At 43.5% G+C, this 60,948-nt stretch overlaps 4 protein-coding genes across 4 annotated transcripts; 3 read left to right on the top strand and 1 right to left on the bottom strand.

The window, feature by feature from the left end:
• Positions 1-21,254: 21,254 nt before the first annotated feature.
• Positions 21,255-35,762, top strand: sncb (synuclein, beta; the record flags this gene model as incomplete). The annotated part of the gene is made up of 5 exons (XM_083651994.1): positions 21,255-21,375; positions 25,372-25,401; positions 25,799-25,875; positions 32,848-32,934; positions 35,682-35,762. The coding sequence occupies 5 exons, from the start codon at positions 21,255-21,257 to the stop codon at positions 35,709-35,711; spliced, it is 345 nt and encodes a 114-aa protein (XP_083508120.1). The 3' UTR covers positions 35,712-35,762.
• A 1,147-nt stretch (positions 35,763-36,909) lies between these two features.
• Positions 36,910-37,918, top strand: adirf (adipogenesis regulatory factor; the record flags this gene model as incomplete). Its single annotated transcript, XM_083651725.1, has 3 exons — positions 36,910-36,988; positions 37,229-37,291; positions 37,815-37,918. The coding sequence occupies 3 exons, from the start codon at positions 36,910-36,912 to the stop codon at positions 37,916-37,918; spliced, it is 246 nt and encodes an 81-aa protein (XP_083507851.1).
• A 2,840-nt stretch (positions 37,919-40,758) lies between these two features.
• gprin1 (G protein regulated inducer of neurite outgrowth 1) lies at positions 40,759-42,993 on the top strand (the record flags this gene model as incomplete). The annotated part of the gene is made up of 1 exon (XM_083651726.1): positions 40,759-42,993. One exon carries the CDS (start codon positions 40,759-40,761, stop codon positions 42,991-42,993), a length of 2,235 nt encoding a protein of 744 aa, XP_083507852.1.
• A 2,523-nt stretch (positions 42,994-45,516) lies between these two features.
• Positions 45,517-60,167, bottom strand: cdhr2 (cadherin related family member 2; the record flags this gene model as incomplete). The annotated part of the gene is made up of 23 exons (XM_083651727.1): positions 45,517-45,636; positions 45,798-45,861; positions 46,498-46,581; positions 46,833-46,946; positions 47,729-47,850; positions 49,516-49,575; positions 49,873-49,969; positions 50,112-50,266; positions 51,242-51,291; positions 51,689-51,760; positions 51,997-52,608; positions 52,720-52,789; positions 52,884-53,114; positions 53,540-53,783; positions 53,981-54,042; positions 54,189-54,350; positions 54,802-54,957; positions 55,099-55,311; positions 55,427-55,533; positions 55,679-55,754; positions 56,210-56,353; positions 59,275-59,364; positions 60,096-60,167. 23 exons carry the CDS (start codon positions 60,165-60,167, stop codon positions 45,517-45,519), a joined length of 3,177 nt encoding a protein of 1,058 aa, XP_083507853.1.
• Positions 60,168-60,948: the final 781 nt, after the last annotated feature.

Below are 60,948 nucleotides of genomic sequence, written 5' to 3' on the forward strand. Positions count from 1 at the left end.
AATCATCCCTTGTACAAAATGTGCCAAATTTAAAGACCCCCCTAAAGTCATGTTGATATTAAAATGTTCAATTATCTTGTTAAAGTCTTTAAAATTCCTTCCCCCCCTCTGCATTAAATAAAAAATTCCAGAGCAACCACTCAGGGTTATCTCAAGAACATAACTAGCCAATCACAGTATACAAACAAGGGCTTTAGCTAGTGAATACTGGTCAGGGACTGGCTCCAGTATTTGCGATGTCACAAATCTCGCTAATTGAAAATCTCTCTTCAGTGAGCACAGAGAAACGTTCCACGTTCAGCATTGTGGAAACAGCCTTCAAGTGTTAAACTCTGAGGGGGGTACGGTGGTGCAGTGGTAAGCGCTATCGCCTCACAGCTCGAAGGTCCTGGATTCGAATCCCACCTGGGACGCTGTGAACGCTGAAGGAATGCGTGCCCGTCCGCATGTCCTCGAGTGCCCACCGCCCGGGTGGGGTCGTCAAAAGGGCCTTTCTGTGTGGAGTTTGCATGTTCTCCCCGTGCCTCCCGGGGGTTTCCTTCATATAGGAACCCCCTTCACCAAAAACATGCAATATCCTGGTTGCTGATGTGGTGCCTCCTCTGGTCGTTCGGGGCGCCTGTTCAGAGGGAGGGGAACTGGTTGGAATAGCGTGAACCTCCCACGTGCTATGTCCTACCAGTGAAGCTTCCTCTGTCAGGTGAAAAGAAGCGGCTGGCTAACTGCCCATGTCTCGGAGGAAGCATGGAGCCAGTTTCGGCTCTCCCCAGATCGGCAGAGGGTGGAGCAGCAACCAGGATAAATAAATTAAACTAGCACTAATGGGGGATAAAAATGGGATAAAAAAATAAATATAAAGTGTTAAACTCTGCACAGACAGACATCATTCTGCACACAGTGACGTTCAAACATCCAGCTTATGACTTTAGGCGCTCTTTAACATTTATTTGACTGAATAGAAGATGAAGAAGAGGCTATATTTGGGACGAGTGTGGGTGTGACAAGTGTCACGGTGACGGCTTTTTCCTCAGTGAAAGACTATCATGTCGGGATCGTCAACGTTTGTCACTTTACTGTCATTTACCAACAGCCTGTGTGGGGGTGAACAAAGACCCCTTTATCATCGGTGCCATGAGTAATAATTAGTCACGTACAAGTAGTTAGTGCTATTCAGTCAGAAGTAAAAAGGACCGACATGATAGCAGAAGTGTACGTCTGCTTTGCTGGTCGTGACATTTTCGGTTCACGCCACAAATATAAATCTGTATTTTTTCCGTCTTGTGAAGGAATTCCAGCTGATGGCCGTGTGTGGATCAGTGAGTCACGCTATATGGGCTTCTGGCACCTCCAGTGGGAAGACAGACATCTTATCTGCAGACAGTGCCCCGGTCTTATCGCTCAGCGAGCCCCAGTGGAAACTATTGCCAGGTAGCAGGTTGTCATATGACACACACAGCACAGCAACAGTGACACCGCCACAGTCAGCTCAGCATCGTCTGCCTGCCACACACCACTGGCGACTCCCATGTCATAATGCATGACACAACAGCGCTGCAGAGTCTCAGATAGCACCGAGGGGAAATATAAAACGCAGGTGGTGATTTATATCTGCCGTATTAAAGAGATGACCTTGGCCCACGGTGGAAGATGGGATTAGTCTGCGATTTTAACAAAGAGGGGGGGATGATGTTACTCTGTTGAAATGAAGAGCCTCTTGCTGCTTTTCTCACTCTTTTCTCACTCTCTGTTGTCTCACTCTTTTTGCTCTCTGTCTGTGTTTCTCTGTCTTGTGGTTAAACCAGTGTGTCCATCCAGCACATTGTCCAGCTAAACAAAGGGAAGGACTCTGATGCAATGATCTGGGGGCCAGGCAGGCATCTCTCTGGCACAACACAAACACAAGACTAAATTAGCTTGGCTGTGTGTGTGCGCTGCTCAAGCTAACAACGCACGCACGCACGCACACGCACACACACACACACACACACACCTGCCATGCAACCCTGGGTCAGAGACAAAGCCCGATCAAAGGATCCTGGGAAAGATTGAAAGCATAAGTATATCCTTCAAACTGCAGCTCCTGGCAGGTGAACTCTATTTCCCTCAGACACAAAGACCTGAGCATGTCGGCGTCGCTTTGGACTTTTGGAAGACTTGCGCCTGAGGGCTTTTTTTTGCCCCCCCCAATATTTAATCATTTCAGATACATTTTTGCCTTTTACTGTGACAGCAGGCAACTTCATGAAAATGAACAACCTGGTGTATAAGAGAACCCCCCGGCTTCTTTATGTGAACATTTTGCGACACCTTCTTCGATACGCAAAGACAAAAGAGTCCCTATGGGGACACACACAGAGGGACAAAGGCGAAACACTACGTAGCATTTTAACCTTGATGCTGGCGACCTGGTTAGGTTCAAATCCATTCAGCACACAATAAAGTGTGGAATGAGAAACCGATAGGCTCAGAGGATGAAGGCGGGTTTTTTAACTAAATGAATGGAAAGGTATTTACAGCGTTGTATTGACTGGAGGGCATTGAAGTGACCCTACATACATAGGGTCACATCTCTCCCTTTCTATTTCCTCACAAGAAACATTTGCTCTCCTCTCTTCTCTCCTTGCCTATACTGTAGGCTATACTATTTCCTCCTCTCCTCTGCTCTCCTCTCCCCTCTTCTATTCAGGTCTCTTAGATGTTATCTCACAGAGATCACCATGGCAACAATTAGTCGCATCGTCGCCGCCCACACTTGTATTTGATGACTGTTTTTTTTTTTATTCCGGAGGGTTGGTCGATGCATGCACCCATACCTTGATTGGCAGACCGCCAAGCAACCTGTTTCTGGTGAACAAGGAACAACGTTGCCATCTGTTGGACCCGCGGGCTCGCAACACACAATGGGTGTGACATTGAAAAACATATCCAGCGTTCTCCTGCGATGACTCATGACAGGCAATCACATGCCAATTAAGACGTCCGGCCTCCAGACCAGGACGGCTCAATCATATTTCACGTGTTCGCGACACATCTGAGCACTCGAATGCGTCAGAGCTTTACCCCCCGCTCTAACATGTGCCGTATCATTTCCTCCCTTTGAAAGTAATGGCACAAGGAAAATAACAATTGCTTCCAAACTGGTTTCTGCTGGCCTATAGGTCTGACGTCAAAATGCAGCAGTAGGACAGGCCTGCAATGCAAGCTAAGGTTAAAGTAGAGTATGAGTGGCTTGATTTGCAATGCTGCTAATTAAACGCGGGGAGTATTTTGGTTTACGAGAAGGGCATTTATTCAACACCTGTCACATTGTCTGGAAACGAAAAGGCGTTTTCTTCCGGTAATGCAAGAGATAATATATTGGCTGAGATTTTGGCTGAGTGTTACACTGGAAAACTTGGATCTGACATCGCTCTCTGGAGGCGCTAATTAAGTTTCCCCCCCCCCCCCCCTCCCTCAGTCTTACCGTTAAGCGATGTCATACTTCATAGTCACAAATAATTTTCCATGTGGGACACATCATTGCGCTCGTTATTTATTCTGCTAACTGAGATCGTTGCCAAGAAGAGAGGATGTTCAAACGTTTACCGACATTCCCAGGATTTCCTTTTTCCGGATCCTGTGCTAAGAGAGATATTCCTCAACTCGGAGCGAGGTAGTGCAGATGAATGCAGTGTGTAGTAGAGGGGTAGATGAAGCGGATATGAGCTAAGGCCCGCTGGGGGCATTTCTCCTGGCGGCACCATAGGTCGGGTCTCCTGCCGAGACAACGACAGACAGTACATATTAATTATCATTATGCGTGGTCATTTAGCGTGGGATCTAGTTCAACGTCTCCATAGGCCCTATTTACAATAGCTTGTCCTATAGAGATAAATGAGCATGTCTCAGCAGCCACTGGCACATAATTATGTTTGTTTTCACGTCTCCTACAAGAAAATACTGCAGCTCTCCAGTTGGTTGGGCCGTAAAGCTCTGTTGTGGCTCGCCAGACACAGGGAATAAAAGAGACAATTGGTGCACAGACGCACAGCGGGGCTACTGTCTGTGAAGTCAGTACTCTCTTCATCAGCTCTGCACCAGTCTGTGTAGTGCAGTGTTGGAGTTTTAGCATGATTGTAGCATAAATATGACACATAGCAGTGGAGTAATGTAACAACTTGGTAATACTTTGTTACAGTGTGATTTTTTTTGTATCTGTAGGCCTACTTTTTACTTGAGTAGTTATATTTCTGTCAACTTCCACTTTTACTCCACTACATTTCCAAAATAAAATAAGAGATTTGATAGCCTGCAAGCAAACAGGTTGCCTACCTGTAGCTTGCGTTAATCACGATCCACACTCCATTCCAATTGGTCTTGCCTTTTGCTTGCTTTTTTATACCTCCGCCCGGCGATAGCCGTGGCCGGAGGGTTTTCGGGTGGTCCGTCCACAGAATTGCTTCAAATTTGGCTCAAACGTCCACTTGGACTCAAGGATGACGTGATTCGATTTTGTTGGTCAAAGGTCAAAGATCAAGGTCACTGTGACTGTGACCTGTGACACGACTGTCATTTTCATGCTCGTTAACGCGATGTCTCAGGAGTGTCTTGGCGGAATTTCTTCAAATTTGGCTCAAACATCCACTTGGACTCAAGGATGGACTATTATTAAAAATGTTTTTATTGATTTTTTTTTCAGACAGAGACTCGCATAACTTAACCCCCCCCCGCCCCCCTTCTCCCACAAGAAGACACACAACGAAATATACTAATCAAATGAAAAAACGACAACAACAACAAAAAACCAGACCCAACAATAACCATAACAAAACTGATGACAACTATTTCACAAAGTTCCCATCATGACCTCATTGTAGAAACAGAAAAAAGCAGATAGATAGATTTTACTCTATTGCAGCATACTGGGAATCCAAAGAATCTAAGAATGGTTGGCAGTCTTTGAAAAACTTTTGCACAGACCCCCGAATTGAATGTTTCAACTTTTCAAGTTTCAGATGAGCCATCATCACCTCTCCAACCCATTGTTTATGTGTAGGAGGCGTAACAGACTTCCACTTGAGCACGATGAGGCGTCTAGCCAAGAGTGATGTAAAGGCCACCACGTCCGACTGGGACACAGAGAGCTTCAGGGCACTCGGACCCACTCCAAAAATCGCAATCATGGGGTCGGGTTGTATTACTTCGCCCCCGCACAGATAAGAAAAAGTTTCAAAAATGCTCGAGCAAAGATGACTCAGGGTAGGCAGAACCAAAACATTAGTATGGATAAGTGTGGCTGACTCAAGGATGAACTGATTCGATATTGATGGTCAAAGTTCAAGGTCACTGTGACCTCATGACTGGTGACTTTAACTTTCTAACAAAGTCATTTTCTGGTAAGATATCTGTACTTTTACTCAAGTGTGGGCTTTCAGGTACTTCATCCACCACTGATACGGATACATACAGTATGTGTTGTGTTCATAATGTAAATTATATATTTTTACAATTACAAATACGTATATTATTTTAACAAGATAAAGAAAAAAATGATATGGGCATATACGCTTACACGAGGCGTAAGATATGGAGAATGAAGTTTATACTTTTTTGTCAGGATGTCTTCCTTTCTCTTTTTTTTTAAAGCTTCAGCTTCAGTTATTATCAGCTTATGTTCAGCTGTTCCTTTTAATTTACACAGTGTTTCAGGACTAACCAAGGGTCAAAAGATAGTTGGTTTTCCGAGGCCTTTAGTGACAAGTACTGTTAGCTAGACTGCATTTCAAGTTCCCTCAGCAAAGCGCTGCTATATTTGGCTGCATATTGTAACAGCCTGCCGCGAGGTAAATGATCCCCCAAAAAGCTTGGCTCCAAAGTGTGAAATGTCCTGCATTTTATGCACGGCAAATTAATACAAACACCTCTTCTCCTTTTCATCATTTATTCATTGGGAGCAACTGCTTTTTCTCGGTTTCCACACAGATGTTTGTTCCCCTCCCAAGATAGTTCAGAGGTACAAAGATACAACAACCGACGTCACGTGTTACTATTAAAAAAGAAATGGGCATAAAGAATCGCTTACTCATGTTGCTACTCCGTATACCCTCCTTACACGTACCAGATTGAAAGCATTATCTTGACATATAGAGGGGTAAAAAATAGTTTGGACTTGTTTTCAATTATTGCTGAGTTTTGTAAGTGAGGCAGAAAGCGTATCCGTTTTTTTTCCCACAGATTTGCATCAAGTTTTATGGAGATTACCGGTACAAAAAAAAAATGCTTCTGCGGTTGATCCCTTGCCAGTCAGTGTTATTGCAGGGAGTGGGCTCAGATGTCTTCAAACATCCAGAATCTCACTAGAGTCTTATATAACTATCGCATCAAGACTGTTTTGAATTCCTTCAGATTTCACACCATGTAGGTTGGCAAACTTTCATAATATCGAATGTTGTTGTTTTTTCTTCAGAAAATAAATTGAATTGGGAGTCTGATCTTTAACACTCGCTGTTCAAAAACCAATATAGAATATTGTGTATACTGTATGCGCTTAATGAGTGCTTGTTTCAAATTTGCATTCTCCAGAACAGTTGCTTTCGCCAATTATCTACAGGAACTCATCACACCAGTCGCCAGACCTCGCATAACCCCATTTAATTAAGGCAGATTGACGTCTTAGCGTAGGCAGGCTGCATTCGATGTGAAAGCCTTCGCCGGACCTCTAAATGCCTGTTGTACTAGACGTCCTCAAGTCTGCATTGATCCTCTGGGGTACATTAACCTATCAATGCAGCAGGCGCTGTGTGCATTGTGATGAAGCGCATGGAAAACATCCCACTCAGAGGTCACACCGAGGCAGCTACAGTCAACCACAAAGAACAGTGCCCAGCCCATTCCTGCCATTCATATTGATGAGTTCATGCTATGACTATATCTATCATGAACAGTGTTGGGCAAGTTACTTTCAAAATGTAATACACTACATATTACTAGTTACTTTCATTTGAAAGTAATACGACGTTACTTTACAATATTACTGTAATACTACTGTCTGTGTAGAGTAACTCGTTACTTATTACACTACTTTTGCATTACTTTTACCAAAACAACAACAGCAGCAGCAGAATGACATCGGTGCCCCCGGAACCATCCCGAAAACCGCCTTGAAGTCAGTGTAAACAATCCAAAATTCTAAATGTTATTATTTTCCTTTGTTATCGTCATCTATAGTGGTTATTTGCATAAAAACACACAGTTTGATTAGGAAATGAGTGTATCTTTTTTAAATATGTGCTTTGATAAAATGTAACTCAATTTGTAACTTGAGTTACTTGACAAAGTAACTGGTACAATATTACTGAAATCCTATTGTAATAAGTTATATTACTGCTGAAAGTAATATATTACATGTAATATGTTACTTTTGTAATGAGTTACCCCCCCCAACACTGATCTATCATGAACCAGAGATACCCTGATTAAGTGTGGCCAGAAGTACCGTGGGGGCTATCAAGCGCACAGCACATCTGGACTGTGTAAATAGGTTGGCGGTATTGATAGCGGGATACATGGTTATATAAGGGAGACGAGGGGGGCAGAGGGAAATAGCCAGCCGTTTGAGGTACCGCTGTAATTAAAGTGCAGGGGGCGCTGGTGCCGCTAGCGGGCTCCTTGCCACATTTCCCATTGACTTTCAACTGGGCGAGGAAGGTCACCAGCAAGGTGTTTAGAGCAATCTCCACAAATTGTTGGACTGAGGCTTGATAATCTCCCGGGCTTTAATGGATCTCAGATCTGTTTACCAAGTGAGTGCACCTTACAAAGTCATTTGGCAATTGTTTTCCCCCCTAACACAATAATAGAACTGGAATTGGCTTTTTGATCAATGACATCAGTGGTTAAGTTGATATATTCAATAAGCACGACAACCTTGAGCCCCGTGGAATTACTCTCTCTGTGTGTGTGTGTGTGTGTGTGTGTGTGTGTGTGTGTGTGTGTGTGTGAGAGAGAGAGAATTAGAATTGTACTGGGAGTCATGCTTTTCTACTGTAAGCATTTATTTTACTTTTCTCTTAAAGTGATAATCACTAAGATTTCATTTTTGTTCTCTTGGGTGACCCCTATGGGGATGAGTGGTAATTGCATGTGAGATCCAAACAGTTTAGTATAGTAATCTCCCGTAATGCTAGCAGAGACTGGAAAAAGTAGCTTGTTATCCTATTTAACACAAGAGTTGTCAGGAACCTACAGTAACCTACAGAGTGAGTCTGTTGTGTTAGCTCCGCCCACCCTGTGAACCTACAGTAACCTAACAGTGTGAGTCTGTTGTGTTAGCTCCGCCCACCCTGTGAACCTACAGTAACCTATCAGAGTGAGTCTGTTGTGTTAGCTCCGCCCACCCTGTGAACCTACAGTAACCTACAGTGAGTCTATTGTGTTAGCTCCGCCCACCCTGTGAACCTACAGTAACCTACAGTGTGAGTCTGTTGTGTTAGCTCCGCCCACTCTGTGTCACCACAGACACCAAGTTAATAAATGCTGCTATACTGAAAATGCAAAGGCTTCCATCAATGGGCCATAGGCTCAATCACCATTGTGACATTTATTTTTATATATATATTATATATTATTATATATATTATTATATATTATTACCGTATATATATTATTATTATATATAAATATATATATATACAGACAGACAGACATTTATTTACATGAAAATCTTTGAGATTATAACTTTTAAGTATCTAATTTGGATTGTATGTTGTAGGTTGTATGTCATAAACAGCTATTTACATACATGACTTAGTTGAGTCTCAGTACACAATGTGCAGTTGCATCACTGAAAGTTCAGTGTTGCAAGTCTACCCCCAAACTGCCTGGAGAAGATGCTTTGTTTATTGGGTCACAAGGAGCTCTGAAGGTAAAGCTGAACTGCTGAATGTACAGTAGTCTAAAATAGTGAGGGAGTTACAGTATGCAGAGTGCTCCGTAATGTCTTGTCATGTGTAAAGAAAAATGTTGGATTTGTACCAAGGCTGGGCAAAGCGAGCGCTGCAGTGCATTCTACAGTATGAGGAGAGGGACACTGCTCTCTCCCTGCCTCCCGGTTGATCTGAGGGTTGTAATGTTGCCAGCGGTCTACTCCCAGGCATTAATGGTTGAATGAATGGGTTTGGACAAGCCTGAAGACTCAAAGCAGCCTCCAGATCCGCTGCTAGCAAAATCTCTCAACAGTCTGCATCTTAAGCTCAAATAAGCACTGTGCTCACTGCCCTCCCAAATAATCTAAATAACTCCCCCGAGTGTGCGAGACCCTCTCTCGTTTGTAACACATTCATCAGAATGTTGTGCAGCCTGCCAAGAAAGAAACAAACAGGAGAGAGAGAGAGAGAGAGAGAGAGAGAGAGAGAGAGAGAGAGAGAGGGAGAGAGATGACTACACCACCTCCAGCCTTACATAATCACACTTTCAGATGGTGCAGCAACAACAACTGTGAGAAGAAAAAGGAGATTGTAATATACACATTATTATTATTATGGGAGTCAATAGCGAACAGATGGTTCTGGCCCCAAAAGACTGGCGGGACCCAGTTTTTCAGCTGCTTTATACCAATAAGACAGTCAAGGAGTGGGGGGGGGGGGAATGAGCAGTATGGTTTCCTATAAGTCCTTTTCAAGAACTACTTATGACTTGTCACACCGCATTGCAGCTCGGTTTTTGCAGGAAATGACCACCCTTTAGGAGCGCCTTAAGAAAGGATCCCCCCCTCCTTCCTCCCTGCTATTTCTTTGTCGTCTTAATTCCACTGCAGCGATATCTCTAATTCACCGTGATTTTCCTGATGGCCTCGTTTGTCTCTTTCCCACGTGCACATTTTTTGGAGACGGATTCCCCCCCAAAGTTCCTTGAGAAAAAGTGTGAGATTCACGGGCGAACAATGAGAACACCATTACAAGACTTGGCACAGAAAAGCCTCGGAGGCCTTGGCACAAAAGCCGCTACAAATGACAGAAGATAGAAAGTGCAAACTCATTAGCTTAACGGCTTTCCAATCAGAGCGTTTTCATATGCCGGACGTGTCGCTCTGCACAGCTCTCGCCCTGACGACAGCCATTTTGCACCACTTCAAAAAGATGTTAGCTTTGCCTTAGAACTCACAGCTGATGTTGCCAGGACGGATGTATTTGGTCAAAACATATATGGCAAGATTTGATTTGATTTTTTTACCATAAAAACATCTTCTGTTCTAGTTCATGAATTTAGCCGCAAACTTCCATCACCAGGGCACATAGCGTTCTGCCTGCCGTTTCTATTTTGGTAAGCACACAAAATGATGCGTTATTAGCCACTTCTGCTGCTTGCAGGCTATTTGGTGCTATTGCTATTATGTGTGACAACCCTTTCCTCCAAGCCGTGAGTGTATGTGTGGTCATCCAATATAGAGCTCAAAGAGAGACACCATATTTCCCACATGGCAGTGATACTGTCTGACTGCCGCACAGACAATACTTGACTTTGTGTTTAGGGGCAGAGGCGATTGGAAACTTGGATGAATGAGGCAGTTTAATCTCACTTCAATATGCACTTATGATGTGCCACATGTAAAAAGGCCAGATGTGGACAGGCAAGGCTTTTCAGCCAGGTGAGAGAGAGGTGAGGAGACAGAATGAACTACCACACCACATGCACAACAAAGCAATGTGTGATTACCTGAATGCCATGAATCCTTCAACCAAAATGTGTTCTTTGTTATGCAAATGAAAGCCTTGTAGCAAAATTCAGACTTGACTTATCACATTGAAACACATTTTGTTCTTTACTCTCCTCCCTGTCTTGATTTTGTAAATCCAACTTGATATATTTATTCCTGCCGCACCAGATGTTCAATCTGTATAGGTAGACAATTAGTGTTACAATCAATCCTGGATTCATTCGCCCTAAGTGATTAGATTCACCACTGCATACATACATACACACGCATGCATGCACGCACGCACGCACGCACGCACGCACGCACGCACACACACACACACACACACACACACACACACACACACACACACACACACACACACACACATACATACATACATACATACATACAGTACATACATACACATACATACTACATCATCATCTGATGATGATGTCACAGTGTCTATGACGTCATCAGTGATGGTCACTCGAGCAATTGTGATGTCATCAGTGAGTGATGTCATCAGTGATGCGAAGTTGGGCAATTGTGCGCTGCGCATGCCAATAGGGCAGGTGAGGCTACGCAGCAGCCGAGCTGCGGGCGAGTTGCGTATGGGGCGAGCTGCAAGGCGGTCGAGCCTAGGCATTGAGCACGCGTACGTACGTACGTACGTACATACATACATACATACATACATACATACATACATACATACATACATACTGTTCATACATACATACATACATACATACTACATTCATAGATACATACATACTACATACATACATACATACATACATACTACATACTGTACATACATACATACATACTACATACATACATACATACATACATACATACATACATACTACATACATACATACTACATACATACATACATACATACATACATACATACGGTACATACATACATACTACATACATACATACTACATACATACATACATACATACATACATACATACTACATACATACATACTACATACATACATACATACATACATACATACATACTACATACATACATACTACATACATACATACATACATACATAGCACCCCAGCTATCAATGTGTCGCACTTTTAATCGTCCCCATGGGTACACCATATGGGAGATGTTGAAAGATGAAGTGCCACCATTTGTAAGTCTGTCACTTTTTGAAATGTGCTGCCTTCTGCCATGATGGCGCACGTAAGATATTAGCCCATCATCGCATTAAGGTTTGTTTACCTCTGAGTCTGAGTCTGCAGTGTTCCTTTCCAGACAGCCTGTGTCTCATGCACCATTATCACGGTGTTCCCAGAGACACTCCTCTGCGATGCTGCACTACCATCTGCTGGAGGAACCAACACACTTTAGAGTCATATCAAAATGTTCAACTCTCATTTTCTCTCTGCCTCTCTCTTTAACAAAGATTGATTTCTCCGTCGTCAATGACATTGTATGACTTCTGGTTAATCAGCAGCACTCTGATAAAAGAAAAGAAATGAACCGAATCCCTCTGGACTCAAAATCTTAGAATTCATTGAAATAATATGTTGAAGTGCTGTAGGCGTTACCACACATAAAAAAAAAAGCACCATTGATATGGTTGAAAATTCTCTTTGAACTGTGACAGCTTCCTTTTATGATTAGGCTGCTGTCTGCCAGCACTGGAGCACTTGACTCTGCATATAGCAGAGACAGCCAATAGCCACAGCTGGTTGACTTCTCTAAAAGACAGCAAGCACACATTATGTAATGCAATTATGCATCAACATTAATAGCAGGCAATTGTGCAGGCAACCAGCCAGCTGGAATGACTTTATATAACTGCCAAAATCCGACAGAAATAAAAAAGATAGGCAACCTTTCCTGTAAGGAGGAAACGCACGCGCACGCACACACACACACACGCACACACACACACACACACACACACACACACACACACACACACACACACACGCGCACACACACACACACACAGAGATTGTAAGTTATCATTCCGTTCATGTGGTAAGTCTCGAGACAGAGTTTAACAAATTGCTATGACATAATTGTAATATTGCCTCCAGTATATCACGTGGTTCATTGGTCGGGCTTGGCTTGCGTTCAGGTGCTGTATATTGAGTTAAATCACTGGTGAGAGTGCTCTCACATAGATTCAATGAATTAAGCCCGCGTGCATAAAGAAGATGGAATATAGCTTTAAGCACTTTGTATGTACAATCTGCATAATGCCTTTAATTTTAGTACATCCTTTATTATGCCTAAAGGATACAGCAGACTATACACATACTGTACCCACAATGTGTCGAATGCATATAGTGGATATAAGGTCTCTTGAACAAATATGTTAACAATACATTTTTACATATTTTTTATGTAATTTTTTTTATTTTTAATTGTATCAAATGCATGGGTGAATTCATACAGTAGGACTGGGTATTGGTAAATGGTAAATGGACTGCGTTTACAGTATATAGTGCATTTATCCAAAGGGCTTTACAATGTGCCTGCATTCACCCATCCACACGCCGAGGGAGGCCAGCTGCCACGCAGGGTGCTGGCACAGCCATCGGGAGCAATTTGGGGTTCAGTGTCTTGCCCGAGGACACTTGGACATGCGGGACTGGAGGAGCCGGGGATGGAACCAACGACCTTCTGGTTGGCGTGCTCTACCTCCTGAGCCACAGCCGCCCCACTGTACTGTACTGTATGGAAAGGTTCCTGCACCGGAGCACAATACAACTTAACGGTCACAAGTTTGTTTTATGAATAATGACAGTGCTGACACATGGGAAAACAGCCGGCACAAATCATGTGCCAGAGCTGTTAAAAAGGCCCATCCAGGCAAGTGACAGCCACAGGGAGACGACTTTATGTGTGTGATGAAAACGAGGTCTTCCTGTAAAAAATAATCCATAGCCCTTTAAAGTGTACATTAGCGCCAGCATCCGCACTTTACGTGACAATTCATTTGAGTCATTTTGGACATGGGTTTACACAGTCAAGGTGCAGGAGGTAATACATTATGCAAATAGTGCACAGAGAACTAATAAAATGGTGAAACTGTCCTTTTTGTCTTCAACGCTGCATGACATCATTGCAGGACATGGAGCGTCCTCAACAGCATTCTGCTCAGTCTAAAACGACCACACACACACACACACACACTCTCTCTCTCTTTCACACACACACACACACACGTGCGCGCACACTCCAGATAAATGTCATATATGGGTATATATTTTGTGCCGTGCACGGGTGAATATGCATTAAACTGAATCAATACATGTATATCTTGTTTTGATATGTTCCCTGGTCATTGCTGAGACTACTAATCGCACCCTTTGAGAGGATGGATGAACAGTCTCTGCTTCCACCTAGTGGTGTTGAGAGGTACAGTATACTTCACTAGGTCACTCCTCACTATTTTAGGGGTACTATGTTTATAATCCTACTGAAAGACTTGCAATGATCTACCCCTCTCTCCCTTTCTTGAAGTTATGGATGACTGAAGAATATTCAGTACTTTACACGTTTTGATGCAATTCAACACAGTAAATATAGCCTCATCATTCATGCTTCAAAAAGGGCCTAAAACTCAGATTTGAAAGCAATCATAGGCAAAATCGTATTATCGCTCCGGGGGAAGGCAGAGGCGATGTGTATATGCAGACATGCCAGTGGGAAACGACTGGCAATCTAAACAGCTGTAAATTTCAGCTGTAGCGCAGGCTCAGCCAACGTCAAGATTTTATAACTTAGATTGATTGGAAATATATAATGCGCGCCGTGACTGACTGACTCCACTCAATGGATCTGTAAAAAGAAAAAGCATCTTCCAGGAGCCGAGCTCATAAACCATAAACCGCCGTGATAGATAAAGGTGCGCTCACTGGGGGCTGAAATGACGGCGGCAGATTGAGGGTGAGGATTCTGTGTGTGTTGGCGATATTGGAATTGCACACAGGGAACACAGAGGAGAGATGGATCAGAAATAATAAAACGGCCATTGCTGCTCCACCATAATGTTCATTTAAACAGAATATGAACAGATGGCGGATAACCTTTATTTCTCCTGTGAAGGGTTTGTGGCGCACGCTTGCTCCATTTCAGTTATGCCCTGCTACTTGGGGGGGGGGGGGGGGGGGGATCATTCAGTTTTCCTGATTTTGTTTTCAGTCGCTCAGAATAAGGATCTATTGATGAATTAATTGGAAGGCCTCACGGGCAGAACTTGGCAGACAACAGCAGTTTCTCTCGTTCAAATGAGATAAACCTGCTGCTGAGAGGAGGCTTTAGTTTTACAGTACAAGGGCGTGTCGGTTCAAACGCTGCACACTTGCTCGAATGGGAAGGATTTCAGTCATTCCTTTGTGAAGGGAGACAATCAGCATCCAGGTCCAGTTGTGGTGCGTTTAGTGGAGTTGGTCTGAAACTGTCTGTGTAAACGGATGGATTGTTTTCAAATGGCAGTGTCTTCAGCAAATAGCTTTAATCAGGCATGCTCAAGGGCACCTCAGTGAGCTTGTTGTTGTTGAGGGAGGAGACAGCGTGACTCATTCACTTCCCTCCTCTAGACTTTCCCAGCCAGTCCTCCTGTCAGACTGCCACCGCCCAACAAGGGTAAGTAAGGGAATAGTCTAAAACTAGCACAAATTGGTTGGGTTTGACATAGTAGTAGGAAATGGGTGGGTAAGCACTTTATCAATATAATATCAGTTTTCTGACTAGTCTTAATTTTGTTTCAGTATTTCAGTTTTCCCATCTGTTTATCGATACTGTGTAACATTTGTCCAATTGCATGTTGACAGATTACATACTACCAATCACAGTCATCATGCCTGCTGCTCTAATATAAACTTCTGGAATTGCTGTACTAGACAGTTTACCACAAAGCGACTCAAAGCCTCAGTCTTCTGATCCAAAATCAGACACCTTGTCCATTAGGCCAGGTGGTTTGACTACCGGAACAGGGTAACTTCTTATTTGTTTGCCACTAGAAAAAGGGTTTCGTTAAGTGTCTAAGACCCCTTAGCCTCAGTCAAACCAGCCACACCCGAACAATCACACCCAGGTGGTGCTAATTAAGTGTCTTAAAGTGGTAATCCACGACAGCTGCGCTGGATAAGGTAATCTCATCATGAATGGAATTAATGAGGGAGAGAAGTCTTCCTCAGAAAACCTGGGTTACATCGTAACCATGCGTTAATCTCTATGCAATCTAAATCCCATAGAGATAGGCACAGTGCCTATCTCTATTTATTCTAAATCCCATAGAGATAAACAGTGTTGTTCTATAAGGTCTGGTCCGCTGACTTAAAGATGGATGCAATCTGATTATTTAAACAATCTTTGAGCAACAGTTGTATCAAAAGTACAAAAATAAAGGTTTGTGGCTTTGTGTTGTTATTGTTGTGGAAGAATCTTACAAATTGGACCTTGATGGGATGCAAACACATGGAAAAATGCCCATGGATTCTGTTACCATTAGCCTACATGAAACAATGTAAGATAAATCAAGGTCCAAATGATTGGTAGCTTTGAATTTAGAAGCTGAGAATCATGCAGTCTTATTGAGATTGTTTTAGACTAGGGTTCCAGCCCCGAGTGCGGCCTCACCCGCAGCTCGGCTGCTGCGTCTGCGTGGCCTCGCCTGCTTTATTGGCATGTGCAGCACACAATTGCTCAACTTCGCATCACTGATGACATCACAATTGCTCGAGTGACATCACTGATGATGTCATGGACCTTATGACATCATCAGTGACATCATTACTGACCAAAATCATCACAAATATCACAATGCGGATCGCAAACAGCCAATCAGAAACAATCCTCCAACAACAGACAGGCAGGTCTGTGGGTTTGTCTGTATGGTCAGTGCAGTCGTCTGTGTTCTGGTAGACCAGGGGTCAAAACCTGCTGTGCATGGGAACCGTCCTTTGCAGTATAGTTTATTGAAGAACATTTATTTTAAAACTTTAATATGTTCAATTAATTAGAAGTGTAATAAAAACAAAAACTTGGTTGTTACTGTATGCCTATTGCCACTTTTATTTAAATACAAATCTTTTTGCTACCCAAAGATATGTGGACATCCTGGACTTGACCTCACAAACCATACCTCAGCAGGCAACTGACATACACAGTGTGCCACCAAGACACTGCCACTGCTTCTGTGTTTCTCCTCTGTTGTTGGACAATTTGAGCAATTAATCACCAGTAATGGCTGTAATATAGTTAACTTAGTAAGCTGATCTAAGAGTCAATTAAGTCTAAGTCCATGTGTGTGATGTTCAAGGTTCATACGCACAACTCTTCTCTGGGCACTTTTGTCTTTCCTCTGGCTGTCACCATTCAAAAATGACTGAGGGTCGAACCCATGACCTCAAGGGTGACTGAGGCCTCAATGATGCAGGGCAGCAGGCCAACTCTCTGTGCCACCTGCCCTCTTAATGCAGGTTTTCTCAGGGCTTTAAATAACTTTCCTCTGGCTGTCGACATTCAAAACTGACTGAGGATCGAACCCACAACCTCAAACGTGACTGAGATCTTATAATAGTAGGCAGCAAGCCAACTCTGTGCCACCAGGCCAGACTTCTTAAGGTAGGTTTTCTCAGGGCTTTAAAGCACTTTTTCCTCTGCTGTGGCTGTCGCCATTCAAAACTCAGAGAGGCTCGAACCCACAACTTCAAATCGTCAACCTTAACCAAGGACTTAGCGAAGGGTGAAACAGCGTCTTTATTTCCTAAAATGCTTAAAGAAGGCTGGTGTATCTAAGACACTAATTAACTTCTATAGATCACGACATGGTCTCTGTTATACAGATGGAGAGACTCTGAGAACCAACTCACTTAAAAGGTTCTCAACTATCTGGGACGTGTTTTTGGCCTACTTTGACAAGGTCAAGATTGACAAGTGACTGAGGCTAGGGGTGACGGATGGCTCGCCCGGCTGGTATGTCATGGACCCCTTACGTGGGATCCCATCCTATACACATCTCTTGTGAACACATGGACACTTTGTGCGGCTGGTAGCACATTTATGTTTTGTTTTTGTTTTTTATTTTCATTTCCTGTGTCTGAGCCTGTTTGTCTTGTATATTGTTCTATATTCTATAAAAAAAAAATATATATATATATATATATATATACTGTATATAGGCTATAAAAAACAACTTCTACATATCCACTGTTGAAAGTCTCCTCACATGATGTATAACTGTCTGGTACAGAAGCTGCTCTGTGGAGGACCGTACATAATGCTTTATAGTTTATCTTTACATTAATAATGAAATAAATCATAAAGATATTACATAAATAAGGAGCATCGTCCCATTCCCCTGATCTGCCCTGAAGGCAGCATGAAGCCAAAACCAGATGATCTGATTATATTCAGAATATTCAAATATTGTCATTCATTCATTCATCCATCCATTCAGTAAAGGTATAGCCTAGTAATAATGTAATTCTTATAAAAGACCACAAGGGGGCAGTGGTACCTTACAAGTTGCAGGTAGACTATTTCAAGCAGTGGGCATCAGCAGCAGCAGCAGCAGCAGCTTTGAGCTGGTAGAAAACCGGGTCAGCTGAGCTGTGTGTCTAAAGTTTAAAAGACCGAAATAGCCACTTCATCTGATCTGGCGCGGTGGCGCCCTTAAGCCCAATTTATGCTTTGTCTGCCGACACTTTCTAATATGTATAAATTAAGCTAGGAAATGTAGCCTACTGTGAGGAGTTGAGGCAGATCAGCACCATGGACAGAGGCAGCGGGGACAGCAGTAGCTCGTCCTGTGCTGTTCAGCACCCGGGCAGCTCCGACCTGCCGAAACACAATATCAAAGTGATGAAAGTTACATGAAGATAGCGTCTCGGTTGCTTTTTGTTTACATTGGTGGTTTAAACCACCACCAAGTTGTTGTTTCAGTCAGAGCGTAGGCTATTTTTTTGTAGAAGGCTATCGGGTATAATCTAACCAGTTGTAACAGGAACACAAGGGGACAAAACCATAAAATCCATAAGTAGGCCTGGTGGGAGTTGGGGTAGGCTATAGTAGGCTATATAGCCTTCCTATCGTCTCATCCCAGCAGAGAAGAGATGAGAATGAGAGGTCGGTCGGTATCTGCTGGGATTTCCTTCAGTTGAGTTGAGGGGGAGGAGGGGGGCCACTCGCCCACTACTACCGCAAGCATGGCGTCACTTTACGTACGTCACGCGTTCGTTCATCCCCCACCCGCACGTCACGCATGCTGTTCATTCAACCCTCCCCTGAGTGTGAAGCAGATTGACCAAACGGTGTGAGACGTGGGAAACGTAGCGATTTAACACGAATAAACGCAATCCGTCCCCCGGAATCACGACGCGGACGAGTGTTCAATAATAGCTCAAGGGGAGTCGTTGTTCCATATCCTCAGTTCTGATTGGCTGAGTCATGCTGTAAAATAACCGATATTAAACTCACTCGTGACAGCATTCCCGTTATTTAAGAGATTTTTTTTAGTAAAAAAAAAAAAGTGTATCATTTACATCCCAATAGGTGGTCAAGAAGAAAAAATAAAGAGAGGCCAATCGTGGTTTTAGGCTATTACAGCCCCCCCCCCTTTCATAATGGTATCACCCTTGGATTCCCCCCTTATTTGGTCAGTGCAGGTTTTAGCAGGTCAAAAATGGCATTTCGTGTGTAGATGGCTGGCTTTGAATGAATGTTCCATTTCATGGCAGCATAAAGTCATAATGACTGCAGTGTTTACTAGCTGCGAGGGTGGGATAACTAGGCTACATCACTATTTCTTAATTGTATTTTCTAATTGGCACCAGTTTTGGCCAATATTTGCCCATTTCTTCTCAAAATGGGGTCCAGGAATGGCTCCGGGCCCCAGAGGTCCCTGCAGTCAAGTAAAGAAAAGGTTTATATAGCCTATTTTCATTTAGTGGTAGTTCACAAATTATACACAGTGTGTAGCCCAAAGTTAGTGGCTCTTCCCTTTCTCTTTGTCCATTGACTCCATTTTTATATCCTTAAGCTATATATGTGAGAAAGATATGTGTAAGTCTCAGACCATGACAAAATTCATTATAATATTCCTATTACACTGTCAGTCAATAGTATTGTATAGGCCTAGGCTATAATCTCATATTATCTGGTATAATATCCCTATAGTAATATTACACCAACGTTATAGTGATTTTCGTTATGGATTCTGTGTCCAGTTGAAGAAAGAAAGACAAGATGACGTGGTTTTCCTCCATACACCAGCTGACATGCTGGGCTGGTGAATGGTGGTGGGGGGGGGGGGCAACGTGATTGTCCCCCCCCGCACCGTGAAGGGGGCGCGTCCCTATTGGCTGAGATCAGGCAGAGGAAGGCCCACCTAGTGATCGTTTGGAGATATCTGCCATTTAGACGATCTTTTGAATCGACTGCGCGATTGAACCATAAGGGGACAAGTCGAAGGCTATTTGTAAATAGGTAAGCACCCTATTTTTCCCTCGCATTCGTTTATTTGAATATTTTCTAAACGCATATGGTCGATCACCATTGTAGCCTAGTAATGCATGTAAGCGTAAAGCGTCGTCGTGGGAGGGAATTGGATTGGACCGTGCCTAAAATAGCCTAACGTAAAGCTGTTCACCTAAATGAATATCAGAATAGCGACTCCCGCGCTGATGTGTTCCAGTTTATTATCAAATTGTGACTTTAACAGCAGTGGCGACAGGTGCAACCGTGCAGAGACACACGGTCGACATCGTAAATTGTTATTACATGTAGTAATTGAATGGCTCCTAGACAGGATGGGACAAGTGTCGATATCGAATTCACAAACGCCTTTCTAACTACCAATAACATGAAATCAGGCAAAAAAAAATTTTTTTAATAAAACGTTTTCCTGCTTGTTTCTGCCTGGAAGTATGACCTCTGATCAACACATCCCACATTAATACAAGTTGGTTTATTCCACGCTGAAACCGCGATGCGTGGCGGATATTATAGTGTAGACTATGTTTCCCTCCCCCCCCCCCCCCCAGTAATACTGTCGAGCTCTTGCAATAAAATCCATTTTATAGTATATGTGGCACTGGCATCTATATTCCGGGAAAAGGGCCCTGCGCTATTTCCCAGCCAGCCAGGCACAGACCTGTCATCTCGCTGCCATGAGAGTAGCATTACAAGCGAGCAATAATTAATGAGCGTCTCCACAATTAACCATTTCATTGAAATCTGTTTGCCTTTTGAATATTTCATGCATTGGCGAAGATGTGAAAAGAGGGTTGGAGGCGTGAGTGAATAGAGGGGGTTTACTATATAATAGCCTGATGATGGCTGGACTGCAGCTATAGGATCCACCAAAGGAGGCGTTGCTTCCTTCCTTCATCGATCATAACCTATGGCCTTATGACAGAGAGCCGATAGAGGTTTGTAGAGATGGGTGGAATTGGAAAATGAAAGAGTGACAGCTACGCTATGAATAATAAAAAAGCTATGTCACGCAATCTAGGCCAGCCAAACATGGGACAATGGTGGTGATGACTGACACTGCATCTCTCCACAGTTGCTCGGCCAAGATGGACGTGTTTATGAAGGGTTTGTCTAAAGCGAAAGAGGGCATGGCTGTGGCCGCGGAGAAGACCAAGGAAGGCGTCACCGCTGCAGCTGAGAAGACTAAAGAAGGAGTAATGTTCGTAGGTAAGATGGTGAAACGTCTCATCATGCACAGCATGCATGCACACGCACATTGCCAATCTATGTCTGCTTCATGATAGATGGAGGAGGCGACAAGTGAGAATCAGCAGTGAGAATATTCAACGCTCTAGCTTACCCAGCACTCCTATAGGTCCAGAGGCAATTGCACATTTTGTTGATTGGCTGGATAAGGGGTTGGGCTTTGATCCCTTTGTACATGAAGGCAACCAGGCAAATGCGTTGCTTAGTTCTAACATATTTTTTGTTCACCATCGTAATGATGTTTAATTTAGTATCACGCAATTAGGTGATATAATTACGACTGCGCGTTTCCTATAACAGTTATTTTATTAGATCATCTGTACGGTGTGAGTTAAGATATTTCACAATTATATAGAGCCTCATACAATGTGACCGAATGCTCGCCTTCGGTAAATGCTGTGTGCTGCTTTATTACTGCAGCGGGTAATCCAATTAATCGGCCGGTCAGTCAGCAAGTCAGTTGATCAATATCTTTGTTAGGGTCAGTAGTGCACTGTTTGATTGACCAGCAGCTCCCCCACAGTTGCAACAATAACAGACACACGACTTACAGTATAACGAATCGGTAGTATTCAAAAGAAGACACTAAGTGTGGCAGCCAGCCAGGCGGTTCTTCTGAGCTCGATGGTGTGCTGTAACGCCCTGGATGTCCTTATGGCCCTCTCGCTTGACTTGGCCGGGCTGCTGGCAGGAGATGGTGAGCAGGGATGGGGGCAGGGCGGTGGGATGGTAGGGAGAGCTTGTGGGAGGTAGCAGCTCTTGCCACATGTCTGTGAATTTAGATGGCAGCAGATTCTCAGTGTGTTCTCATCTCCTGGAGATACAAACAGGCGACAGGCTTTTTGCATTTGTCCTTTCAGTGCATTCCAATTGGCAACAGCCACCACTACAGATACCAGCTTACCTTACAAACACCTATGACACTTCAAAATCAGCAGCTGAATTATATGGTTTTGTGTTTCGCTTTCTTTACAACATTGTGGGAGGAAAAACACATTTGATAAAGCTTCTGAGTAAGTATTAAGGAAAACGAAGGTAGAAGACGTCTAAAAAAAAGGTTGAACAGGTGTGCTATCGTTGGGCAAAGGTACAATGGAAACTGATAGAGACAAACAGTGTTCATCACCCAGTCCACTTTGTAATGTGCTTCACCTATAAAGGCAAGGCGATGCATAATTTAAGTAGTCTTGGCTAGCATATTATACAGTTGGTCTGGTCGGCCTATCAACGAGCAATGTTCCAGCCCAATCGCATTTAGCCACTCCCTCCCTACCCCCCACACCCCCCCATCGCACATCATTACCACTACCGAAAAAATGTATGACCAAATAGATTATGCTCAAGCACAGTCTGTACAGAAAGGAGGAGTACAGCACGTTCTGCATAGTTAAGCAGCTCCCTCTGTGATGTAGTAGAGCCAATCACAGCGTACATCTCCTTTTATAATATCCGGTTTGATTTTTTATTATTATTTATTTCCTGTCCTGTTATTTGTTTGGTAACAATACGTTGTGTTTTCCGGGGCGGTTTTCAGTGTTTTGGCCGATGTGTACTATTCCAGGCACTGATGTCTCTGGAGTGAGATGGGATCCAATTACCCTAGATATAAGATAGCAGCGTGTCCCTGTCACTCATCACCACAACATGTCACGCTGTAGTCTACAACATGTCACGCTGTAGTCTACAACATGTCACGCTGTAGTCTAAACATGTGTAGACTCTTTTTTCCCCCTGTCTTTTCTCCACGCCGTCTCTCATCTTTGGCTTCTGGAGCCTGTGGTACCCGGGGAAGGAAAAGCATGCGTAATCTGTAGCATCTCTGTGCTCCTGCGGCCCAGCTTGTTGAGCGTGGTGGTGGTGCCCTAGAAAGCTGCATATGATTCGCTTGAAGGCCCCTGGTGGAGGAGGGGCGAGAGTGATCTGATAGGTCTGTGGGACCACCTTTTGACAGCTGCTGCACACCGCCCACCCAGCTGAGCTGAGCTGAGCAGCCAGCCTGAGCCTGAGCAGGGCGAGGGGGAAGTGGAAAGGAGAAAACCCCACTGTACATGACACCATCTCATCTCACACAGCAGTCCCATATAGAGCATGCTGTCCTGCTATTGATTTTTCACTTGCTCTACAATGTTAAGGAATGCCACTGTTATTTAGGTATTACTATAGTCAAACATTGTTATTTAGAACATTATTTATTATTTATTTATTGTTATTTAACACTGTTATTTAGGTATTACTAATAGTCAAACATTGTACTCGCTCCTTGTCACCCTCAGCAATAAGCAGGTCCATTCTACAGCTTGGTGTGTACACACATGGAATAAGCATTACAAAACAATAAGTAATCAATAACATTGTTAGTAAGCTATGTTACTGATATTGTTACTATCATGCTAATATATATTATCAATTAATGTGTAGTTTATTATTATTCATTCTCTTAGGAAAAATTAAAACTTAATTTTGAGGAATTTTCTTCCCCATTTAAAGGGGAATACCGTACTACTGGAAGTGACACATTTCCACCCAACCTGAAAACGGTTGGGCCAATCACAATCGTTAATCTAATATGGGGTATGAGACAGTGAGCCATTGAGAATTTCCTTTTCATGTTGATTCAAATGCATGTTTCGTTGCTCTGATTGGTTGTAGGTCTATCCAATTGTGTCCAGAGGCATTTTGATCTGAGCCCGTTTGGAAATCCAAATTAACACGGAAATATATAATCTCATAGTATATACAGTCATATATCGCCCTATTCTGATAATTTTGTATATACAGTTTAGATATTCTGTAGAGCAGTAGTTCTCCTTTTTTTTCACATGCTTAGACCACGGACCCCCATTTGATAGGATTTTGTCCCACGGTCCCCCATTATGGTAATAAGATTGATGCTTTTAGATGTTTTATTACAGAAAGTGGATAAAACCCATGACAAAAATAGTCATTGTGTTACTTATGAATGGAATTATAGCGAAAATAAATCACCCCCCTTTTGGCTGCGGACCCCCTGGAACCCCCTCAAGGACCCCTGGGGGTCCCCGGACCCCCATTTGAGAAGCACTGCTGTAGAGAGACTACTGTATACTGTGACAGTTTGCCGCACGTCACCAAAGCCGGCGCTTAAATGGATACATCTCTTAGATGTGCGTCTTGCTTTGAGGCTCTGTATGGAGAATTCTCCACTCCTTCATCTTCTCCTCTCCCCCACGGTTAGCTCTTAGCAGCCCCTATAAGGGATGTGGCTGCTGCACAGGATGACACGGCCTGAGTGAGCAGGGCCAGTGGGCACATACAGTATAGGCCCACATCGCACATTGATTCCTCATATGACCAAAGAGCTGGCTGGAGTAACAGTGCAGATAAATGAGCTCTGTCAAAGGTCAGTGATATTAAAAATGTACAATGTAGCGGTTGTGCTTTCAGTCAAGCAGAAAGTTTAATTACTCCTCACTACTACTAACAGGCCCCCGCTCTCTCTTGTGCCTCAGGAGCCTCGAGCTGAGAACAATCCGCAGAGTTGTCGGCGCGGTGAATAAAAAAATAAAGGAATGGGGAAACGTCCTGCGGTGAGGAGGGGGGAGGAGGAGGGTGTCAAGACTTTCACTCTGGCATTGTGCTGCTCTTGTTCAGCTCATTCTGTTGGACACTACTCTTATATTACTTTGATGAGGAATAATGAATTTGCGGTTGGTAATGACAGCTCACAGTTAGTCACGACGAGCAGGAGGCTGCGATGCTGCGTCTGGGATTTAATAACAGCCCTACATCATGATGGCGCCGCCACCGCCTCAGTGTGTCATCTATCACGCTCCCGCGTAGACATGTGACCTGTACTCTCTCTCAAGTCAGTAAGAGAGCAGCGTTCAGATTTACAAACCACGGAACCAAAACAGGCGTATTATTATTATTATTATTATTAATAATAATTATTATTCTTTTCTTGTCTTCTTAACTCAGGCAGCAAGGCCAAAGACAGCGTCGGCTCAGGTGAGTTTTCCCCCCTCTGCTAACCAGACCATGACACCATTTAGTGTAAGAGGCTTTCAGTGTGTTTACAGTGACAAGACACTTATTCCTGATTGGAAAATGAGTTTGGCTTCAAAGCCATGTGACACGGGATCAGACATCTGTTTAATGGCCTTAAAGACAACAGGACGAGACTAGTAATGAGATAGGAGACTATTTGTGTGTGTGTGTGTGTGTGTGTGTGTGCGACTGGGCGTGGGCGCGCACGTGTGTGTGTGTGTGTGTGTGTGTGTGTGTGTGTGTGGAGAGGGGGGGCATGTGCTAGTGGTCATTAGATACAGTATTAAATTGAATAGGGCTAATGTATCTTGCATGCTTTTTAATAAGAGTCTGCAAAACGTGTGTGCTCCTCCTGTAGTGGCTGAGAAGACCACTGGAGCCATGGGGAACATTGCTGCAGCCACTGGCCTGGTGAAGAAGGACGAGTTCCCCAATGTACGTACATCATCGCAGCCACCGCCAGCTCTCCTCTAGTCTATTTCTCACACAGACACACACACACACACACACACACATGCACGCACGCACACACACACACACACACACACACACACACACTGTGCTGATACACACTCCACTCCACTAGCTGGTGCTGCTGACGAGCTGCTGCAAAGCGTTTACGCAGACTTAAAGCAGTTGTGTCGCCCCTAATGAATGACGTGAAATCCACTTTAGTCTAGTTCTAGCTGTAGCTGTCGTGCTATCCTGGACTACACACACACTGAAAAAATGGCAATGCCATTTAAACGCTATTCATTCATTGCAACCATTAATCCCGATAGCCTGCGCGTTGTTTTCACTCGCGTAGTTTAGAGTTAAACATTTCAAGACGTACTCTCTGTTAGACTCTCGTCAGACCAGTAGACAATAGAAAGGGGAGAAAATAAATTCTGCACTCAGAAAACAGCTCACATTCTTTTCCTGCTTTTACTGTCGGAGCTTGTTGTTGTTTGTGTTCTAAGCAAAAAAACTGAAAATAAAAGATTGAAAAAAGCGTTCTTCGTTAATGCATTTGAATAGATATAAAAAATCATGGTAGGACTTGCCAATGTAGAGTAATGGTTTTACGACTGTCATATCCTAATATAACTTCAAATCCAGATCCATTTTTATTCAATGTTCAGGGATCATAGAGGTGCAAACCACATAATTACAACTTCAATCGTTTTAAAAACTTGTTTTATACTTCAATTTGATATTAAATCTTTTTTTCAATTACTTCCATACAGTGAAATGACTATACATAAACAGTGGTGCAGTTTGCCCCGCTGCGTGGGCTCGCATAGGCTGCACGGCCGCTGCATGGCCTCGCCCGCAGCTCAGCTGTTGCGTGGCCTGGCCTGCTCTATTGGCATGCGCAGCGCACCGATTGCGCAACTTCGCTTCACTGATGACATCACTCACTGATGACATGTGTCACTGTGGGACACTATGACATCACTGATGATGTCATAGACATTGTGACATCATCGTGGATATAGATTGTGTAAACTGCTGACTGACAGTCAGGATGAGGGCGAAACAAATCTGCTTTTTGCACAAAGACTGTTTTACACCAACCACACACAGTGCAGAAGGTCAAGGCAGCTGTTCCTCCAGCAGTCTATAGCCGGTTTGTTGAGCCAGTGTGGGCGTCCAGGTGCCTCGTGTAATGACCTAACCCATCTCTCTGTGGGACTATCAGCTCTCCTCCACTCACACATCCATTATGACACCCTGCGCCCCTGGTGACCTCAGCCAATGTCACCACTCTCTGTCTTCGCTCCCTTCCAATGACTGCAGTGCACTGTGGGATCTCCTGAGGTTTGACGAGAGCAGAGGGGTTTCTTGCAGACATAGAACATGGAAAATCAACATGTAACATGCAAATTAGAGTCACTATTATTCTCAGTTCTAAAAAGCCAACGACACTAGTATCTTTAATTGTGAACCCTTTTATTGATTTGGTAATGCTTAAGATTAGGGAATAGACATGAGCTAGTTGAAAGTTCAGTTCACACAGATTCAAATGAACTAGTTCATGTTAATTTCTTGCTTTTTTTAAAGCAGCTACGAGCAAGATTTTCGATTGTTATTAAACAGTCTAAATTTAATATCGATGCATCACATCTTACCTGTAATAGTAGACGAGACCAACGCAGAGTAGTCTCGCTTGAACCCCGAGTGAATCGGCCAGTGTTAGTCTGTCTGACTGTGGCCGGGGCAGATCAGGAAGTGAAATGAAACGGTTTGCAGCAGCCATAACCACAAAATAACTTCCAAAAAACCTGTTAGAATATAACGAGAGATGTTCGCGAGAGTAGCAAGCCCGTTCTGGCGTTCTCCTTGTTTATGGTTTGTTGCTAGGCAGAGCGAAACAGTGGAAGGCAGGCAGCTGCGTTTCACTTCCGGGTTTCACTTCCGGGTTTATCCGGTCCGCCGGTGCGTGATTTCTATTCGCACATAGGTTACGCAACAACCACGCCCTGTGCCCGCCTACGCAGCAGTCAGGCGCCGGGATTGGCCAGGCGCCCATGCGTGAGACGAGACACGTGAGACTGACAAGGTGAAGGCCACAACAGACTCGTCCGCCTCGTATAAAGCTTAATAACAACTGATTCACTTGGACTTGTCTATTCATAGTATTCCCATGATGTCACATGCATTTCCGACCAATATGGCACTTGACACTACACACAGCTCATTGGCTGTGTGTGTAATTAGATTGTAATCACCTGTTAATTGATTACAATCAGACCAAGATGTCTGTGTGGTGTTTGCATGTTCTCCCCGTGCCTCCCGGGGGTTTCCTTCATATAGGAACCCCCTTCACAAAAACATGCAATGTCCTGGTTGCTAGTGTGGTTCCTCCTCTGGTCGTTAAGGGCGCCTGTTCAGAGGGAGGGGAACTGGTTGGAATAGCGTGAACCTCCCACGTGCTATGTCCTACCGGTGAAGCTTCCCCTGTCAGGTGAAAAGAAATGGCTGACTGACTGCCCATGCCTCGGAGGAAACATGGAATCAGTCTCGGCTCTCCCTGATCGACAGAGGATGAAGTAGCAACCAGGATAAATCAATTAAAAAAAAAAAAATTAGCACTAATGGGGGATAAAATGGGATAAAAAACCGGGGGGGGGAGTCTGTGTGGTGATGTCACAGAATACTATCAATAAACCACTGGTCTACTTGTTGCTGTGAGTTTTGTATTGTTGTGCTAACATTCTGGTATGATAAACATGGACCTGGAACCATTCTGCCTATGTTTGAATCTGGTTTTCTATTTTGACACTTATGAGCACTCAGTGCAGACTCAGAGTAGTTAACTGTTTCTTTAATGATTAATACATGTCAGTTCGTGAATATATTGGTTCCTGAATAGAGTGGTTAATGATTAGTAAATGTGAAAATAATAATATTAATAATTGAAAAAAAAAAATATATATATATATATATATATACCCCCCCATATATCCCCCCCCCCCCCCACCATATTAATTGGGTTAGGGTATGGTCGTGCTTAAGAAAACCCTAATCTAATCTTAACCACATCTATTTTACTTGCTGCATGTTCTGTGTGTTTGAGCTGGGCTGTAGTCCAGTGGTGAAAGACCATGCCTTCCAACCCAAAGGTTTGTGGTTTGAATCCCGGTACGGACACTAAAACCTTTTCAAGTCTTTCATTGGGAAAGCCATAACAAAACTGCCTAGAGATCCATTGTAAGTTACCTAGGCTGATGGTCTAGGGGTTCAGTTCGTGAATATATTAGTTAATCATTAGATAGTTGCTGATTAGTCGGTCAATTCCTGAATAGAGTGGTTAATGATTAGTAAATGTGAAAATAATAATATTAATAATTGAAAACAAAATATTAAAAATTATATATATAATCCCCCCCCCCCCCCCCCCACCATATCAATTGGGTGGGGGGGTATGGTCGTGGTTAAGAAAACCCTAATCTTAACCACATCTATTTGACTTGCTGAATGTTCTGTGTGTTTGAGCTGGGCTGTAGTCCAGTGGTGAAAGACCATGCCTTCCAACCCAAAGGTTTGTGGTTTGAATCCCGGTACAGACGTGAAAACCTTTTCAAGTCTTTCATTGGGAAAGCCATAACAAAACTGCCTAGAGATCCATTGTAAGTTACCTAGGCTGATGGTCTAGGGGTTAAGGCGGTCACCTTAACAACCGCATTGTATGCGAGTGCAGGTTCGATTCCTGCAGGGGATTTGAAGTTGTCTCCCCACCCCTCCCCCCCCATCCCCTCCCTCCTCTGCCATCTCCTGGCTTCCTTCCTTCACCCTGTTCTCCCCTCTGCCCCCCCCCTCACCCCTCCTTCCTGCCCCCATACCCCCTCCTCTGCCATCTCCTGGCTTCCTTCCTTCACCCTGCCCCCATACCCCCTCCTCTGCCATCTCCCGGCCTCCTTCCTTCACCGTGTTCTCACTCAACCACTCTCACCATCTCTGCAGGGACTGTGCCTGCTCCCCTCTCTCCTCTGCGGGTCAGTCCCTGCAGAGATGGTAGTAGAGTGGTTGAGTGCGAACAGGGTGAGAGGAAGGAGACCGGGAGATACAGAGATAGATGGCAGAGGAGGGAATTTTGTTGGAGGACGGGAGTTGGAGGGAGAGGAGAGGTCAGACGGTGGTGGGGGTGGAGATGGGTGGACAGGTCGGGGGGGGGGGGGAGATGGTGGTGGACTGGCTTGTCCTCTCTCCTGCCTTGAAGTCCTCTCTCCTGTCTTGTCCTCTCTCTTGCCTTGAAGTCCTATCTCCTGTCTTGTCCTCTCTCCTGCCTTGTCCTATCTCTTGCCTTGTCCTCTCTCTTCTCTCTCTTGCCTTGTCCTCTCTCCTGCCTCCTTGTCCTCTCTCCTGTCTTGTCCTCTCTCTTGCCTTGAAGTCCTATCTCCTGTCTTGTCCTCTCTCTTGCCTTGTCCTCTCTCTTCTCTCTCTTGCCTTGTCCTCTCTCCTGCCTCCTTGTCCTCCTGCCTTGTCCTCTCTCTTCTCTCTCCTGCCTTGTCCTCTTTCCTGCCTTGAAGTCCTCTCTCCTGCCTTGTGTCCTCTCTCCTGCCTTGTCCTCTCTCTTCTCTCTCTTGCCTTGTCCTCTCTCTTGCCTTGTCCTCTCTCCTGCCTTGAAGTCCTCTCTCCTGCCTTGCCTTGTCCGCTCTCGAAATCGCTGTCCGTTCTCAAGAGCTATTCAGTTGGTTCATGAAATCGCTGGGCTGCGTGCCCTCCAGTGTTTGTGGTGTGGGAGATTCCATCTGTCAAAAGAAGAAGACAAAAGACTTGCTCCTGGCCAATCCCGGCGCTTGACTGCTGCGTAGGCGGGCACAGGGCGTGGTTATTGCGTAACCTACGTGCGAATAGAAATCACGCTCCGCCGGTAGGCAGAAATTCACACGGCTTTGGTCTCAGCTACTATTATAGGTAAGATGTGATGCATCAATATTGTAATTATACTGTTTAATAACAATCGAAAATCTTGCTCGTAGCTGCTTTAATGAGCTGCTCCGAGCTCAGTGCCTGAATTGGACCAAAAAAGGTATTTTTGGAAGGAAAATAGGTTGGCGGCCATGTTTGGAAAGTAGTGCCGGCTACCTCTTTTCCTTCCAAAAAGACAGATTATGTACATTTTGGATTAATATTTCATCGTGTGGTGAGTATCCGAAGCACAACATGTATTTTGGCGCTGTGAGAGGTGTGTTTTGGCAGATTTTTAACAGCTGTACCATTAGCCTCCATTCTATGGCGATACTAACTTCACGACTATAACTCACTGTAAACTGAGCGGACAGTGCCGGTGAGGCATGGTGTATCTTGGTTATGTGGGGGGGTATGTGGCAAATGAGCTAAACTCTAGAAAAAGTGGAGTATCCCTTTAAGAGAGAACTTAGGTTCAGCTGCTCCTCGGTGTGTCAGTCAAACAGGGAGATCCTCTAAGCCTTCGTGGTCAGACGAGGACCCCCACTCACTAATCTAGTCAATCTGACAGGCGGCTCTAAGAGGCTTCTTCAGAGTGACGCCTCTCTCTGACAGAAAAGCACTTCTCAGGTGTTGTATACACGCCCTGATCAAATGCTGCTCAACTACTGAAATCATCAGCATTGTAATTATGACATCATCAGTGTCGACTCCTCACTGTCATAGAGCTCAACAGGCACGTGACTTTTCGTGACGTTATTTGCACCGGAAGTCAGTTCCGCGTCCATTTTCTCCATAGACATTTTGATAAATCCAAACATAACGAGTTTTAAGGCTCATAACGAGTTTTAAGGCTCGAACCAAGCCAACAAGTCTTCCAGAGAATCTTGAGTGACCATAAAACATTCGGTTTAAGCGAGAACAAAAAATTAAGTTTTTTCCCCCCGTTGTTATTTTTAGCTCTATTATGACATCGTCGGTGTTGACTCCTTAATGTTGACATCATCACTGTAATTATGACATCATTTAGACATATGGGGCGGCTGTAGCTCAGGAGGTAGAGTGGGTCGTCCACTAATTGCTTTGGATAAAAGAGGTCGGTGGTTCGATTCCCAGCTCCTCCAGTCTGCATGTCGAAGTGTCCTTGGGCAAGACACTGAACCCCAAATTGCTCCCGTTGGTGTGCCAGCACCCTGCGTGGCAGCCTGCCGCCATCGGTGTGTGAATGGGTGAATGTACCTACTGACTGTAAAGCGCTTTGGATAAAAGCGCTATATAAATGCAGGCCATTTACCATTTAGATATAGATACAGTACTCTCTAAAAAGAGGGAGGCTTCCATCAGGGCTGAGCATTCACTGTGTGTGACCCATCAACATAATTGTAAACACCTTTGCTCATGTACAGCTTCTCTCAGGCAGTGAGTGGTCCATCTGATTAGGCTAATGTACAGCTCCTCTCAGGCAGTGGTCCATCTGATTAGACATGTGCTTGTGGTGGTTTTGCGTTGTAAAGCGTTACGGGGGTGATAATCACACTGGTGGGCTTACAGGAATAACACCCGCTTGATAACGACACACAGAGGATTATGGCCTTGTTCTTCTCTGACCTAATTTACTTGATTAGTGCAGTGTTTAAAAATAAACTAGCTTCATTTTAACGGCTCGTAGTAGCAGCAGGTGCAGAATTGATCAGCACTTTCTAATTCTTATGATAACATGAGGATTAAAATATACATCACCTCTTAGTCAGAGATCATTTATATTTTAATACCTGCATGTCAGATCGAGGCTTTCATCAATCACTTATTACATTTCCAGTGTTACCTCAAGTATCAGGTACAGGACTGCAAATGTCTGAAGGTCCTATTCTTTACGTTATGTCACTGTTCTGTGGTTTACATGTCCTCTCTCTCTCTCTCTCTCTCCTTCCCTCCCACCTCTCTCTCTCTCTCTCTCTCTCTCTCTCTCTCTCTCTCTCTCTCTCTCTCTCTCTCTCTCTCTCTCCACAGCCTGAAGAATTTGGACAGGAGGCCATGGAGGGCCAGGGAGACGGGATGCTGGAGCCAGAAGGAGAGACATATGATGAGAGCCAGCAGGTGAGCGCTACGTTACATTTTAGTGTTGGGAAAAAAATGGCTACTCACATTACTGGTCAAGTGAAAGAAGCGAACACTCCAACTGTAAAAAGCTTCGGATCAGAGCGAGGGACGAGTGCGTTCACTTAGAAAAACAGGGAGGCTTATCCATATCCACCGGCTCTGCATGGTTGCATATTTTAGCTGTATTGCATTTCAATAGCCTTCCACACTTGCCCTCTGCCTCTGTCCTACGCAAAAACACTACAGTTAGCATACAGCAGTGGTGTCAGTTGGCTGAAGCACGTCTCATGTAAATCAGAGGTTCTCAAAGCGTGGAACGGTTCTGGTATCATATGAAAGACCTACGGCGTCCATTGCAGGGCATATAGGAATCCTGAAGTTAAATTCAAGACCTTTCAAGACCTTTTTTAGACCTTTTCAATACATTTTAAGACCTTAACGCCACTTTCATCACATCAGCGATAGGGGTGTAAAATAAATCACAAGTTTCATCACCATACGATATTATTTTGATTATTTGGACAACGATACGATATTTGCTGATATCACAAAGTCTGCTACAATACGATTTCAATTTAAATCAGGGGTCTTCGATCGATATGAGACGATATGCCCAATTAACACAATCGGCACGATAGCTACACAATTGAATACCTCATCAAATGACTTTTTAATACTTTTTAGGGGCCTTAATTTTCCCTAAATTGATTGATCAACTTTTAATACTTTCAAAGATGCCGCAGATACCCTGCATTGGAACCAACCATCAGCTTGTCAGGAATGTGGATAAATAATGCCCCACAGTTAGGCTAAATTTTGGCGAGGGAAAACATATTTTGCCGTAAAAATAATATTTAAAAAGGCACTACCCCGGACATAAATGCAAGGGCGTTCTGGTGAATGATAATCTGCTTTTAAAAACAGAAATACCCCTTTCAAGGGAGAAAATGCAATGTGCTTCTGCCCTCTCACTAAGATTGATATGTAATTGAATCTAAAAATTACAGGTTTAACATTATTTGCAATATGAAATTGAAAAATATGAAGTTGAACAACTAGACCCCTACCAAAGTAGTTTCATTGTTTAGTAAGATAACTTCCTCTCTATCTAGTATTCAGTAACTGAATTTACACTTTTCCATCAATAAGAGTCAATGCTCAACTCTTTTTGGGGTTCAGAGGCCCCTAAGAATTCCAGGTGAACCTGTACTGGCTTGCTGAAAGTGACCGTGCATTTTGAGATTTTGAGTTTGGCAGCATGCTATTTTATGGAGAGGATGAAACACTTTCATGGGGCTTTAAATGCGTATTGCTGCCCAGTGTGAGCATCTGAGGAGAGGCAGAAGGCATGAGCGGCAGGGCTCCATGCATACTGCAGTGTAAACGGCCTTCCACCTGGTTATCTTAGCTCTGGTGATCAGTGTGAGTCATCCCCGTTCAGAAACTCTATCTCTGTGTTGCAATCTGAAAAGGGCAGCTAGGACAAAGGCGCATGGACGTTCACCCGCCCCATGCGTCTGTGTGTCGACTCCAGAAGTCATCTGGAGTTAACAAGCCAGTTGTCCTATAGACAAGCACATTGAATATAGCACCGCCTGCCTTCACTGTAGCTTTGGCTGTGTGTTGGTGTATATATTGAGTAATGGATGTGAATCTGAGACAGATGGCTATTTTTGGAATTTGGCTCTCAAGGTTGAGACAAACTGTACCGAGCCCATTCTTTTACGAAACAGATCTCACTGTGAACAGCCAAGTATTTTAGTAGATCAGCAATCACACTCATACACACAGGAGGATGTAAACTGATTTAGCTACTGAACTGGTTGTCGGCTGAAACACTATTGTATTCTCTTCAATGGTAATTTTCTTTTTTTGCTGATAGATGCTAAAAATGTCCACAATCGGCTTCAGTTGGAAAAGCCTAGTGAAGATTTGTCATGGCCTGTGTAATGATTTCAATTGTATTCAGTGCATTAGGTGGGATTTGCTTTTTATTCCCTGTTACAGCATCCATCAATGGATGAATGTTCTAATGATATTATCAGTTAAAGCAAGCAAGAAGACGTGCCTCGAGAAGCAAATTAAATGTGAATTTCTCAGAGGCAGTAGCTTGTTCCATCCCTGTCCTTCCTCCTCTGCATCTCTCCCCCTCCCCCATCCTGCAATGTGCGTGCTCCGTCTCAACGGGTGTGGCGATGACGCTCGCTGCCGCCCTGCATTGTGGGTAATGTCAGGGTCTCCCTGCATTGCTGTCTTGCTGATAAACATGGAGTCTCACTGCTGTTCTCAACCTGTCGGGTGAACACACATCTCTCTGCTAACACCAAGCCTTCTCCCATCCCATCCCAGTATCACGTTTATTTTTGTGACTGCAGCACATGACCTTAGTGCATTGCACGCACCATTTAGAGGCTGGGTTTTTTTTATGATCATGTGTGCGGAGGAGGCGTGTGCAGGATTACAATGATGCTCACGACTCGCGTCCTTCAAGCTGCCGAAAGCTTGTGCTCCCCTCTGCAGGAGGGAGAGAGACACTGCGCCAGCAGAGGAGCAGTTAACACAGTGACATCATCACCTACAAGCATGCATTATTATCACAAGCCCTCTGCCAGAATATTCTCACTTAAGATGATCTTGAATTACATGTGGTTTACATTTCAAAGTCTTACCACTGAATCCCTGACTTTGACTCGTGAGCCATCTCTCTGCTGCCATCTCTTAGATCTTGTTGTTCTTCTCCCCAGGAGAGCCAGGACTACGAACCGGAAGCGTAAAAGCCTCACTCCGAGCCACCATCCAAACCAGCAGCACAATAATATTTCTAACAATAAGAAGGACAAATGCTGAAACTATCACAATTATTACCCCCGTTGCAAAAAAACCCCCCACTACAAAAACAAAGACAAAAAACAAAGACAAAGCATTCCCACTGAAAAATGTTCTTCCTTCAAGACAAATCTTTTATTATATATTGTAAATGTCATGTTATTAATGTAATGTGTTGGGTGTAGGTATTTATTGAGACGTAGGACCGTCCTCTCGGTCTCATTCCTTTGAATCCCTCCCAACGAAATGAGACCAGAGCCAGGACTCGTGACTTTGTACTTCTGTGTGTATCTGTATTTAGAAACGTGCGATAGATGTTCATCATCTTCCAATGAGACATTGGGAGTGGGAAAAAAAATATGTAAGTCCGGGTTGCAAACAGATATGACTACAATAATATCCTCTAAGTGTCTAACAATGCCTGTTTGTGGGTTTCTCTTTTGCATTTATTTTGAAAAGCAAGTTATTTATTTAACGTTTTTGAAGTAAGAGTTTTATACATTGTATCTTTATAGTTGCTTGTGAAATCATTCCAGTAAAATTATCTGTTAGAAATGGACAAAGTATACATGTTTTTGTGTGTGTGTGCGTGTGTGTGTTTGTGTGTACTGAAGATTTTAACGAGTTAAAGTCAATTATGCTATGTCTTGAAATCATAATGGTTGTCATATCAGTATGTGCTTTAAATTGCAGGACTTGTCAATATAAAGGTTTATGTGTCAAGCCAGACAAACAAATCCTCTGTAAATAAAAACAAAAAGTGAGAAAAAAAGAAACCTCTCTCGTTAGTGTTCTTCGATAATCACCTTTTAGCACAACGCATTGACTAAATGATTTATTTGTTTGTGCCTATTCTTGTTTCTTTTCACTCTGCCTGTCTGGGGGGGGGGGTGGGTTTGTGCCTTGGTGAGGATGACAGGATGTTGTAGGAAAAAGTGCTGAGGTGGTCGCAGCCCTTGGCAGGGTGCAGCCATAGTTGGGATGCCAGTGTGATGGGGTTTTGTTGGGGTAATCCGGCTGGAACGTGCCGGCTCGGTGCTGCCGGGCCCAAACAGGGGGGGGTATTATAAACAGCCACTCCCGCCGCTGTCTGCTCACACCAACGTGTGGACACTGCAGGGGACGACGGGCACAGAGATAGCAGCCATGGCCTCATTCAAGAAGTCCTTTGAGAGTCTGAAAGGCACGAGCCACTCTGCCACTAAAGGAGTCACAGAAACTGCAGGTACGCTGAGCGGGCAGAATCTAACTCAAATCTACTGAACCTAGAGGACAAGCTTCCAGTTTGTGGTAAAGACAAAAATATAATGTTAAAACTATTTACTACCATTGTATTAGGTCATTTTTCTTTACTTGATCTCTGGAGATTGCTTCTTCAAGATTTGTGCAAAGTGCAATTAGTTTGGTTCGAGGTTTTTGGCCGCTGAGGTATAAGCGACTACAAGTGCCTGTGATGTGTTTTCAGTCCAGGCAGCTCAGGAAGCTGTGCAGCAGGTGGCAGAGTCCTCCAAAGAAACAGCCAACATAGGTACAGTGCACACATTGCATTGACTTTACATACAGGTACAGTGCACAGCAACACTCTCCTCTGTCTCGAAGCTTCTCAGGGTTGATCCATTTAGGCAAGTAATAGCCTACAGCATTTTAAGTAGGTAAAGTGCTAAAGCTGGATTACAGACATGGGGGCAGTCAGAGAAAGAGGTAGAGAGCTTGGTTCCAAAATGAGATGTTTGACATTTTGAAAAAGACACAAAAACCTACAGAAAATACAGAGATGCAATCCACTATATTTTACAGATATAGAATGATGAACCTCAGCTATTTATTTATTTATATTATCATATTATATTATATTATTTTATTTATAATTCAAAATGAATATAGTGTTTTGGAAATGAGCTGTCCATATCCAGAGGTATAATTGTGAGTTGATAACATCAGTCTGATAAAATGTCTCAGCCTTTCGGTGCAGTAGTTATTGTAGATATTGTATAGTAGTAGTTATTATCTACCTGAATGTTTCTCTTATGCTTCACTCTGACTCTTTGAAGCTGCTCAAGAAGCCTCCAGGCAGACTCAAGCAGCCATAGGAAAAGCCGCGGACAAGACCACAGACACCATCAAGGACTTTGGACAGAAAATGGAGACCAAATGATCCCTATAATCTCAACAATCCTAGTTGAAACTAGAGCCAATATGCTGATCACATAGTATGTTTTATAGTCTAGTAACAATGTTGGAGAGGAATTATTATGTTGGTATCGGAAGACCTGAAACATACATAGGCTACACAAAGCAAACATTCCACAGGGAAAACTTTATAAATGGTCTTTCATTCCTCCCCCCCCCCCCCCGCCAATTTCCCACTTGTGTTACTTGCTTGATTTTTCAGTTGTTGAATTATGAAAGATTTCATTATATGTGACTATTTTGGGAAATAAAGACAGATATGAACTTGCTTCTCGCATGTATGAAATGCAACAGACGATGCAGACATATTATATAAAATATATCTATATATATATATATATATATATATATATATATATTATATATATATAATATATATTCTAATATAGATAGACGCATGTGTAGATGATATAATTATATATATATATTCTAATATAGATGTTGAAGCATGTGTAGATGATATATATGATTATATATATATATATATATATATATATATATATACTAATATAGATGTTGAAGCATGTGTAGATGATATATATGATTATATAAATATATATATATATATTCTAATATAGATGTAGAAGCATGTGTAGATGAATGTTACTGAAGAACATACTATCACTGTATAACATGGCAGGCTGAAAAGGCGTGATCGCAGCATGATCGCATCCTGTTTTGTGCTCCCGAGAGCCCTGATCAATGAGTCACCTGATCAATGAGTCACCCGATCAATGAGTCACCTGATCAATGAGTCACCGCTGTGATTATGATGTGATGATTATGAGCAACAGATTGGAGAGTGAGAGGAGAGGACCTGTGGCAGCCGGCTGGCTCCTGAGCAGAGCTGTTTACCTTGGCTTGGCCCTCACCACCATCACACTACGCCGGGTTGCTAGGCAACAGAACTCTGTGGCGGCAAGGGATTGGTGGAAGCCTTTGGTTGGTTGGTGGTGGAGGAGAAGAAGAATTCTGCTGTCAGTACACAGTGTTCTGGCCAGGCTGCAGCCCACTGCTACACTGCTATAGGGAGATTCTTTAAAAAGGCTCCAGGCTAACAGTATGTATCTTAATGCACAGGGAGGGTTAGATGGGCAGAAAGGGTATGGAGGAAGGTTTACAAGTGTTAAGTTTGTGTGGGAGGAACATATCTGCTTCCTCCAGGCTATGGCAGTGGTCCTCTTATGTGATCGCGCTGTGGTCGTTTTATATGTGCTTTCACATTTTCAGCAGAACGCAGTAAAATGCAGTCATATTTGAACAACATTCTCGCCCCAAGACACCTCCGCAAAAATTCAACCAAATTTGGTGTGGTGGGAATGCCTTCTTATTAGCAATCCGTCTTACATTTTGTCATTGGTTTTCTTTGTACCGACTGGTCGAAAGAATGTGGCCTTCATGGAGGCACTGTATGCTGCATGTCTGCCTGGAAGACAGTGATTGACTATTAATGGGAGAAATGGCTCCTCCGCATACTTTCCTCCCCCCCTGGGAAACTCACAGCAGGCTCTGCCATGATGACATGAAGGCTTTCATCACAGTGATGTTCTCGCCTCTTCTTACATCATTTCTGTCAAACCACAGAATTCACAGGTTTACCTCTCGGCATACATACGATTGTGCCATTGTGTTGCTATGAGAACCTGGGGTTTGTAATTACTGTGATTTACTGATGATTAGAGAGCTGAACAGAGATTCTGTCAGTACAGTACCACTCACTGCCAGAACCCCACCGTGGTTTCCAGGGAAACTGGGAATCTGAAGCTTTTCAACAGACACACAGCCACAGTTAAAGAGAGCGAGGGGTTGCCTGAGATAGATTCTTCTACAGAGACCTGTAGCCACTGCAATCACTGTCCAATCAACAGGGGAGAGAGACGTGGACAGCTGTGTGCCTCGATGAAGAGTGATGAAGACTGAGATGTACAATGTTTGACCAAAATCAGAGAGTGCCGAATGGAGAGACTTCAGTCTGACTTGGACTGTTGAGGTAAGTCCGTGATCCTTCATATCCTACAATCTTTTTTTTTTTTTTTTTTTTGGTCTGTTTGTTTGCGCAGTTAGGATTTGAGTACGACTCCGAATTCCTATGCATGCTTATGGTTTCACATGATTACGGACCACAACAGAACTTGAATGTGGACTACTGTACGTGGGTATATTTTTAGGGCAAAGAGCCAAATGATACAATTGCAATCTTAAGATACAATCAAATGCTAAGCTATTCTACAAATCTCTGAATTCACATTTCAAAGGCAATTTGATCAAGTGTATAACCATTGTAAATATGTGCAATATGTATGATAATAACTATAAAAAACAACAACCATGTCAATAATGTCTATTACAGGTTAGCAGTGACGTAGCTTGAGTACATGTCAGTGTATGAAGCAGATAAAGAGTTTTGATACTTGACAATGACATCATGATAAGCCTATGATTATGCATGTATTTATTATTATGTTTATGATGATGAAAACAAGCAGACGTTCAACCTCTATTCATGCTGCTGCTGTTTTGATAGTCATTAAACACTGAATAAACACAGTGTTACAATTTGTCATTTGGCAGACGCTTTTATGCAGAGCGACGTACACATGAGATTTGAATACAACACAAAGCGAGGTTCTAGTCAGGAGAGAACCAGGAGAGTAAGTGCCATAAGGCTGAGCTCTGCTCCAACATGTAGGTGCTACCATACAGGGGATAGAGGCAATCCATATAGTGCATATGAAATTGCATAAGAGTGTTAGCGTTGTGCTATATGCCCTGCAGGTACCTGCGCGACTTTAATGCAGCGAGAGAATGGGAACTCTTAAGGATGAGATGAGAGGTCTCACAGAGGACCGCCAGCCTGGTGAGATGACAGAGGACAAAGGCAGCTCAGACAGCAGCTCTACCCCGCAGATCAACACCAGCCCGGAGTCAACAGCTCAAGAGGACGATGAGCCAAAGCCCCGTATGAACACCAGCTGTGGCGAGGAGAGTGACAGCCACCTAACATCCAAACACCCGGTCGTCTCAGCAGGGGTTCACGCTAATCATCCAGACTGTACACATGTAAAGGACTGTGCCCACACTGACGACGTCCCGCTGACACAACAACCTGAAGATGATGAAACATCAACAGCAAGCCCGTCAGGTGTGCAGAACGAAGCGGCAATCTCGACCCAATCGACTCATAACGAGTTCCCCGGTGACCTTTCACCCGCTGGAGGCGCTGGACTTCAGGGGGGAAAGTCTGTGGACAAAAACGCGGAGCAGAGCGTAGAGGAAGAATCTGCTCCAGACCCCTCTGCCCCGACCACCCCAGCTCCGTTCGGCCAGCACCACATCCGCACCCAGGTGAGCCTGGAGGTGGTCCAGTGTCACTCGGTGGCCACCAGCCCCATGACCCCTCCTGAGGGGGACCATGCCTTCTACTTCCCCAACCCCCTCGGGAGGCCCAGGGCCGTGGTGGGGACAGAGACCAAAGATGCCGAGCTGCAGGTGGGACAGCAGGTAGAGTTTTGCTCTGTCGCCACATCACCTATGACCCCGAAAACACCCTCCACCACAGCTTTTCCAGAGCTCAGCGGGAGAGAGACAGGAGGCAAGTTGGAGGAGAAGACGACGAAGAGTGCAGAGCAGGGCCAAACTGACCATGTGCAAAAACAGAGTTTCCCCGAGTCGGAGATAGTCCCAGCTTTGAAACATACCACACCAAAGCAGCTGACTGAAGGGACAGGCTTCAACTCCACGGCCTCTCCACAGAGCTCCATCAGCTGCCCTGCTGTTGGGTTCACAGCAACACCGGAGGAGAGCAATCAACAGTGTAAGCAGCAAGCACAGAGGATGGGAAGTATGGATCAGGACATCACCATCCTGGTGACCCACCACGACAACACCGAGGCAGAGGATGACGACGGAGGAGGAGTGAAGATCGAGTCATCCGTTTATCCCATTGGGGTGGAGATGGTGAAGATAGAGGAACATGTCGAGGTCAGCGCAGACAGCAGTGAGGCTGAGGGGGGAACCATCGACGTAAAGGAAGAAAGCATGAAAAAGATCTCCACAGAAATCAGCGACGATGGGACTAATGTTGTCCCTGGTCACCTACAGGACATCCCAATAAGAAAGCCTTCACAGAACAAAATCAAAACTGAAGAGCCCGCTCAAAGTAAGACATCTCAAAATGCAGCATGTTTTAGTGAGGAGCTGAAAGAAGTCCCGGTGTCCCCAGCTCCCTCCGGCTGCCACCACATCCGCACCCAGGTGAGCCTCGAGGTGGTCCAGTGTCACTCGGTGGCCACCAGCCCCATGACCCCTCCTGAGGGGGACCATGCCTTCCACTTCCCAAACCCCCTCGGGAGGGCCGGCGCCATGGAGACCAAAGACGCCGAGCTGCAGGTGGGTCCACAGGTCGAGTTCCGCTCCGTGGCCACGGCACCCATGACCCCCAAAACACCCACCACCATCACAGCTTTCCCAGAGATCAGGAAGGAAGAGAGCATAGAGGAGAAGACAGTGGAGGAGTTAGAAGATCAAGACAAAAAGGAGTCGATGACTACGGAGAGAGCCGAGGCCAAAGAGGAGGTATTAGTAGAGCAAGAGAAATTAATCAAAGAGGACAAGGCTGAGGAGGCTGCTGCGGAAGAAACAGAAGAAGAAATGAGCAAGGAGAGATCTGAGGAGGAGGAGGAGAAATGTGAGGAGAAAAGCGAGGAGCCGGTGCAGGAGGTGAGCTGGGACGAGAAGGGGATGACGTGGGAGGTGTACGGGGCGGTGGTGGAGGTGTCTGTGCTGGGCTCAGCCATCCAGAAGCACCTGGAGAAGCAGGTGAAGAAGCACCGGAAGCAGGCCTCCTTGCCTCCGCCTCCCCCGCTCAGCCCCACGGCCGTGCCCCTCGTGGCCTCCGCCTGCCCGGGCAGCAGGAGCCGGGCGGGCAGGAGGGGCGAGCGGGACGGGAAGGCGAGCCGGCGCAGGAGAAACCCCTTCCGCATGCTGCTGCAGAACATGCAGCAGCCACACTGCTGCTCCAGAGCCCACACCGCCGAGTAGCCGAGTAGGCCTCGAGGCGAGCAGTCGCGTCACACTCTGGCTGTGCCACAGTCTTGGGGAAGAAAAAAATTATGTAGTGTCAAATCACAGGCCTACATCTGATCTACACGACAGCGATACAGTGCGTTTACTACTCTCTTTATTTCAACGTGTCTTTGTAAAGGGTGAGAAACAAATTGCCTTCACAGACCAAAAAAGAAGCACAAGAGCATTTCATGAGCCATGCTAGATGGATTTTTTTTACAACTCTTTTTCACAAATTTCCTGCGACTTTTCAAAAGTGATCACTGCACAACAACGAGAGACAGAGAAATGGCTTCCATATTTAGGAAAATGGGGGTGATAAGTCATTGGCATCTTTATCTCTTCTCCTTGAATGTGTTTCAACAAACCATCGAACATCTAACCATCTAACTGTCTGCTGAATCATTTTGAACTGTGAATGCTTTTTTGTTTTATGCACCTCAAGACAATATGAAGCCATGGCAACCAACAATCCTTTTTCTGATTGCCAACATGTTTAGCATAGCGTTGACTTACCGGTATATGGTAGAGTGACAGGTTTAATACTTTGACTTATGGCCCTATAGCCTATAGTTATACAGTACAAAGTTTCTCTTTAAGGACTGATAGCTGGAGGTTGCCTCGTTGAGGATGAAACCGAAATCGAAATTGATCCAAGTGTCAATCACCTTGATCTGTGTACGAGAGGAATCTCTACCATTAGTGCAGTCTTTTGGATGTCTTTTATTCTGCATATAATTTTGGCGCAATATTTTGACTTAAGATACGTGTACTTTATTGTGAAATGATAAAGATGTGCAATTGTACAATCATAACCACTGAGAAAAGTAATAATTCCCAATATGAGGGTATTCAATCATTACTACTTAAGTTTGTTATCATGATTAGTGATTCTGTTGTAAATTGTGATGAAAGTTAATTTAAATGTGTTTAAATTCAGAGGGTCTTTTAGCCAGTAGTTAGTTACAATGTCATTGATGTTGGTTGTTTATACATTAACCCCATAAATTAGGCAGCAAAAATACTTTGCTTTATTCAAAGATTGCACTTGTGTTACATTCATTTATATACTAAATACACAGTGAAACACTCAATTGAACTTTCACTCTGCCTCCACACAACGGTATGAAAGCTGTAAGTCACACTGCATCCAATTTCAGCAATTTCAGCAACTAATATCTCAAGCGCAAAGCAAAGAGAGACCAATGTATCATGCCGAAAGTGCAACTTTTTGGTCGATAAAATTTGTGATTTCATTCACACATTGGCATTATGCAATATTGTTTTTTCTCCAATGATGATATTCCATATTTGCCTTTTTAAGAATCAATTGCAACAAACCCCCTGTTGTATTTGTGTGTTGACAAAATGTGAGGCAGGAACAGGAAATTAAATTCTATTTCAAAGCAATCCAAAAAGTTTTTTTTTAAACCATTGCATAATATATTAAGACGAATAAAGTGATTCAACATGTGCAACAACAAAGATTTGTTCTGTTTGTTTTTCTCATAGATGTTTAAGCTTTCAGTGTCTATAGTCTGTTTAAATATATAAACAACAGTATGCTGGAAATCTTTGGCCAAGACAAACAGGCCGTGATTCACAGTATACACTAAAAACCAGATATACACTATGTGGTAGTGTTAAATAATCAGGGAATGGTCATCTGAAAACACATAGTGCTGCTGTTGTATATAAAAAATAAATCCCATTTAGACTTTTTACCTGAATTGAAAGTTGATGTGATCCTTTATAGGCAGCGGCTTTCGTGGCCTTAGGTGGTGCGAGTCCCATGCAAAATCCATACCACAATTTCAAAAAAGTATTGCTATAAATCTGAAAATAAGGCAATTTGAAGACACAAGGTCCTTCACCCATCAGCACTTGTGTCCACCTGAGGCCTCTGGTCGGCGTCTCGCCCTCCACCTGGCCCTCACAGGTCTGTAGTGCTGAAATCGGCAGTTGTGGGTAGAGTAAACAACAACGGCCGTAAAAGTACAGTTACTTTATAATAATATTTACTCAAGCAGAAGTAAGAGTACTCGTAAAAAGAACTAGTTGCGTAAGAGTAAAAAAGTATCTTGTACAAAACTACTCAAGTATTGAGTAACTTCATGAGTAACTGCATGTAGATGCAATTTATTACATCAATGTACAAAGAAAGTGTGAAACAGTTAACAATATCTATTTCAACGGATCCATAGTGCACATATATTGTTGTTTAAGTGCCATATACAGAAGATAAATGACAATATAAGTGTAATCAAAATGTAGTGAGTAGCGAGAAGTGTGTAGCCCAATGTCACCGAGTAAAAGTACATATATTTTATTGCAAATGTACTTGAGTAAGGGTAAAAAGTATTGTGCAAAATAACTACTATTAGAAGTAGATAGATAGATAGATAGATAGATAGATAGATAGATAGATAGATAGATAGATAGATAGATAGAGATGTATACTCAAGTACATGTAACTGAGTAAATGTAACTCATTGCTACTCACGCATGGAAATCGGGGTTGTCAAACGCTAGATGAGGGCCTTTCTTCCGGCCCCGATGGGCGAGTGCTGCCCCCAGAGGCTCAATATGCCCGTTTTCCTCGTCTTCCTCTGTGATCATCTGGTGAGGAGGGGCAGACGCACTCGTTAACCAACAGTTATATTCAGTAAAGCATTGTTCAGCCAAATCAATGCACAGAGAAAGACTGTCACATAGTCACTCAAAATAGGAGTGATTCTAACATGCATTGTGCACCAACGAGGAAGAGAACGTCACCTCACCATCATGGGCCTTGTGTCCTTGTCAGACATGGTCATGTCAACGTCGTAGTCCAGAGAATTGAGGCTTGGGTGGGGAAAAAACAAAGAAAGCTTTTAACATGTGCATCGACGAGCAGAGTCAATCTAGACAGACAGCCATGATGCAAGCTCTACGAAACTCTTACATCGCTTGAGAAAGAGAGGAGAGAATACACGGGACGTTTTCCTCTGATTTTAGACTTCAGATTAGCATGGAGGCCACACGCGCCATACGAGGAATAACGAGCCAGCTCTCCGTCACAACACATGCTGTCGCGTGCACACACTGTGACCAAATGAACCGTGCTGTCGCGAGTACACACTGTGACAAAATGTTGAATTGGAATCGATCCCGGGTTATTGCTGCCGCGTCGTGGAGAGCAAGCTTTCCATGTCACGACGAGCTACGACGAGTGTCCAGAGTGACAGAGGGGGACAGAGGAGGACACAGGAGGACAGCGGTTGGACAGAGGGGGACAGTTCTACAAACATAATTTGTGTGGCTATTATAAAGTTGCAACTGATGTTTATAAGACTTTGTAAATGGTTGATAAAACACTGTGTGTAAACATTATTAATTGTCATTTCAATTATTAACTCAGGTTGAATTAACTATCAATTTGCCATTTATTAACGACGGTCATTATAAACTGTTGGAGAGAAATTTGTTTGGTTTTTATACCTGATTCTATCTGGATTCGAGCTTTCCTCGTCAAAGCCCAGGTCCGTCACCGTGTCGATGTTGAGGTTGAGCACAGGATTAGCTCTGTCAGCAAACACACACACACACACACACACACACACACACGCACACACACACGCGCGCGCACACACACACACACACACACACACACACACACACACACACACACACACACGCGCAGAGTAAAAAACAAATCCCACTCCACATCAGTGTGTTGAACATGCTGTGAAGAGGACTTTTGTCAGTGTCCTGGAAAAGGTTGACTGATCTCATCTCCGTGTGAAATGCAGATCATGCGGTTGTCCTGTCCTCACCCCTCCATGGTGTACTTGTTGGTTCCAGGGACCACAGGGCCACTTTTTTGGTTGTCAGTCGCCACCGTGGCTGCAGAGTTCATGGCTTTGGCTGCCTTCAGCTTCGTCTTGTAGCTACAGGGTGAAGAAGGGAGCGGGTTAGCGAAACAGACAACGGCGCCTACCGCAGTCTTTTGATTAGATCGATGCCAGTTGGGACACTTTTTTGAGATGACGGAGACGGGCAATGTGGTTAACAGTGTCCCGTGACTGTCCTGTCCCGTCACGCAACCCAGTCGCCAGAATAAAACGTTGGCATTCCGTGTCTGCAAACCAGGGATAAGGACAATCGCAAAGTAAATTTGAAATAAAACGTCTGCATCTTACGTTTCCAAAACGTCTGGATTTTACGTTTCGGCAAACCTACAATCTCAATGTAAATGTGAAACAAAGCCGTGGTTAATTTGAAAACCTCACTGCCTTTCCAGCCTGAAATGCAAATAAAACAACTTGAACAACTTTGGTTATGTTTAGGTATGAAAAACAATTTGGTTAAGATTAGAGTTATTTAAGAGTTTGGGTTAGGCTTAAATAACAAAAACATGAAATGTGATTTACAGTTGAAATGTACGTAGTCTTTGAACACGCTGGGATCGAACACGGCTTTCTGGTGTGAAAGTCAAGTGTTTGACCAACCCGACCACAACGCCCTGACTGGCCACTGTGCTATTTCAACAGCAGACTCTATAACGTGGATATAGAAACGTTGAAATTCTACGTATTCGTGGATTGCAGAAACGCACAATGGCGACTTTTTATTCTGATGACCAGGCTGCGTCACGTCGTTGTCACATCCTGTCCGTCTTTCTATTTTGAGAATCCAAATCCCTCCCCTTCCTCATCCACTCCTGTCTTACGTTCTCCGGGTGCACAACAGGGAAGTGGTGAGGACAGCCAGGACGATGATGAGGCCCGCCACCATACCCACCAGGACGTATGTGATAGGGTTTTGTTCTGGTTCCCCTGGAACGAAAGCCCCCTGAAACACAAGCAGAGAAGAAGACGGACCTCAGAAGACCATATGCCTATCCTCATCACACTGGTGTCTGTAGAATTCATTATCTTTATCTTTATTATTATTATTATTCATTTTAAGCTTCTTTCATTTACATTTTACGCCATCGTATTTGTCTTTTATGAAATAGTTTAAAGTCGTGTTGTCCCCGTTGTAATAATGATACATTTTGTAAGCATTCTTCACACACAAAAAACACTGCCATACTTACAACAACTGAGAGGCCATACTGGGACAGTTCGAGAAAATGTTCAGGTTTGGAGAGCTCCTTTTCCACAACTTCAACAGTAACGGCACTCCCATTAGGGTAAATGAAATACACCTCCATTATTGTGTCACCTGAATCCCTGAGAGAAGGATACAACTCAAACCAGTCAATGCCAGGTGAAAGATATAAAGTACAGACCTAAGGAGATAATGAGATCTGCGGCAAATTCAAAGACAGATAATTATCATACAGTTTACATCTACCATCAGAAAGTAAATACAATGGGACATCATATTCTCATTGTTACAGGGAGGTTGGCACCACCTAGTGGAAAGACGTAATATATGCAACTGAAAAGCTAAAGATTTTCCTGTTCCAGTTTTGCTTAATTCTACAAATGTATTTGTAGACGCAACATAAATAAAACTGTAAAAGTAAAGCCAGGGAATTTATTTTGATGTAGGATGATTTGGGGTTTGTTAGTTTGATGCAAACATGAAGATCTTTGATCATTTGCTCACCTGCATTCATCATTGATAGACCTGATATCGACTTCTTCAACAGCAGCTCTGGTAGCAGCAGTAAGCGCTCTGGGAATGGAAAGAGCAGATAAATGACGTAGCAAACATCAGACCCAGTGACAAATGTGTCAGGTCTGTTTCTCACATGAAAAAGTGATTAAAGTCATTCTTAAATGCCATCATCAGACTCAGCATATATACGGTATCCATCCTCTCACATAAACATGACATTACAGTAGCTAATTTGCCTACTAAGTTACAGTAGGCCAGTGGTTCCAAACCTTGAATTCAAATGGGGTCCCCTGAAATTTTACAAAAAAAACAACAACAAAACAAACAAAAAAGACTCAATTTAAAAACTACTGAAGAGGATTAGGACCACATGTGAAAAACGTATGTGAGTTCTGAGTTCAAGTCAGAATTCTGAGAATACAGTGAGAATTCAGAAAATAAAATTAGAATTCTGAGTTTAATGTCAGAATTCTGTGGGGGGGGGGGGGGGGGGGGGGGGGAAGGGGTCATAATTCTGAGGGAAAAAGTCAGAAGATTTCTGAGATTAAAGTTAGATTTCTGAGTTTAATATTAGAATTTTTTTTAGGGGGAAAAAAGTTAACATTTCGAAAAAGGTCAGCATTCTGATGTTAATGTCAGTTCTGAGATTAAAGTCAGAATTCTGAGGAAGAAAGTCTGCATACTGTTACATATTACTGTGACATCAATGAGGATGTCACTGATGATATTAGCGATGTATTGAAATTTGAATATCTGGGGTCCCTAGATTTTTGTGACGTCAAAGTGGGGTCACAGCAAGCCAAAAAGGGTTGGGAGCCTCTGCGGTAGGTCTATAGGCTATCATGTACAAAAAACATACGTTTTGATGGCATCAAGGTTTGCTCTGACTTCTGTACAGGGAGATGTAAAACGAAGTTCCATTTTAAATGATTCGTCAACCGTGAAAATCTGCAACATCAAAAGAACACGAGAGTGCAGTTATAGGCCATGTCTATTTATACACTCAGATGGCAGACTGCTTGGTAATGAATGAACATCCTATTCTATATAGTATTCCCATGACGTCACAAGCATTTTCCTACCAATAATATGGCGCTACAAGACACACAGCTCATTGGCTGGTTGTGTCACTTGATTGTAATCACCTGTTAATTGACTACAATCACCTGCTATTTTCCTACCAAGATGGTCGTGTGGTGATGTAACAGAATACTAATCAATAGTGGCATGATTTCAGTCACTCACCTCCACTACAGTGGTCGCAGAGAGGCCACCTCCGTCAGTCGCGGATACTGTTATCAAATATTTCCCTTTCAGTTGGGCATTAAGCGCGTCAGTCGATCTGTTGAAAGTTGGATCAAATGAATTGGGACAAACAATAAATATCAAAGCTATGATTTAAATATACACCTGAGGAAACCAACTGCAACAGAGAGTGATACTAAATGTTCCGATCTGATGCTGCTGATGGATAGGCTACTCACTGAATCGTTCCCACATAGCGGTCCTGCTCCAGGGTGGTGACGCCCACCCTAAAGATGATCTCCACATCACTCATGCTATTGTCGCTGTGACGGAATTGCACCGCAGTTACTTCAAACCTAATTTCCTTATTTATTCCAGAATCGCGGTCAGTAGCCTAAATGCAGTGGGTGATACATAAAACACATTTAAAAAGAATACCAAGATAACATCTCAAATATCTCACTAACAAGTAGGGATGGGCATTTCTAGCAAAAACACTATTCGAAATTCGCTGGCCAAAGTCGACTTTTAATCGAAATTCGGGGGATTTTTTTTTTTTTTTGTGTGAGTGAAATGTTGCATTGTCTCCCCTGATTCTAAGTCTAAGGCTTTATTAATTAATAGAAAAAGCTTCTGCTGTGGATTTTTAGCTCAAACAAGCATTGCACCACTGAAGTAAAGAACATGTTACATGACATTGACATTTTCGAAAATAAAAAACAGTTTTGACAATCATGAGTGGTTCATTAAATATTTAGTAGGCTCAGGTCTGAGTGCCAAAGGGGTGCCAAAGTCACCCCCTCTCCCTCTTCATGGGATTTCATCCGCCATTCATTTTTCCATAAACCTTGCTTAAAATGCTTATAAAAATTGTTTTACTTGCTCAAACCAAGCGATTCGACTATACTTAGAATCAGGGGAGACAATGCAACATTTCACTCACAAAAAAAAAAAAAAAAAAAAAAAAAATACATTTTTTTTTTCGAATTTCGACTTTCAAGCCAAATAATTACCAGCTGCGAGCCCGCGACAGTGTGTGGCTGGTATCGTTTTTTTCCCACCTTGTGTGTCTGTGTGTGTCCTAGAGACACCTATTGTAGCGAGAACTACCACAGAAGCGGTATTGAGTACTTTGCCAGGTGTTTATATGTCTATGTTTATATGTCTGTCAGCCTGTCTGTGTGTCTGTCTGTCTATCTGTCTGAGTCTGTCAGCGTGTGTGGACAGATTTTATGAATGCATCGAAGATGGGTGTGGTCCGAGCAAGGGGACTGGAAGTAGCACCCCCCCCCCCCCCACACACACACACACACACACACACACACACACACAAACTTGACGCCACTGGCATATTTTCCTTCATACTCACAGTGACTGTTGCAATGGATATATCCTTACTTGCAGTTTCCGGGACCACAACTAAAGACCAAGGAAGGAAATTGGTATTGAGGTTGCACTGCTGAACTAGTATGACCTACTATAAGTGCACAGTTACACAAGTAATTGATTATAATACCGTTTTTACCACGGGAAACACAAGAGTGCAAATAAAGTTTACACATACATTGCAAAACATGTGCATCTCAACAAGTAGCTAGTCTCATATTTTTTGAAATCATATTTTCCAATTGGAAATAATTTCACTTATTTCAGTGTATCTTCAACCAGAATACTCCACCAGTGCCACGGAAATGACAAGATTACTTAAAATCAGTTCATTTGCATTGGAAAAATGTGAAATTATCTGATTCAATTGTCTGATTTTTCCACTTACTTTAAGAAATATAAGCTTGTAAGACTTCACAATTACACTTACCAAATATAGATTCTGATGGAATGAATTCTGGATCATTGTCATTGATGTCCTCGATATCGATCACCATTACGCCTGAAATTATTTAAAGATGATTTTGGGGGGGGGGGTAAATATTCACAAATCCATTGAATTTCAGTAATAAAAAAATAATAAATCAAAATCCCTCAGCAGCCAAGTTGTACTCTAATTCTGCAAGAAGGATACAGTGGGACTAGTACCTGTGTGTGTGTTGTGTGTGTGTGTGTGTGTGTGTGTGTGTGTGTGTGTGTGTGTGTGTGCGTGTGCGTGCGTGCGCGTGCAGTGCTGACCTGGTGTGATGCTGTTGTTCAGTCCTTTCTCTGTGTTCTCGTCCACCACCTGAGCCTCCATCGTCACCTGGTCGCACAGTTCATAATCTATGGTGTCCTCTGGGTTGACTATGACTTCCCCCGTGGACTCCAGCAGAAACCAGTCGCAGCAGCCGCAGGGTTCCTCCGAGCATTGGCAGACTGTGCCTGTGCATCGGCATTTAATGGACACCAACTCGTAGACCAGCGAGGCGCTTCCGTCCTTGTCCACGGCCGTAAATCTCCCGACAGCACCGTGGATGGTGGTGTTCTCCTTCACCGGCTCGGGCACATCAGGCTGCTGGAACTCGGGCCTCTCGTCGTTCACGTCCACCACGTCCACCTCCACCGTCACAACGGCTTTCTCCTGTCCCAGATCCACCGCCTCCACCAGCAGCGCAAAGTTCTGGTTATCGCTCTCGTAGTCCAGTTCCACGTCCGGGTCCACGGTGATGTTGCCGCGGTAGCCCTGCTTCTCTGGGAAGGTGCGGATGATGAAACTGCCTTTGCTTCCGCCGGTGATGGTGAAAGAAATGCGGTTGAAGTTCGAGGTTAGGTCCAAATCCGTAGCATAGACAGAGCCAACATATGCACCTGGATGGAGAAGAAACAAAAGCACATTTTTGAATCCAGCCGTGTAGACACGGTCCATGACACACGGTTATTATGTGCAATTGAAAATCCTTTGCCACACGAAACGCTTACCTCTCACCCCTTCCTTCACAGAGAATTTGTAGGACGTTTGGTTAAACACTGGAGTATTGTCATTGACATCCTGGGATGAATCGACAAGAAACAAGGCAATTATCAGCTTGGCTAGCAGCATGCAGTCGTACCTGTAACTCTGGTGGACATTGCCCAAGACTCACCTTCACTTCGATGGTAACACTGACCCAGCTGGACAGGGCCGGGGTGCCCTTGTCAGTAGCCGTTACGTTCAGCTCAATCCTCTCAGAGTCCAAGGCCTCGCAGTCCAGCCCGCCATTGCTGCTCAACACACCGGTGTCCGGGTCAATGGTAAAGTTACCACTGTACGTGCTTGGCACAATTCCATACAGAATCTGGCTGTTTTCCGTCTCTGGGTCATCGGCATCAGTAGCCTGCCAAAATGAAGGGGCATTTGAAGAAACAGTATAGTATAAAATATATATATATATGGGTTCTTGTTTATTATTTCAACTACAGGGTTTATTCCATTCATAAAATACTGAAAACAAGTGTATGATTTTCATAGCAGATTATGAGGACCAGCTAGTATGGTCTTCATAACCTTACACAAAGATAAATGCATGGATGAAGTAATTTTCTTGTGTTTATAGCCAATTCCTTTGACATGAAACCTCTGGGTCAACTTGGGTTTATAGTGAATTGCTATTGGGTATGAGGAAAGTGAAACCATAAATTGTATTCTGACTGACATAAAACTGTAAAATACATATGAGACAGAAATATTGGCCTATCCAAATAAAGAGTTACCAAACTATTTACATTTGCCTGAACTCCACCTGTGGACATGGATAATCACCTGTATTGGAAGTTCAAATTGTTGACCCTCGTCAACAAACGCCAGGTAAGAGTCTCTGTTCATGACTGGTGGATGGTCGTTGATGTCAGTCAGTATGATCTCCAGGACTGCCGTGCCGGGGTTCCCGTTCGTGTCCGTCGCTTGCAGTGTCGCTGCGTACAGAGCTCTGAGCTCCCGATCGATCAAAGTGCTGTCTTTCACATAAATTGTGCCCGAATCTGGTTCCACATCAAAATACCCGAGTCTGAAAAGCCATGTATATGAAAACAGAAAGACAAATGACAACTGACAACAATGACAATGACAACAATGACAATGACAATGACAACTGTGCAGTAGTCTGCGTCATTTGCAAAGTCAACGCAAAGATAAAAGATTGTTCCAAGTGTGAACTGGCTGCATTTACAAACGACCACGATTTGACTCAAGGGGAAAACATACATGCTCGCTGGAAGAAGTTTGTAGGTGATGTTGCCTTGATCCATGGTGTCAGGATCGTCCGCCTGGGAAAACACAAAGTAACGTGTGCTCCTGTGAGTACCAAGAGGCCCTTAGTGTCAAATCGGTTCGTGTCATACAATCAAAGGGCTAGTTACATGATGTACGTTCAAATTGCTGACGTGTGGATCAAGTGTGTAAAAGGACTTACAGAAATAGTGGCAATAACATAACCGTTAGGAGAGTGCTCAGGCAGCTCCAGCTTATAGGTGTCGTTGGCGAATTTGGGGCTGTTGTCGTTGGTGTCCAGGATGTTAATAGTAACTGTGGCAGTCGAGGCAAAGGTGGGGTTGAGCTCATCTATGGCAATCACCTGCACCATAGAACAAGCAAACAAAACAAATCAGACTTGTCAAGCAGTTTAAACATTATTATTATTATTATTATTATACCTATTTATTTATACCTATACTATTTAATAATATCGATTTCACGCCGGTTCATTCATTAATTCAGAATGTCATTCGTTGGCAATTTATTACACACACTGCCGAATGTCCTGCACATGATCTGACCATAAACTCATGTCCCACATTATCTGGGTCGAAATAATTTCACGAGAACCGTCTACACACGATCTCGGCACCTTTGCGATGCGTGCCATTTTGTGCCAATGTTTCCTTACCGATGCCCGTAATCACCCTGGGTGTAACAGAAGCTTCTCCCTGTCTTATCGCTGTAAATCCTGGCTCACCTAAGCTGGGATAATTGCGGTTTTGGCCTTTGCACTGGCTTGATACAGCATTTTTCCTGCCTCTCCTTACCTGCACAAACAGCTGCTGTTTTTGCTCATAATCCAGTCCCTCGGGCTTGATGACCACAAGACGAACTGGGCTTTCTGAAGTGGCAGATTGAGGATCTACAGAAAACACCTCCTTATCAGCTCCCACCAGACTTAGTTGGATTCTCGCATTTGAGCCCTATACAAGCCAAAAGAAGATACTGTAGATGATTCACGCTTGGTCATTCGTGTCACTCATCGAGTCATTCACCTTATCCTTGGCACACGCACTCTTGACAAGCTAAGTTGAGGAGTGTCCCGTTTATGTGCTTTTTCTGACCTCGTCCAGATCTTTGACTCTCATGTCGAGGGCGATACTGGCCAAAGAGTTCTCAAAGGTCTCTCCTATGAAGGTGCTCTCCTTCACACACTCCTCCGCACCTGCACACAGGTAAAACTCGGGTTTGTTGTCATTCACGTCGATGATGGCGATGTCTACGGTTGCAGTGGCGTTGGCTTCTGCCCCATCGACGTTTGGATTGGTCTCAGCGGCCTAGAAATAGAATGGAATAGACTATCTCAGTGTTCCAGATCTTCAAACACTCTATACTTTCATTGTGCATTCGGGCTATGTTCACTAGAACTTTAAAAGCTTGAGGAAACTGTACCTTGACGGTCAGGGTAACCCTATCACCGATGGCTTCTCGGTCAATTTCTTGATTTACAGATATGACACCATCTTGCGAGATGCTGAACAGGCCTGCTTCTGTGGAACCTGTCCGGGAAACACTGTCACTAGCAACATGTCCATGTCCATATAAGAAACTCACTCACTCACTCACTCACTCACTCACTCACTCACTCACTCACTCACAACTTCAAATTGTTCTAGTTGTGTTCTTCAAATGGTTGAGGCTCACTTTCAATGCTATAGATCATGGCATCATTGATTCCTTTGTCTTGGTCTGTGGCCCTCACTTTCAACACAGACAGGCCCTGGCAAAGAAGGGGGAAAAAATACATTAGATTTCTGAAACTAGAAGAAAAGAAACTGAAACTCTATGTGTAATTTACACGCCTATATGGCTACTAAATGCAGGGCAGCAGGTGTACTGCACCTAGATTCCACATGTCACATCACAGCAGAATTTGCAGGAGCTTGGTCACAAATAATTGGTGTGAAAAAATTGGGCTCATACAATGTAATGTGTCAGGTGAAAATTAACAGCACACACACACACACACACACACACACACACACACACACACACACACACACACACACACACACACACACACACACACACACAGCATATTACACTTTACAGTGGGACATATTACAAAATATGTATTGTATTAACAGTTAATGCCTTCACCATTTGAAAATGAGCATCAGTTCCAGGCGAGTAGCGTTACTATCCTCTCCTTTGCAATGAGTTAACAGCACTCACCAGAGCAGAGCCTTCTGGAACGCTGGCTGTGTAAGAAGGGCGGTCGAACTGTGGATCAAGGTCTGGGACGTCCTTCACCGTAATTAAGGCAAAAGCAATGCTTGACTGGACCTTAAATTCACCATGTAACTCACCGCCACCATCCTGTCATGGGACACAATGTCATTGCAATTCAAAAGTGTTATGTAACATTCTATGGATGTTTTTTTTTTGTGTGCCATAGACTGGTTAAGTGGTAAATTACTATTGATTAAATAATAGATAAATTAAAATACTTTTTACGGAGTGATTCATAAATCTGCGTTTTGACCCAATTGATGAAAGTGTACATAAAACAACATATATATACACTGTATACACATACATACATACATACATACATACATACATACATGCACACACAATTATGATCATTGTATGAGAAACATACTTACAGACGCATTTATCTTTAGCTGATAGAAGAATTGAGAATTATAATTTAGTGCTCCATCTAGTCGGACTTCAGCGCCACCCGTAACCGGCACGATCCTAAACAGACTGTGCCCATCGTTCGGAATAACCTAGAAATGACAGTGTAAATTAGCCTTAAATAGATTTCAGGGAATATCACAATACAATACTCTGAGATACATTATTTATTAATAACACTTACCTCATCAATTTTGTATGACACTACAGCAGAAAGTCCAGTGTCACGATCTGTGGCTACGACCTTCAACACAGATGTACCTATGGATGCATTCTGATGAATTGTAAAGGGGGATTAAAAAGCACAAAATCAAAAACAATAATGCCTCTCATTGTTGACACTAACTAGCAAATTCTCACTTCACGAGGGGTGACAATGTGGTGCTTTTCTCTTACAGAAACCTAGAGCACAAGGTCAACATGATCATACGTATCCACCTTATTTTTGAATGCCCCACTGTAAAAAATAATTGTGGGTACAACGTCCGGTTTAACGTGACTTATTGTTGCAGCTTGCCATTTCCTTTGTTATACTCTGGCTGCAGACCCGAATTATAAACCGGAAACTGGAGTACGTTATAAAAGTTATAAATATAGTCACGTTATAAACAACTAACCGACGCTGGGGGTCCGTATGGAAACAGTGTTACTCGAAATGGTTAAAAGTTCAATCAATTTGGTCATTTAGTGGCGTTTTACTGCCATGTAACATAGCTAGCTAGCCGCTAACATTAGCCACAGTAGGCTGCGCACTGCGCTCTTAAAGGGATATTTATCGACGAGATTTCTGCCAAGCTGGACCTAATTAGTGATTTGCTCCGTTCGCCCAGACGGGTGTCAAGGTGTCAGCAACAAGGCTGGGAGGATCACACCGGAAGAAAAACACATAGGCATCATGGCCGCTAGAAATAAGGTGTAATAAGGTGGATAAGATTGGCTGCTCATATTAGCCTCCTCCTGAACACTACACTGTACCCAAACTAAAAACGGCAATTTTTTTGGGGCCGGTGTGCAGCATGCACAGCAGGGCCCTTACATTCCACTCAGTCGCTGCATTTGAGCACGGATTCAGGCGATGTAATGTCTTTCCACTTTCCAGTCCGGTAGGTGGCGGTAATGCACCTCTGGCTAATATTGTGGCTAGCTCGTTACAAGGAGGACGCTGCGGCATTAAAGTTGAGAGCCTGTGTCCCAGTTCACTTGAAGGCAACACAGTGTTGCCTTGAACCAATGGTGACTGGTGAAAAGTGAAAAAAAAGCTCTCTCTGACTCTGTCTGCTTCATGTGTGGGCGTGCCGACTTTCCCCCCTTTCCTCTCTGCTCGCTCTATGGCCAGTCCTTCAGTCCTCACTGCAGCACCCCGACACACAGGAGGACAGACACAGCGAAAATGGCAGCGGCTTCGTCTTGCAAGCCGCCCAACGCTTGTAGAAAAAGCAGATGCACGAAGCGAAATATGGAAATATTTTGTATACGTTGCCGACAGCGAAGGCAAGCCCGTGGACACATCGAAACCAGTGTGTAAAAGGTGCTTCAACGCGACCAAAGCGAAAGGCTCAAACACATCGAACCTGGCTAAACATCTTGCAGACAGGCACCCCGACCTGTTCAATGAGTTTAAAGACCGACAGGTTAGCGAACGTGAACGATAAACATACATGCCCTCAAATAAGTCAAACGAGTATTGTGTGACAAGCAAACTTGTTTCAATGAAAACATTTGCTTGTCACAATAGCCTACTCGTTTACAGTGAAACACGAGGCAATGTGCTGGAGCACAGATCTCTGCCAAGGAGCAAGTCATGACATGTAACGTTTAGGGGAGGGGACATCAGATGACTGCATACCATGTACAATATTTAATAACACTATGGCCCTCAATGCCAGTGTTATTAAAGCTTTTACATGGTAAGCAGTCATCTGATCTCACCTATCCTAATATTTACAATAATCCCAATTACTGTATTAGTGATATACGAGTTCATTGTAAAAAAAAACACCCAGCCTACACGTATGGGGGGGGGGGGGGGGGGGGGGGCTGGGAATACACCACATAATAAGCCTACATTTCAATAGCCTACATTTATGTGTGAAAATAATATATATTACTAGATTAACCATAAATCTGGCACTTCATGTTAATGAAGCTTAAACCCAGGATTATTAACCCACATAGGCTACACTACAGCACAGGCACACTACAGTTGATGTGCACTAAAGTAGACTGAACACAAATGACTCAATACACCTTGGCAGAGTTCTGCACTTTACTGAGCACGCCGGCCCTATGCCAGGTTTCGACCTGGCCTTGTTTACAGAAATGTACAGTAAAGATACACACTGTACTCTGCCTGGGAAAATCTTTTATTGAAAAGCACTGCACTAAAGTGATCTCATATTCTGTGAAATTCCACCTCATAACATGTTCATCACATGATGTGATTAATCACAGGAAATTTGCTATAGGCTACAGACATGATCAAAGCTAAAAGGAGATAAGTATTTGTTATTGAATTGTTAAACTGCAGAATAACAATGAAATAATAACACAGAGCTGCGTAACAAAGCTGATGTGGATGAGGAAAGTGTTCAACTTACTTCGTCAACCTCAGCCTCATATGTGGACTTCTCAAATATGGGCGCGTTGTCGTTGGCATCGAGTAATATTATTGTTACGTCTTTGGGAGTCTGAAATAAAATGCATGAAGACCAAAACTTCTATGAATATGGGCGAACAAAATTAAATTGAAATTGTTGATGAACACTCACTTACATTTCACTTACGGTATAGGAAGCATCCGAGGCAGTAACTGTGAGTGTCATTGTATTCTGAGCCTAAAAAAACAAAACAACATAGAAGAAAACCTAACGATCTAAGTAAATTATAGACACTATGAACCTTTTTGGATTAAAACAAAAACAAAACAAAATTAAGTTGTTGACAATTTAAAGTTGTTGACTGTTGTGGCCTATTCTATAGAGAGCCAAAGTGGAACGTCACTTCCTGCTTCAGCACTGTACCAGAGATTTTCATCCGCCATTTATTTTCCCATAGACATTTCGTAAAATGCTTATAAAAAGAGTTTTACTTGGTCAAACCAAATGGTTCAGCTATATTTAGAAACAGGAGAGATCGCATAACATTTGCGGGTTTAAAGAAAATACTTTTTTGATGTTGTTTTTTTTTGTTTTGGTCCGAGTGAAATGTTCTATGGTCTCTCTCTCCCGATTCTAAATATAGCTGAACCGTTTGGTTTGACCAAGTAAAACTCTTTTTATAAGCATTTTACAAAATGTCTATGGGAAAATAAATGGCGGATGAAAGTCTCTGGTACAGTGCTGAAGCAGGAAGTGACGTTCCACTTTGGCTCCCTATAGACGGCATAGTCTGGGAAAATCCAAAGCACAAACAACCATACCTCTCGATCTAGCTCCACGCGGACTGATACAAACCCAGTGTCTGGGTCAACTGTAAAGAAGCTGGCAGCCATCCCACCGATTCCATATGTCAATCGGTCGCCATCTGCATCAGTTGCATCTATAGCGAATGCAACTCCAGCTAGCGACAGCAGGGGGACAAAACATTTCAGTAGTCAATGCAAAACATATATAGCCTACTGAGGCATGCTACAGTATCACATAGGACATCGAAATAATTACTTGGACTGTGTCCAGTCTCTGCAAACACCAACCACAAAAACATACATACGTGGGATGATGTCTTCGCGCACACGTTCAACAGCATTGTGGATCTCAGGCCGGTAAGAGGCTGTAACAAAAACAGAGTTAAATCTTACAGAGCGTGGTACATGGAGATACAATGACCAAATTAACTTGACTGTTACTCACCATTAGTGAGAGTAATAAGGCACAGTAGTAACAGTAGAATGCTTCCTGCAATCCTCCCCATGTCTGCCACTGGAGCTAAAACATAACAGGGAAGGGGGGGGTCAATACAATTAAACTGGCTATGACATTTCCAAGGTACAGACACTGATACCCAATGCAACATGTGTAGCCTATACAATATTTTCACTGTCTAAAAAGCAGTATTACCAATCAAATACTTGATGATATTTCGTTTTTTAGTCGTTTAGCCAATATCACGTTATGTAAAGGCAGCTGAAGCTGCATTATGTGAAACAATATTTAACAAGTATTGATTTTTACATAATTGCCACAGTGAAAAAAAAACAATATATTACCCCCCCCAGTGATTACTTAGAATATGCAATGACTCAACATCCCATGGAGCATTAATCTGATACAACT

Source organism: Poromitra crassiceps (genome assembly GCF_964638095.1).
Source record: "Poromitra crassiceps genome assembly, chromosome: 15".
NCBI classification, from domain to species: domain Eukaryota; kingdom Metazoa; phylum Chordata; class Actinopteri; order Beryciformes; family Melamphaidae; genus Poromitra; species Poromitra crassiceps.